The sequence below is a fragment of the Alosa pseudoharengus genome, unplaced genomic scaffold, assembly GCF_046254945.1.
Source record: "Alosa pseudoharengus isolate Yale_2024_CS ecotype anadromous, Long Island Sound unplaced genomic scaffold, YU_APseudo_1.1 YU_APseudo_1.1_scf_2, whole genome shotgun sequence".
NCBI classification, from domain to species: Eukaryota; Metazoa; Chordata; class Actinopteri; order Clupeiformes; family Clupeidae; genus Alosa; species Alosa pseudoharengus.
The window spans coordinates 28,400,570-28,466,310 of NW_027468663.1; the positions used below are offsets into that span (position 1 = coordinate 28,400,570).

The following is a 65,741-nucleotide window of genomic DNA, read 5'->3' on the forward strand; positions in this document are numbered from 1 at the left end:
CTATTTGTGCTCTTCTCTTGTCAGTGGGTTTTCTGTAACACTGGGCAGTGTTTGGGCTGTACTGGGCCTCTTTCCAACGTAGACAGACAACTGCAGCATGTCTTCCTCTCTTGGTTCCCAGGTCACGGTGCAGATGTGAAGTGTGTGGACTGGCATCCCACCAAGGGGCTGGTGGTATCCGGAAGCAAAGACAGCCAACAGCCCATCAAATTTTGGGACCCAAAGACGGGGCAGAGTTTGGCCACGCTGTAAGTTTAGTCATGGTCTACTGCAATTCCTAAGCTTGTCACAGCATTTCAAGCATATGAGATGCCAGAGTAGAAGAAAGTAAAAACAAAGTCATTAAAACGAAAGAGAGGATTGAAAATGTCTTGAAGCATGAGGATTCAAAATGGAGTATGTAGGAGCCTCTGTTAAGCCGTTTGTTAATTTAGACGTGTTTTTCCAGTCACGCCCACAAGAACACCGTGATGGAGGTGAAGTGGAACCAAAACGGCAACTGGCTTTTGACGGCGTCGCGTGACCACCTGTGCAAGCTTTTCGACATTCGGAACCTGAAAGAGGAGCTGCAGGTCTTCAGAGGCCATAAAAAAGAGGCCACAGGTATGTCTGGGGCTAGTGTGTGTTTTTTTGCAGTGTGCGACTCAGTGTTTCCCACAGAATTGGATTCAATTTGTGGCGCTAGCTGACTTGGACAACGGGGGGGGGGGGGATTAAGATCGTCTTGGTAGTGTATAGGTCTAATTGAGTGCCTGTCACTTTAAGACGTTTGAGGGAACCCTTACAATTGTAACACAGTTGAAAGGCTGCTGATGTGTGGATGCAATTCATAACGTTTTCTACATAGTTAAAATAAAGGTTCGTACTTCTCCTTGGGACAAGCACTTTTGAATTTTGGAAAACACTTTTCCATTTACATCGGGATTTTGCAAACATTCAGTGTCAGTCAATAAAATGAGCCCTTCAACGAAATTGACAAGCAGCTGTAAGTAGGCTAAGCATGCTAAATTCGACATCCGGCGGATTTTTATTTCGTGGCGCCCCGCCACAGATTAGTCAATGTATGGGAAACACTGGACTCTGCTCATGAAAAGGTATCCCAATGCGCTGTATTCTGTTCTTGTAATGTGTTTTTCTTGCCGTAGCTGTGGCCTGGCACCCTGTTCATGAGGGAATGTTTGCTAGTGGGGGCTCAGATGGATCCCTGCTCTTCTGGAATGCAGGGTAAGAGTACTATAAACACGAGCCACACACAATTCACCTCATTATTCATCTTACTATTCATCAACATTTCTCAGTCCTTCTTGTGTTGTTTTTGAATAGCTTAAGGTGTTCTTTTTTATATTATTGTGTGTTGCCTTGAGATAGCTGTTGGAACTGAAACTTGTGTTTGTGTGTTGCCAGGGTTGAGAAGGAAGTTGGTGGCATGGAGATGGCACATGAAGGCATGATCTGGAGTCTCGCCTGGCACCCACTCGGTCACATCCTGTGCTCTGGTTCCAACGACCATACAAGGTTAGTCCCAGTAGGTCTGCATAAAGCACTCAGTCACTGAAGGCAGTGCAATTTACTGTACTGATAGGTAGTATGAGTATCTACTAGTAACTACTCTTGAGAAGTCTTGGTAAACCACCAAGTGATGTAAAATTGACCTAAAATTGTCTCTTTTGTCTTCAGCAAATTTTGGACCAGAAATCGCCCAGGAGACAAAATGCGCGACCGGTACAATCTGAACCTGTTACCAGGGATGTCAGAGGATGGCGTGGAGTACGGTGAGTGTGTTTGACAGAGGTATCGCTGAAGGTACATGGACTGTGGGTGTATGGTGCCTAACCTGGTTTTCATTGGGTTTGCAGATGACAATGAACCCAACAGCTTGGCTGCCATCCCTGGCATGGGAATCCCAGAGCAGCTGAAAGTGGCCATGGAACAGGAGCAGACTAGTAAGCACTAAAGCACATTGCCATTACTCTGTATCTGTTGGCTCACATCATTTCTTTAATCATTTAATCACCTCTGACTTTCATGGTGCTGCCAGTAGTCAGTCTAGAACTTGGACCATACCTAGACCAATCCAGAGAGGCTAACCTGCTGTTGTTTGCCATCTTCAGATAAAGAACCAGCGGCTGAGGCAGAGATGACAATCCCAGGGCTGGACTGGGGAATGGAGGACCTCATGCAGAAGGACCTGAAGAAAGTTCCACAGAAGAAAGTGCCCTACGCCAAACCTATCCCAGCCCAGTTTCAACAGGTAAGAGTGCCAGAACCCCAACCCTCCCCGGTGCCTGTTTCTGTTTGGTTCTTTGTGTCCGGCTGCACTTGCTGCCATTGCTCTGAGGTATTTCTCACACGCTCCCACACACTCTGCTCCCTGCCAGGCTTGGTCAGAGAACAAGGTGCCTGCCCTCCCCACTCCTGAGATGCCAAAAGAAAGGAAGGATGAGAAGAAGGTAGATGGAAAAAAGAAGACCCAGGCAGAAATAGAGCAGGAAATGGCTGCTCTACAGTACACTAACCCAATGCTGCTGGAGGTGAGTATTCCACAGACACGCACACACAGACACGCACACACAGACACAATATTTCAATATGCAATAAACATTAATTATATTTATTTTATGCTAAACATTGAATGCTTCACTGCCTGATTTATTTTATGTGTTTGTGATAATGATGGAAGCCCTTGGGTTCTAATGTGACTCCTCTTCCACCCTCTTCCCAGCAACTGAAGATTGAACGGATGTCTCAGCTACAGTCCGAGCAGGGCATGCCTCCCCCTGGTGGTCAACCTGGGGCAATGCCCCCTTTCCCCGGCCAGGGAGGACCGATGCCACCACCTCCCCAAGGCTTTCCCCAGAACATGCCCCCACAGCAGATGCCCCCACCCAACATGCCCCCCATGGGTCCAGGGGGAATGCAGGGTCCCTTCATGCCGCAGGGCCCCAACATGGGGCCTCCAGGGCCACAGGGCCCTCCGCAGGGCATGATGGGACCTCCAGACTTTCATGGCCCCCAGGGCATGCAGAGGCATCCGGGGCCCCCCAGGAACATGGGCCCTCAGGGGCCCCACGGCATGCCTCCCGGCCCGCGGGGGATGCAGGGGCCTCCCCCCGGTGGGATGCAGGGCCCGCCTGGTGGCATGATGCCTCCACGGGGCATGGGGCCCCGAGACAGTCAGGGGCCACCACAGGGAGGCATGATGCACCAGGACATGCGGGGCCCAGCGCCCCACGGTAACATGATGGGCGGCATGATGGGGCCTCCAATGGCCAGTCCACCCAGGACTCATGGCAACATGCCCGGCCCAGGAATGGGCAACATGCATGGCATGGGCAACATGCCAGGACCTCCCCCTGGGGGAATGCATGGACAGGGACCTCCAGGTCACATGCAGGGACCCCCTGGGAATATGCAGGGCCCTCCCGGGAACATGCAAGGACCTCCTGGAAACATGCAGGGCCCACCCCCATACATGCAGCAGGGTAAACCAGGACAGTTCAATCAGGTAATCAGTCATGGGAAAGTAAGCCAGAGCCTCAAAGTAATAGCCATGTGTATAAACGTCTTCTATAGCTATAGTAATTGCAGTCGTTGCTCATCTGTGTCTTGGTATCATATATGTAAATTGTGTTTTTCAGGGAGGACAGAATCCCGGTCCACAGTCAATGATGCATGGAATGGCACAGCAAGGACCCAATGGTAAAGACAATGAAGCTCCGTGGAACTCCTTCGTTTTTGTCCTGTGTTCCTTAGTCTGTCTAGACATGTGTACATGGTTGTAATGGACAAAAGTAACCAGTTTGTCACTTCTCCTATTTCCTATTGTTCGATCCCTTTCTCCCAAGGAGATGGTTCCCGGGGGCCTCCCAACCACCACTTGGGTCCGCCGCCTGATCGCCAGGGGCCCGGAGGCCCAGGGGGTCCTGGCCACGGCCCTGATGGAGGGGGCCCGTACTGGGGAGACTCCAGGGAGGGCCGGCGCGGCCCACCCGAGTTTGAGGGCTCCGACGGCGGCTTCCACGGGCGCGGTGCGGACGAGGGTTGGAGGAGAGGGGGCTCTGAGTACCAGGGCGACCCCAGGAGTCACCGCGGGGGAGCCTCGGGGAACTGGGAGGGCCAGGAGAGGTACCAGCGCGACGGCGAGTTCAGGGGTCACGACAGGTAGCTTGCATACTTCGCTCTCTTCTGTTTCCACTCGTAGGCCACGATGATTTGGAGTGTGTCACAGTCATGAGGGGGTCCTGTGATCCTGTTGTGCTACTCATCTGCTAATGTCACACAAGCACGCACATAGACACACGTAGGACGGCACATGTGCTGAATGTCACTGACCGCTTTGTGGTCTGCAGGTTTGATGTCTATGAGGGCCCTGGGGAAGAGTTTGAGCCGAGAAGGAGAGGCAGAGATGACGGGTCAGTTGTTTGAAAAAGACTGCTTTACCCCAGTCCTTCATTCACTGAACGCTAGCACTCCTCTTTTGAGACACACTAAACCACATCCTGCACTGCCCAGTCTTAATTTACACTCGTAGTTCTCCCAGTCCGCTGCACCACCCTGACATTTTGGGGAGGTGTGGAACAAGACCAGTCATCACTGATCATTTAAAACACCGAACAGCTTCCTAATTTCCAGTTCAAGGCACAATTAAATCCCCCTTCTTTCTTTTTGCTGTGTGAAGTTGTGAAGTTTTCTAAGCGGGGTGCGGCTGCTCTTGTGCACAGGTTCCGGCGGGGAGGACCAGGAGGCCCCCAGGGGCGCGGTGGCCGGGGCTTCCCTGAAGAGTACGGAGGCGAGGAGGGCTTCGAAGCCCAGGAGGACGTTGGCCAGGGCTGGGAGAGTCGAGGACGAGGTCGGCCACGCGGAGGAGGACCACCCCGCGGAGGTCAGTCCACAAACACCACAAACTGCACTCTAGATCCTCTGTGACCTCTCCTCCTCCTCCTCCTTCACCCCTTCACTAGGAAATCACGCAGGAAAGGGCTACCATTGGCCCTTTTCCACTATGGGGTAAAACCCCGGTGTCTGGGGTAAAGCCTCGGACTTCCTCTATTGAGGCCTCAGGTCGACCCTGGAGTAGGGCAGGGCCGAATTGGGGCTGAACCGAGGACTTTTGGAATTGAATACGATGCATCAATAAAATCGGAGACATTTTAACAGACCGCTAGCATTTGTTTAGGGTTGCCTAGCAATAGAAGTTTGCTTATTTGCTTATATTTGTGAAGAAAAACGATCTACAGATATATAAAAACTTTTTAAAAGAATGAAGGATACTGCTTCTTACCATTTCATGACTTGTTTAAATGTCCTTGTAATTCATTTTACGGATGCTCGTGGTGTAGTTGCAAAGCACTGTTTAGAAGTTTCTAGCATTATTAGCTAATGTCCCCGATGTTACAGCTCCGGAAACACAACACCAAGGCTACGCACCGGTGTTTAAGTCCGGGGATAAAGCCTTGGGCCACAGGTGTCCTTAACACCAGCACCTGTATCTAACTCGTGCCACAATAACTTTTTAACTCCACTCCGCGTTCTCTTTTTTTGTTTTTTGGTTCCCTTCTCCTCCCATCCCCTCATAGCTCCCTTCTGTACTTTTGCATGTTTGCTTGCCTTCAGTGGCCCGGAGTGTAGCGGCACATTCTTAACGGGTCATCTTTCTTCTCAGGAGGTGGAAGGAAGGGCTTGCTCCCCACCCCTGACGAGTATCCCCCTCACTATGAGGGAGGAAGAAACCAAGAGGGCTGGGAAGGGGGTAGAGACCCAGGTAAACCTAAATGCTAAGGGCTTTGTGCTGTGTGCCATAGTGTGAGTGCTAAAGACAGCTAACTTTTCCTTTTGGGGAGGGTGGGTAGTGTAGTAATGTAGGGGAGTGTTGATGCATAGATAAGGTAGTGTAGATAAGGCTAGATAAGAGAGGGTGTTGGTTAAGATAGGCCTGTATCATATAGTTTGTGCTTATGCTGGTGCTTTACTGAGACACAGGGTTCACCCTTGGAGTATGGAGTGCTCTGCTCTCTACCTGTGTATACTGATGTTGCTCCTTGTGTTGCATTGCTTTTTTGGCTACCAAGTCCTATGGAATTGAAAACCATCTTGTGTGTGTGTTCCGGCTGGATGTGTGTGCGTTTTTGTGTGGGCATGTTTGATTTGTGTGTGTATGTGCATTTGTGTGGTATGTATGTGTTTGGGTGTGCGTTTGTGTGCGTGTGGATGTTCATGTAGGTCATGAGGGCTACAGAGATGGGCCACGTCAGGATCACCACGACAGCCCATCGCCTGCTGGCCGAGAGCGCTCTGGCTCTCTGCAGGGCATGGATATGGCGTCCCTGCCACCACGAAAGCGTCCGTGGCATGACGGCCCGGGCTCCAACGAGCAGGACTCTCCCGGGGCCGGGCCAGAGGACCGAGGAGCAGGTGAGGGAGACGCGCCCCCACATAAATGTTCCTTTTCCTACTGGCTACCCCAAATGCAATTGCCACTTAGGTTTATCCTTAATATTGTCTTGCTCATATGTTTGGAGGTTTAAAATAATGGCAGGTTAATAAAGTATTGGCTTCCAAAATAAGGCATTTTTAAGAATGCAGGTGGGGAAAAAAACACAAAAATATTGTAATTGAACAAAAAAAAAAAACTGGAAAAAAAATTGGGTTCTGTCTGATTAGACATGGAATGACCCGGTAGTCTGTATTGGTGATAGGGATGTAACGGTTACCGGTGTAACGATAAACCATGATCAAGTTCTCGACGATAACAATTACCGTTTTGATTTTAATTATCTCAATTACCGGAAAACCTGTGTGGAATTCTTCCCAGCATCATCTGAGTCCCCCAAAGTAGGCGCACAGGCGCAGCATGCAACGTGGGCTTGTTATGTGTTTCAAATCATGTGCCACTGCTACGCATATCTCAGGATGACTGCAAACACAAATAAACCTAGCTATATGTGTGGATCTGTGGTGCATTTTCACAGGCCTACTCTCACAGAAATGGTTCTCTGTTGAATCTACCAAATGTATAGGACAAGTGGCATAACACTTTTGAACGTTTTAACTTTTTACCATTCGTCTATGAATGCACAGTTGCCTATTGCATCTTGAAAGTTTGTTGTGATAAACACTTGTGGCATCTACTAGGCCACTGCGACAACTTGTGACAGCCATTCATTCACGATATGTTGTAAAATATTGAAATTGTCGGAACTTTACATAGGCTAGTTTAAACTGTAGCCTAGGCTTTTCTTGTCACCCATGCCTGCTTCATTCATCCCAACCAGAAGGGACAAATGAAACATTACTCACATTACGCTTTTATTGAAATAATTCCTGAACGGTTTTGTTTAGAGCTGAAAATGCTGAATATATTTGACAGAGGACAGATGAAGGTCGCTAGTGACAAAATATTAACTTTCAGTGTGGCCCGATCTTTTTGTAAATTACGTTCAATTAAAAAGTGTTTAGATCATCCCGGCTCTCCCTTATGGTAGGCTAGTTGTGAGCAACAGGCATGCACAAGATATAGCTTCAGTCAAAGGAGTTGCAGCTTTATTTAGTTTCAACAATTCACTAACTTTACCTCAGTCGCCAGCCAATCTAACTTCCTATTAGTTTTGCATGCATGCGTTTTCTCACTCCCTCTGCACTAACACGCACCAAGTAAAAAAAAGGGAGCCTTTTTCTCTTAAAGGAGCCACACCACTTTTATGACAAGACACTATGCTATTCTGTTGACTAGTCATGTTAAATTTTCATACCGTTACATCTGTAATTGGTGACTAATTTGCTGATTCTCAGGTCGACCGCCCCCACGAGAAGAGGGTGGCTACGGGCCCCCGGGGCGAGGGGGCCGAGGAGGCTGGGGCCGGGGAGGCGGCTCAGACAGGGGCGGAGGCGGCCCCGGCTCGGGACCAACCACACGCCGCGGGTCCATGCGGGGCGGCCGCGGTCGATAGGACGGCGAGAGCCCGGGGCCCCTGAGGACGGAGGAGTGGACGGCGCTGAGAGGAGCCCGCAAGACTCCCGGACACCACAGACGCCCAGGGCTCTGACCACGGGTAGGAGAAAGGGTGTTTATTGGACATATGACGTTTCCCTTTCCCCGGCAACGTGATGGGCGTGGCCCTAACTTTTCACTCTGGCCGGTTCCTCACGTGAGGTGATGGGTGTGTCGGACTGCTGGGCTCCTTGGGCCTACTCGTGGTGACTGAATGAAGTGAAAAGCTGAAGTCCACTGCTCTCTCAGAGAGGAGTGGATGTCTGCCACAGACCTCTGGACAATGTGCACCCCTCACTCTAGCTGTTGGACTGATGGCTCCATGTCCTTTTGTTTGTCTTTCTTTCTTTTTTCTTTTCTGTGTGCGTGTATGGGTTTTTCAGCTGGTTGGTTATGGATGAGTGAGCCTAAATGGTGTGGTGCTCTGATGTCGGTCAGTCACACAATGGGTTCTTTCGTGTCAGAACTTTGTGTATGATGCAGAGCACGGCACAGCTCACGTGCCAGTCACTGTTCAGCGTGCCCCCACCAGCTGCCGGCTGCCTGGTGCTCTAATCCAGCCACCTTCTCCTTGGACTGATGTGGACCCTTCAGACCTCCATCTCTGGCCCGAGCCATGTCCATCCGGAGGAAAAATGACTTCCAGGCTGAACATGAAATGAAAATTCTGAAAACGGCCTCTAGCCACTCTGTCCCAGCTGGGGACTCTGTTCAAATTTTCCTTTTTGTGTAAAATAATGGAACAAAATTATTCTGTAACATTACCAGGCCACTCATGAGAATCGAGGCTGCTGGCTTTGTTTCTAAATGTACAGTTTGTCAAGAGATTGTCATCGTTTTTTTGTATGAGACAATAGAATTTGTGCAAAATTTGTATAAATTCATCAGTCTGGTTTTTTGTTGTGTGTATGTCACCAGATAAAAATGGTAATGTTTCATCATTGAAGACAATCCATCTGTTAGCTGCAAACACACATGGAATATACAAACATGTTCCTCTGAGATGGAGAAAGATGAGTTCACATTTTTGCACCCTTTTATGCATTGCATTCTTATGTTATAGTGGATGCTTAATTAAGATTTCACCAAGTTAAGTGAAGAAGAAAAGATTGAATGAGAACCGGTAGGCATTCTGCAAGCGCCTTACATAAAAGCAGTTCACTTCATCCTTGCAGGACATCACCTATTGTACGACTGCACATGTAGAAAATAGTCAACAATGTAATTGGATTGTCAGAGCAATATAACATTTTCAGTAGTGCTCAAGTCTTAACTCAATCTGTTAGGTTTTAAAATAATTTGCCGCAGATCAGATTGAGTCTTGTAGTACAAAAGTTGTGAAAAACATACTGAAGAATAATAAAACAAACTAAATATGTGTCTTTTGCAACAAAGTATGAACATAACTCCGATATAATATAGAGGGAATGCACAGCAGTCTGTAGAAAGAGACCTCCGAATTCCTGTAGCATAGCAGCTCTTTTCCATTTGATTCGGGGGGGCAGCAAACACAGAAAGTTGCTAGGTTGGTAATCTCCGCTCAGACAATGGCAGAAGTGTCGTTCCTCATGTTATGCGGTTATGTGCCATCAAAATGATTTTGGAAATGTTATGATAAGGTAAAAAAAAACTTAAGATTGTATTTAATGACTTCAACGACATTTCAAATTCCACTCAAAGACAAAAAAAAAGAGGACAAAGTCCAGCTCCAGCTGCCCTAATCAACAGAGTGTTGAGTACGTTTGTTGCAAGATAGCCCTTTTCTACATGTTCACAAAGAATGAGAACTTTGACCCAAAGATGAGGAGGTAAACAACAGTGGTGTATGATGAATTATAATCAAATGAACGCACATCATGAAAAGCATAGTTTAACAGTGAATAAGGTGCTTTCTACCCTCTGAGTGAAAATAGACTTGTCGATGTAGAGGAACACACCTCTGTTGATGTGTCACAGAGTTTGGTAAAGCAAACCAGAAATGCCATACAGGTCTGTTTGGGGAAGTCTTCATTTTTTACTGAAATGAGTCATGTCACTCAATTTTCTTTGGCTTCCTACTCCACCATGAAGTACAACATAATTATTTCAAGCATATATCTAGTGGTTTATTTTCCCCTTGAGTGGGCAACAGAATGTATGCACAAGTAAGACCAGCATTCTGAAACTAACTTTATTTTCTCACTCCAGTATTCAGCAACCCTAACTGCATATACTGAGATGGTGCTGAAAGATTATATTATTTAAACCAGGTCAGCTACAACAATTCAAAGAAAAACATCAGGAAGCTTAGGCACAGACAATTAAGTCTAATACAAACAGTAAATAACTCATGAATTTAGATTACAGCATTTCACTTCGAGTGATTGCGGAGGCATTTTTCAGAAACTGATCATTGCAGTCTTTATTATATCAACATGCTCTCAAAAGGTCACCACACTGAGATTCAACTCGTTTTCACATTGGCGGCCTTGTCAATGGTAAGGCTACATGTAGGTAGGCCTAATGGTTCAAACGAAAGTTCCCTTCCCTTCAGGAAATGCAGTTTTAATAGTTTATGGAATGTCACTTAAAAGGAGACATCACAGTTTCTACAGTTCTTGCACAGGATTCAAGTCCGTAGGTCTAACATGCTGGTCACACTTTTTTCAAAACATGGTCCCTTTAATAAGTGGAAATTGCCCCAGAGTCAGTACAGTAGCGCAAGGGTATTACAAGTTGCTATGAGAAAATAGGTTATTTAGGTCTAGACATCGGCGTTGTTTCCCTGCGATATAGGGCTTTGAAAAGAGTCCCAAAGTGCCATCCAAAATAGCTTAGATCAGAGCGCACGGTACGCATCCTCCAAATTAGTCCACAACCTCATATTAAAAATAGGTCAGATTGGCATGGTTTTGCCGGTTACAGTTCTTTTGATGGCTGACGCTGCCATTCCACCAACAAACCGCATGCCTGCAGTCCCACCAGGCAACAAGGCAACCACATAACCCACGATTGCGGCTATCTGAAAGGCTGCTCCCAGTGCTGTGAGTATTGTGCTATGGAGGCTGAGCGCCGCGTAGAGAGTACCTCCTAGAGAGCAGAGGTAAACAACTGCTCCTGGCGTCGGTGTTGCGATGAGCTTGCTTGGTCCTCGCAGTATTGCTGCTCCGAGGAGAGCAAAAAGGGAGCCCAGAGACCAAAGAAGCGCAAACTTCCGTGCTTTCAGCAAGAGTAAAGGCGCATACAAGGCTGAGAGTCCAAAGCACAAAGCCGAGAAGAAAATACAGGTCCCAAAAGCAATGAGCCTCTGCGAACGGCTCATACCCGGCAAACAAGGGTCTGGTTCGGAGGACCATGGCCAGGAAAATCCGCTGCTTGTCCCTTGGCCTGTAGATCCGCGGCTACTAGAATTGGAAAATGGACTTGACCACTTCCCAAACCAACTCCCGGGAACTGACGCCGATTCATCTATGTCTATTGTTGTGCTAGAACTGGACTGAGATATAGTTTTTGCACCTTTTGACTGCGCCAAGTACTCTTGTAGTTGTCGATTCAACTCTGCCATGTTTCCTCAAGTTGCTGTAGGAGGTGCATGGATGGAATGATAACAGGAAGTTGTCAGCTAATGCACAGTCAGAGCAGAGCCCGAATGTTCCTACTCTCTGGTCAGAGCGACCTCCAGTGGGGGTTAGATAGATCCTATGGATAGATCCGGTTAGATCTTTCAGCGCAGTTCCCCTAGCAAAATTAATTGTTAACCTAGCCAGAGAATGTCTAATAAGCGAAACCAGACAACCAGAATAGGACGGGCTCTGGCGAAACTAGAGAAGGGGTTAGTTAAGGGCGATACATGGCCTATTCCACACACAAAACAATAAAATAAAAAAGTAAAGGAGAGATTAGATTTCTCTACATCAGAAACATTTCAAAGATCTTGCACCTTTATTTTGACGACAACCTCAACTGCAGATTGCCCATTGACCGGAAGTAAGAGCCGGAAGTGGAGATCAACAACGAACGATAACGAATTCGAAATCGTGCGGTCTAAGCTCAGGAATGTGGTCACTGTAAACTTGCTAAACATAATAATGGGAAATTCTGAAGATTTTCAGCGTCAGTTTGCAGCTCTCATGAAGAATATTTTACATTCTGCGGTTACTGAAACGACAAAACTTTTCGAGAGCGCAATGCATGAAATGAAAACAGAGCTCACGTGGATAAGAAAACAGAACGATAAAGTTACAGATAATGCTACTATTTGCTCAAAACAGGGAGGATGCATACCAAACTGTCAAGGAAATCCATGCAAACGAGATATAGGCGTACAATGTGGTAAGTAAGCTTAGCTGATGAAAGTTAACTCCAGTTTCTGTAGCCACTTCTAGTTAAAAGGCTTTAGCTAGCCGCTCATTAGCTTATCATGTCACTAATGTAACATGGTTGGTTAGTTGTCACAGATTTTTAGTTAAACATTGTAACCACAATGGAGTCAGAAATGCATGATATTTAACATTGCGAAGGTCATATCCAGGGCCGTGGGAAGTGAGTTTTGGTTGGGGGTGCTGTAGTCCGGGGGGGGGGTGTTAAAAACAGTTATTGTATTTTATTTAAACGCCTTTCTCTGTTAATGGACAACAGCATACTGGCATTGCATGACACACAGCACAGGCATACATCACTGTCAAGAACATTATGGCTACACTACAGAAAAAATGCGACAAAATGTCGCAAACCACAGATTGATACTAACGCAAACAAAGTAACCGTCTGCTATCTGACGCTACACTAGTACGGTAACAAAGTTGCTGTAGCCTTGCACCGAAATCGACGGTAAACACGAGAAATATAAAACTGTTGAACACCAACATTAATAAAACGTAATAATTATTGACGCTTCTGACATGGGTGTCAAAACAGGCTAAAGACCCTATCGCACAGCATATTAGACAGAACACATTGACTCAAAACATATGCATAACATAGGCCTACACAACGCAATTTTCATAGGCTAGCCTACATTAAATTGATCCACATATCACAAATATAGCCTACAACAAATGCTGACATCATAAACGCACAGTGTAGCCTTTAACCTTTAACCTACACTTTCAAAAAGAAGAGAAAGAACGCTCTGATGAGGCCACTGAAACAGGCACGCAAAGACACAGATGAATAAGTTCATCTACCTCGCTGAAGAGAGCTCTTGTTTGTGGATGGAGCTTACTTAATATCCATGCATGCCACCTTTCACCGTGGTATACCGAGACTCCCCGATAACACTATGCATCATTTTAAGCTGAAGATTGAGGCGGCCCGTGTTCAGCTCCTTGGGAAACTCACGGTAATATTCAGCTAGCCTACTTAATATGGCATATTGTCGTACCATAAAGCTAGCGTCATAGGATATCTCCCTCAGATTTGTTTTGTTAATTTGTTTAGTTTTTGTTTAGATCTCCCAGGTCTAATGTAGGCCTAACATTTTTTAGTGCATAATAGAATAATAGACAGGGGGACGGAGAGCTTCTTTTTTTTCTGATCGTGAGTGGTATGACATATAAATACGCGTGCTTTCCTGCAGAGCACCCCTACTTCCCATGGCTATGGTCATATCCATGTCATGCTGGCCAACTTGCATACTGATAAATGCATCTCTTGATACTGGATTGATACTGGATTGCTAGTTGTGATGTGAAGACAGCACATGTTGGAGATTGTGGGGGTCTGTGGTTACAGTGTCAGGTCTCTGGCATGCCTAGCTAATATGTGACGGTTTGGATAAAAACTACTGCAAATATACCATGGACAAAAGTATTGACCTCGAGACACTTTATAATTTAATTCATTTGTTTCATTCAGACTTGCCACAGGCAAATAAATTAAAGTACCTCATGTCTGCATTCACAAACATGAGAAACAATGGGCCATTCTGAAGAGCTCAGTGAATTTCAAACATGGTAAACCATAAAGACACAGTTGGATGAGTTTGGTGTGGAAGACCTTGACTGGTCCGCACAGATCCCTGATCTCAACCTCATGAAACACCAAAATTGGGATGAGCTCATGGAGATTGTCAGGTCTTCTCATCTAAAATCAGTGCCTAACCTCACAAATGCTCTTATATCTCCCACAAACATTCTCTTAAATCTTGTGGAAAGCCTTCTGAGAAGAGTTGTTATAGCTTTCTATGCCTGCATTTACTATTCGTTGACACAAACATATGGGCATTTGTAGGCGTTATGCCATGCTGTTGGAGGTGCAAACAAAAGCTGAATCACCATTGATATCACATAGAAAGGGGTCAAGGGTATAAAGTATTTTGTTGTGTTTATTTGTATAATGAAAGCACAGTTTTATAGCCATCCATGTGTGTTCACGTCTGGCTCATTGGCTATCATTTTGGTAACTATAATGAGCTATTTGACTAAACATATCGTAAGGTGCCTAATGTTGAGTTACTCCAGGCTAGATTCAGATTTTAATCACTCCTATGAAATATTGATATTGTCTATCCAAAGTTAGGTGCCTGTTTCGAAGTTAAGTGATAGTCAAATTAATCAAAACTCTATTTTTTGCACCTCCAAAATTATAGTGTGTTTTTTTGAGTGGTCTGTGTCGTGAGCTTGTGTGAAAGAATAGGGTGTCATAAAAGTTCCTAAGTAAGTATTTAATTGTCTCTCTCACAAGAGAAGTTAGCTCTTGGTCACACAAGGAGCATCGGTGATACATACACAAAGATTTTTACATAGACATACATGAAACACATGGTACCCCCCGCCCCTTCCCTCCACAAAAACCCTATAGGTGTAAAGGACAGGTGTCCTAATGTTTTTGTAGTGTAGTAGTATAGTTTATAATAGACTTAGTACTGTACACTATACATTAAAGTATACATTATAGTATATACAGTAGTACACTTTACTTTAGCTGTGTTTGTAATGGTGGCCAGTTCTTAAGATAGCTGCACATTATGTGTTAAGCAAACCTCCCTCCCAACACCTCCAGTAAGGGATGCTGTTGTCCTCAGTGCGACTAAAATTAAGGCAGTTGTGTAATAGTTATTTTCTCCTTTGACAGCAACACCCACCCTGGTGGAGGAGTCCAACAGCTCTGCACAACATGAAGATATAGACAAAAACAGACTTTCAGATCTATTCCCAGGTTTCCTGCAGGATGAAAACCAACAATTTACATTGCTTTTTATTAAGCCAGAGGTTAGTTGTTCTGTTTAGTACACAACTTGTAAATACAGTGTATAAGACTTAATTTAATCTATATAACTTAATTTATAATTTATACAATGATATATTAGAATACTCAGCATAAAATGCATTTTACCCCATAGTAAAAGAACAATTATTCACTGTGTTGATCTCTGTGTGTCTGTCTGTCTTTTTCTGTGTATTTTGAAGGAGCCAGACATGTGTGATTACACCCCTGCGTGTCTCCTGCCGAAGCTTGCAGACAACCAGCCAAGGCCCATTCTGGTACAGCACATTGAGGCCCCAATTATGAATCAAGAAACTGGACTGTTTTTAGGCAGGCTGTCTCCATGCCAGGGCCTTACAGATAATCCCACAGCCACATCTACCCATAATCACACTGCGTCCCCACCTCAGTCTGTGCAAGAGCCATCTGCACCTGAAACTCTACAAAGCCAAAAATTAAATCCTTTACAGGATTTCCATGCCTCTGTAGACCCTTTGCCTGACAGAGTGGAGGAAAAGCCTGTCATGCTGCTGCAACCACCCACACCTACATCATACAGTTCCCAGAGAGATGCAACCGATGGAAGCATATCTGCTGCACCAAAGGATGTAGCTAAAGTGAGCTATGGAGATCAGCCCAGAAGGTTAAGTGCTAGGAAGTCAAAGTCAGTATACCGCCGTGCAGTGGATCTAGAAATCCCACAACCCAGTTCAGAAAATATCCCGCAAGCAAATGACGCCATTTCCCCCACACGCCTTGCTCCTGCTGAAGTTCACAAGGAAACGAGCAAGAAGAGTTCCAAGCAGCTTAACAGGAACCAGATTGATAAAAATCAAAATGACCAAGAACAACATCGCACAAACAAAAGACAAAAGAACCAGTGTGAAGTGTGTGATCTTGTTCTCAGCAGTTCCTCTGCTCTGAAGCATCACTGGAAAGTTCACGGAGCAGAGAGAGACAGTGTCTGTTACAGGTGTGGGAAGATTTTTCCCAATGATAGAAGCCTCAAATGTCATCTGCGTACTCACACATTGGGCAAGCCTCAGTCCTCGGAGGATGTTGCTACTCTAGAAATAGAGCCAGCTGATAGTGACATAGATCAGGAAAGCTTGGGATTACACCAAAATACACTTCAAGATCAGCCTAGACGGTTAAGTGCTAGGAAGTCAAAGTCAGTATACCGTCGGTTGGTGGATCAGGAGACGCCTCAACTTCGTGCAGAAAATACCCAGCAAAGGAATGACACCAGTGAACCCACATGTCATGTTCCCACAAAGATTCCCCAGAAAACAGAGAAGAATTCCGAGCAACCTAGCAGAAACCAGCTTGACAAACATGAAAATGACAGAGAACAACCTGACATGATCAAAAGACAAAAGAACCAGTGTGAAGTGTGTGAGCTTGTTCTTAGCAGTGCCTCTGCTCTGAAGCATCACTGGAAAGTTCACAGAGCGGAGAGAGACAGTGTCTGTTACAGGTGTGGGAAGATTTTTCCTGATGATAGAAGCCTCAGATGTCATCTACTTATTCACACATTGGGCAAGAGTAATCAGCAGCCAGAGGATGCAGCTACACCAAAAACAGAGCCAGCTGACTGTGAACTAGATCAGCAAAGCTTGATATCACTTCAGAGGGTCAATCAAGATCAGTCTAGAAAGTTGAATGCTAGGAAGTCAGTATATCGTCGGCTGGTGGATCTGGAAACTACTCGACCCAGTCCAGAGAATATCCCGCAATCAAATGAACCAAGTGCTTCCACTTGCTATGTTGCCACAAAGGTCTACAAGAAAACAGACAAGAGTTTCAGACAGCATAGCAGGAACAAATCTTACAAGAACCAACCTGGCAGGAACCACAGACACAAGAACCAGTGTAAGGTGTGCGGCCGAGTCCTCTGTAGTGCCTCTTCTCTGCTGCACCACCAAAGAGTCCACAAAGGGGAGAGACCCTTCGTCTGTGAAGAGTGTGGGAAGGCTTTTTTCGACAAGAAAGGCCTCAGACGTCACCTTCTTATCCACACATTGGACAAGCGTAATCGTTGCTCGGAGGATGTAGCTATAACAAAAACAGAGTATGTTGACTGTGAAATAGATCAGCAGAGCATGAGATCACTTCAAAAGACTAATCAAGATCAGCCTAGAAGGATAAGTGCTAGGAAGTCAAAATCAGTATACCGTCGCCAGGTGGATCTGGAAGCACCTCAACCCAGTTCAGAAAACATCCAGCAAAGCTCTGCTCTGCTGCACCACCAGAGAGTCCACATGGACAGACCTTTTGTCTGTGACAGGTGTGGGAAGACGTTTCCTGATGAGCAAGGCCTCAGACGTCACAGTGTTATTCACACAAAGAGGCGTCACCAGTGCTTACAGTGTGGTAGAACATTCCTCTATCGTTACCTACTCACCCATCATCACCAGATTAAACACACAGATGAAAAGCCGTCTCCCTGCAGAGTCTGTGGCAAACGCTTTGCGTCCAAAGCATCGGCGGCCGCTCACATACGCCTGCACTCAGGAGAAAGGCTTCACAGCTGCATTGTGTGCAGTAAAGAATTTGTAGAAGAGAAGTCGCTGAAGATTCACATGCTGAGACATGGAGAGAAGTCGTACAGTTGCCTGACTTGTGGCAAACGGTTTGTGAACCGCTCCGATCTGAAAACGCACGAGCGCATACACACTGGGGAGAAGCCTTATGAGTGCAAGATATGTGGCATGTCATTCAGACAATCATCGCACCTTCGCTCTCATGTCAGTAATCGACACAACCATTTATGACGAGTATCATAGCACAGAAAAATCATTAGAGCAAAAATGTGTAATTAAGACATTCCATGTAATAATATACACACAAACACAATGGTAAAAAATTGATACCCATTAGCTCATGCCCAACTTACTTTATATATATATATACAGCTAAAATGTATTTTATTTTTTATTAAACTCTAAATGAAATACACCCATTCTTGTTTTGTTCTTTGCATTTTTAACTTTTGTTTTATTAGTTGTTTTATTGTTGAAATGGACCACATGTGTCTGGATTAAATATGGTTTGATGATAAATATGTATCACTCCTTTCATTCTTTCACGTAGGACATGTGCATTGTAGTAACAGGCTAGCTATTCCTTCTAACAAACAGTCTACCTAACTATATTATGGATGTAGGAAGTTGGTTGTAAATTCATCATTGGTCAGTAATAGGACATATGCTGTAAGAGCACTAGTTTCCCTTGTAGCTGATTGGGGTTCTTGTCCCATTTTGTTGTTTGGGACATTTAAATTGGATTTGTCAATTAATTTAATATATATGCATGTTTATTTGTATTTCACATGACAACACATGATTGCAATTTATTGATGTTAAACAATCTAGCTATATAAATATATCTAACATTGCACTGTTACTTTAAACTTTAAAAGCCCCTGTAGACATAAAATATAGCATATTTCTGATTTGGTTTCTGTAGCTGTTCAACTAAGGTTAGGCCTATATTTTCAGGGAAATCGCTCTGGATACTTCTATGCTTAGTGTGTGTGTGCTTTAACCAAAATTACATTTTTTAAATTATATTTATAAACACGTAGGCCTAGTGGATATAACCAGCAAATTGTTGTTGCTGTGACAGTGCATAACACTTGCCTATAGCTTAAAAACAAGGTATTCTCTTTTAATATAGTTTTGTAGCACATTCTGATAATTTATCAGTTTCTCAAATATCACACACAAACACCTCTGCATGAGGTAAGCCTCACTGATTCCCGGGATGACTATTGAGAGACCTTCAAAGGTGCCATTCACAAAGGGACACAGCCTGAACGTCTGATCAAAACATATACAAATTTAGCTTATGCTCCTTGACAACATTTTTATTGAGACAGCTTGTCCACTTAGCCCGATTGATGTAGCCTTGCTAAAACCATTGTGCCAGCTGTATCTCTTCAGCTGTTAATGAAATTAAAGAGTAGGCTAGGCCCAGAGCCCTATAGTAGGCCTAGACTACTAAGGGTGCATTCAGAGCACCTCGGAATGACAAGGACCGCCCCCATGGCTACTTTGTTTTTCCGACAGCAAGAGACCTCTGAAGTTCGCCTACAAAAAAGCTGCCATCTTTGACATCCGGTATCTGGCGATTTTTCCTATGGGAAAATAACATGGGGATTTTGAATAATCGCACCTGTTAAAGTCTCGTGGGGATGAAAAAGTCTGAAATGCAGACGTTTTCCTGAACACGCTTTTGTCCTCTGCCTTGGAGTAGATACTGTGATCTCCGGTAAGTGAAGGCGGCACACTTAGATTTTTGCTACCCCAGAGCTAACTTGCAATGCAATTTGCCATAGGTAGTTAGCTTCAATTAACAACCGGATCTCCTTATATGGGCAAATATGGCCGTTTTGGATCTTTTTTGTAGGCGAACTTCAGAGGTCTAGTGTTCAAGTGCTTTGCCATCGAATGTGTGACAAACACGGATGCCACAACAAACACATACACTCACTAATCCTAAACAAACAACTGTATTTGCTTAAAATATAGTGTAAGATGCTCGTGAAAGAAAGATATGCAGCTTTTCAAGTGATAAAAAGGGCAAATTCCCAAGTTCACATTAAAACTGTTGGACATGAAAGGCCACATGGACTACAAACGAACTACAACGTGACGACAAAAGTGATGACGAGCCCCTAACTGGGCAACTCTGTTAGCAAAATCTAGCCCCAGTTTCCGACCTCTGACTCACACATTAAGTGACGTGAATGACGCGGAATGATGATGTTTTCACTCGGAGAAAGGTTTCGAGTGAACGCTAGGTAAGTCAAAGATAATGAATGCGTAGCGAGATGGGTCGTCCTAGTCAGTGTTGGGAGTAATGCGTTACAAAAGTAATGTAATTACTGTAATATATTGCTGTTTGCGGTAACGTGGTAATGTAAGGCATTACAAAAAAAAAATTGGGTAATATTTACTCGGTACAAACTTCAGTAACGCGCGTTACAATGCAGTTTAACCCAAAATTAAGCGCTTGTTTTGTTTTGATACATATTCGCAAATACCACGCGAGAACAGAGGAGAAGAAATCCGCGCAAAATAGTAACGTTATCTCCTGATACTGGTTGAATATGACTGTGGCTGCAGCAGACTCGCAGGCGGACTCTATTTGCGGGAATACACCGAAGCCTACGCTCATTATTTTCAGTTTGTCAGAGACAAGGCTATGAAGGACATAATAGTTAATAGCGAAACCGAAAGATCTCTCAACTCGCGAAATAGCACAAGTAAATTAATGAAACATCTAAAGTAGTGCCACGCTAATCTTTTTGATTCCTGATAAAACACAAACTATGCTTTTGTGCTGTGAACTTGAATTGAAGAGAATAAAGGGATAGAAATGCAGAAAAAGATTGTGTAGCCTGGCAGTGCCACCGCTCCCACCACGCGCATCACGCACTTTGCGTTGGGCACCAAAGGACCCAAATGTAACCAATGAATAGTAGCTTTACTGTAAACTGCGTTTCACTCTTCATCAATAACGTTTACAATGTCAAAATGCACTAACACGATGTTACATGCAAGTTTGATACCTTTTGGGTTCTCTCAATCACCACCAGTGTTGGGCAAGTTACTTCAAAATCGTAATGTACTATGCATTACTTATTACTGTCATTTCAAAGTAATTTGTTACATTATAATATTACTGTCTCTGAATTGTAAGGCATTACACTACTATTGCATTACTTTTAAGTTACTTTCACCAAAATATCTAGAAATATGGATTTGCCATTCTAAATGCAGTTTATTACGCTCAATGCAGCTTGCTCTTCCAAGGGAGGGAGATGTGGTATAGCATAATGACTGAGCTAGGCTTAAGGCAACAGTAGAATGCAATAGGCGCAGTGCTCATAATGCAATACAAGGAACAATCATAGTCAGAATTTTGTTAAAAACCGACAAAAGGTCAAAGTCTGGTAAATTGTGATAGAAATACTGTAACTTTAAGGCCTAGGCCTACTCATTAAAATCAATAGAGAGCCTACTATATTGTAAAGCTTTTGTGGCCAAAACGGGTACTACACTACTTTCTTAATGTCTAATGACATATCAGGGCAATTTTATGATTAATTGAAATACATTTTTTACATACGGTTCCTTTAATAAAGACATGTCAAGATGGTGGCCTGCTGGCCATTTCGGTGCCCTAAGTGAGTGGCTTTGAGTGAGTGACATTTAAATGATAACTCAAACACCTAAAGTAAAATAAAAGGCCTATTATTTACAGACCATTACTGTGTATTTTTAAACATTAATTTCTGAAGAAATGCTGTTTTACTTATAAATGGTGCACTGTCACTTTAAGAGCATTGATCTTTACGTTGTCATAATGCCCTTTTGCCTGCTCTTGTTTACAAGCCTTATTTGTTTGAGTTACATTGATAGCACAATATTAACAATAATATGCACATTTCTTTGGAAATGGAAGTATGCAATGACATGTTGCTTCACATTTCGTTTTGCGAATACAAGTGAATTATGAGCCTGGTATCCACCTAGCTACAGTATCTGAATGGAATGCGTTTCAGTCGACTCAGCATATCATGTGCTTCATGTAGCCTAAATGCTTGGAAAACGAATGATTGAAGACCCACCAATTCTAGTACTACGTGGTGATTGAGAGAACCCAAAAGGTATCAAACTTGCATGTAACATCGTGTTAGTGCATTTTGACATTGTAAACGTTATTGATGAAGAGTGAAACGCAGTTTACAGTAAAGCTACTATTCATTGGTTACATTTGGGTCCTTTGGTGCCCAACGCAAAGTGCGTGATGCGCGTGGTGGGAGCGGTGGCACTGCCAGGCTACACAATCTTTTTCTGCATTTCTATCCCTTTATTCTCTTCAATTCAAGTTCACAGCACAAAAGCATAGTTTGTGTTTTATCAGGAATCAAAAAGATTAGCGTGGCACTACTTTAGATGTTTCATTAATTTACTTGTGCTATTTCGCGAGTTGAGAGATCTTTCGGTTTCGCTATTAACTATTATGTCCTTCATAGCCTTGTCTCTGACAAACTGAAAATAATGAGCGTAGGCTTCGGTGTATTCCCGCAAATAGAGTCCGCCTGCGAGTCTGCTGCAGCCACAGTCATATTCAACCAGTATCAGGAGATAACGTTACTATTTTGCGCGGATTTCTTCTCCTCTGTTCTCGCGTGGTATTTGCGAATATGTATCAAAACAAAACAAGCGCTTAATTTTGGGTTAAACTGCATTGTAACGCGCGTTACTGAAGTTTGTACCGAGTAAATATTACCCAATTTTTTTTTTGTAATGCCTTACATTACCACGTTACCGCAAACAGCAATATATTACAGTAATTACATTACTTTTGTAACGCATTACTCCCAACACTGATCACCACGTAGTACTAGAATTGGTGGGTCTTCAATCATTCGTTTTCCAAGCATTTAGGCTACATGAAGCACATGATATGCTGAGTCGACTGAAACGCATTCCATTCAGATACTGTAGCTAGGTGGATACCAGGCTCATAATTCACTTGTATTCGCAAAACGAAATGTGAAGCAACATGTCATTGCATACTTCCATTTCCAAAGAAATGTGCATATTATTGTTAATATTGTGCTATCAATGTAACTCAAACAAATAAGGCTTGTAAACAAGAGCAGGCAAAAGGGCATTATGACAACGTAAAGATCAATGCTCTTAAAGTGACAGTGCACCATTTATAAGTAAAACAGCATTTCTTCAGAAATTAATGTTTAAAAATACACAGTAATGGTCTGTAAATAATAGGCCTTTTATTTTACTTTAGGTGTTTGAGTTATCATTTAAATGTCACTCACTCAAAGCCACTCACTTAGGGCACCGAAATGGCCAGCAGGCCACCATCTTGACATGTCTTTATTAAAGGAACCGTATGTAAAAAATGTATTTCAATTAATCATAAAATTGCCCTGATATGTCATTAGACATTAAGAAAGTAGTGTAGTACCCGTTTTGGCCACAAAAGCTTTACAATATAGTAGGCTCTCTATTGATTTTAATGAGTAGGCCTAGGCCTTAAAGTTACAGTATTTCTATCACAATTTACCAGACTTTGACCTTTTGTCGGTTTTTAACAAAATTCTGACTATGATTGTTCCTTGTATTGCATTATGAGCACTGCGCCTATTGCATTCTACTGTTGCCTTAAGCCTAGCTCAGTCATTATGCTATACCACATCTCCCTCCCTTGGAAGAGCAAGCTGCATTGAGCGTAATAAACTGCATTTAGAATGGCAAATCCATATTTCTAGATATTTTGGTGAAAGTAACTTAAAAGTAATGCAATAGTAGTGTAATGCCTTACAATTCAGAGACAGTAATATTATAATGTAACAAATTACTTTGAAATGACAGTAATAAGTAATGCATAGTACATTACGATTTTGAAGTAACTTGCCCAACACTGGTCCTAGTTCATGTCTATGAGGGCAAAGTGGAGTTCAGTCAGAGACGGGCTCTGGTTCAGTTCCCGCCTGCACAGGGGCGTGTCACTGACGTATGACTTACGTTTGAACGCCTCAGTTCCACGCCAGACAAACCGGAATACAAAATAAACTTGGTGTAGCCTACCTTCATTAATGTTGATTTTCTCCCGACTGGAGGGTCATACTATCACGACATTCTACTGAAATAGGGAGGAAGGTTTGGAGATCATGATACCGTGTCCGAAATGTGCATCCATTGCTCAGAAAAATAAGGCTTTGACAAATTCTGGGAAATTCTTGGATTCTGCCATAGACCTCAAAGTTAAAAAGAGAGCCCGATCACTGCATAAATGTGCGGGGGCGTGTACTGCTACCCTATTTGCATAAATTTCCAGGGACAGGAAATGGCCTCTCATGAAGTATCTTCGTAATCAACCATCTTTGACTAAGTGTTCAGCTGCTTTTTTGTTATTAATTACAGATGATAAAGACGCTCTTGCCATTTCGACAGATAAGCACTTCTACATTCGCTGGAAATACACTTTTTTATTCATTTGATGATTTCAATTATTAAACTTTGCAACAGGTTTGAGTATGAATGGATCCACAGATGAGTTTTCATTGTTATTAATATTGCGGGATAGGCCATTTTGTCTTCGCGGAGATCTGCGCTCTCGAATGTCCTAGTTAGCATATTAAAATGAGCGTGATTGAGGGAGGAGAGAGGGTGGAGTGCACATGCATGTGTGCTTAATTTCACGTTAATTGGGGTGTTCAAAGAGAAGCTGCGTGTATAAGCACAGTTTCATACATCAGGATTTTTCAGGTTTGCGCAGTATGAAATCCACGCAAGTGTTTGTACATGAGGCCCCAGGCCTGGTGGGTGGACAAAGCAGCATTGATGACTTTAGGGCCTGGCATCATATGCAACCAAGTTTATTATGTACTAATGACCTCATGAAGTTTTCTGCACTAGGCCCTGGGTGCTCTTCCCTTTTGTCATTGATCACAACAAATAAAGGGTAGCTTTACCCTACACCTTAAATGTAAGATTAAGGGGTTTACACTTGCACCTTAAAATTAGCCTGGCTACCTTAAAATGGCATTTTCAAGTCAAATTAAGGGCCACTTAATGAAGTGGTTTTGGTATGTTTTCAGGGTTGATTTGAGGTCAATTTGAGTATCACGTTTTGTAATGAATCAACAAAACCAAGAGAATGCAAAGAGTAAATAAAAGCCTTTTTTTCTGTCTTGCAGCCACTTGTAGATGACTTAATTTGTAAAACTAGACCTGTTAAAATCCTTGGTTTGCTTTATAATTATTTTAACATAAGGGAATGTTTGATAAGGTTTCCTTTGCTATACCAGGACGTTTTAGCATTGTCTGCATGGAGCAAGCTCATTTAACAGTAGTCTAAATCCTGTTTTAGTATTCTCTTGCCTTCTATTCAGGCTTTTTTGTTGCCATACATTTCATGAATTGATTTCAGTAGCTTGCATTTACAGTAACTTTCCTGGCTGAAGTCCAGTCGACTCACCACAGGGGTGGAGGCACAATATTTCATCGTCTTGGTGTAAACTGTGTGTGGTGTTGTATGTATCCCCATGTTGGGTCTAATGGTGAACATGGTAACAATTACCTACCAGTTGGTCCCTTGCAGATGGATCGATATGTGTGTGAGGGCATAGGAGGGCCATAGGCTACTGGTTGTATATGTAATGCTCTTAAACCAGAAAAGTTGAAGAGAAGCAGAAGAGAAGTTGGGCAAAAGGACCCTAAGCAATTTAGTATTTCAATTAATGTGGGACAAGTGTCAGTTTTGTTGAGCTTGGTGTATGACTACATCATTTTATATCTTCCTCCAGGGCAATAGCCACTTGCTACAGATGTTGTGGCACGGCAATCCAGTAACCCTCTCTTGTCCTGTATCAAGCACAGACCAAGTCTCTCTAGTTTTATCCACTACTCCAGCTCCAACTACCGAAGCACCTTCTACAGCTGCTGAGCTTCCTCCACAGAATCAACAGTGGATGCATCCCCTCTTTGGAGGCTACTACCACCCTTTAATCCCTGTGAAGTCTCCTCCTCAAACTACTGTTGCGCCAACTACAGAAGTGCCAACTACTAAAGCGCCAACTACAGAAGCACCTGCCACAGCTGCCGAGTTTCCTCCACAGAATCAACAGTGGATGCATCCCCTCTTTGGAGGCTACTATCACCCCTTAATCCCTGTGAAGACTCCCCCTCAAACTACAGAAGCGCCAACTACTGTTGCACCAACTACTGAAGCGCCAACTACAGAAGCCCATGCCACAGCCGCCAAGCATCCTCCGCATAATCAGCAGTGGCATCCCTTCTTTGGAGGCTACTATCACCCCTTAATCCCTGTGACTACTCCCCCTCAAACTACTGTTGCACCAACTACAGAAGCACCAACTACAACTACAGAAGGTGGTAGTGTAGTGGTTAAGGAGCTGGGCTAGCGTGCAGTAGCCTGAAAGTTGTCGGTTCAATTCCCGGCTTCCACCGTTGTGCCCTTGAGCAAGGCACTTAACCCCAAGTTGCTCCGGGGACAATGTGATCCCTTGTAATATAGCTGACATATGTAAGTTACTTTGGTCAAGAAGTGTCTGCTAAATGTAATGTAATAATAATAATAATAATATTAATAATAATAGAAGCGCCAACTACAGAAGCACCTGCCACAGCTGCCGTGTTTCCTCCACAGAATCAACAGTGGATGCATCCCCTCTTTGGAGGCTACTATCACCCCTTAATCCCTGTGAAGACTCCCCCTCAAACTACAGAAGCACCAACTACAGAAGCTACTGTTGTACCAACCACAGCACCTTGCACTACAGACGCACCTTCTACAGCTGCTGAGCTTCCTCCACAGAATCAACTGCAGCAACAGTGGATGCATCCCCTATTTGGAGGCTACTACCACCCTTTAATCCCTGTGAAGACTCCCCCTCAAACTACAGAAGCGCCAACTACAGAAGCGCCAACTACAACTACTGAAACGCTAACTACAGAAGTGCTAACTACAGAAGCACCTGCCACAGCTGCCGAGATTCCTCCACAGAATCAACAGTGGATGCATCCCCTCTTTGGAGGCTACTACCACCACCCTTTAGTGCCTGTGAACACAGAAGTACCTTCTACAGCTGCCAAGCTTCCACAGAATCAATGAACCACTTAATACAAGTACCATCAGTACCTTTTTCAACAGCACCCCAAAACAGATTCTCTACTCCAAAGCTTTTATTTTCTAACTCTGCAGTGTCTCGATATTCCTATGTGTTATTATGACCGCCGCACAGCGAAGCGGCGGTCATATAGGTTTAGTCAGATTTTATTTTTATTTATTTTTTTTCTTTTTCGCATGTCCAAATTTCCGTCAAGGATTCCCGGGACACTGTAAGACCTGGGTACACGAAACTGGGTGGGCATGTAACCCCACATGGATAGCATGGAACCATCGCTTTTCGTTTTGATCTGTAGTCCCCCCACTGGACTAGACCCCCCGAAAGGAGGGTAGGCCAGACACAGTTTTCTGTGAATATCTGGAGAACCGTAGGGTTTAAGAGGACCATTTTTTTTTGTATGTTGATCTCAAAGGGCCATGTCAACCCATTCCATAACCACTCATTTCATGTATAGCGCCACCTAGTTAAACACAAAAAAGTAAAAATTAGGTGTTGTAATCGCAGGTATCTGTGACCTAACATAGTCAAAACTGCACGAAATTGGAAGTGTAGGATCTTTATGACACCCTCTGAATGCACGCCAAGTTTTGTGGAATTCCGTTCATGGGGGGCCACACAATAAATTAATTTATGTTACTATACACCAACTGGCCTGTAGGTGGCCGGAGACAGTTTTCTGTGAATATCTCGAGAACCGTAGGGCCTAGGAGGTCCACCTTTTTTTTGTATGTTGGTCTTAAGGGGGCATGTCAACCTATCCCATTACCACTTATATCATGTATAGCGCCACCTAGTTAAAAATTAAAAAGCAAAACATTAGGTGTTTTCATCACAATATCTCTGGCTGACATGGTCAAAACTGCACAAAATTGAAAGTGTAGGATCATTATGACACCCTCCGAATGCATGCCAAGTTTCGTGGACTTTCGTTCATGGGGGGCCTTACAATAAAATAATTTATGTGTACATTTAGTGACCGTACACCAACAAGGATTCCCGGGACACTGAAAGACCGGGGTACACGAAACTTGGTGGGCATGTAACCCCACATGGATAGCATGGAACCATCGCTTTTCGTTTTGATCTGTAGTCCCCCCACTGGACTGGACCCCCCGAAAGGAGGGTAGGGCAGACACAGTTTTCTGTGAATATCTCGAGAACCGTAGGGCCTAGGATGACCAATTTTTGCCTCCAGGGGTCATGTAAACCCATTCCATATGCACTCATGTGCATAAACAGATACACACGCACACACATACATTCACAGTAATCCTACGTATGACACATACTCACACAGTAGACATATATACGCATGCATGCACATGCACACACACAGGCACATAAACAGGCAAACACACACACACACGCACACACACACACCCACCCACACACACATAAACATAAACATGTACACGCACACATGCACACAATTCAAGAATTTCTCAGAATTATGAACAGGCAAGATGGGGGTGGGGTTGTATAAAATGTATATTACATGTGAAATCTATGAACTAATCATGTTTTGGTACTTGTTGTCTAGCAGATACCAGTGAGAATTGAGTGTGCATAATGCAATTCAGTGAGACAGTTAGAATCATATATGCCTTTCAGCGTGACTTATTTTTGTGGAAAACATGTGCTGGACTGGGCGGCGGTCATATTTTGTACCGCTCTGCGATACATCTAGTTTAATACATATATTAAAGTGTATTTGGAATTTACGTTGTCAGAGTTCATTTTTCAAGCTACTTGCCATGAGTGGTTTTACTGAAGTTATTGAAGTCTCATGATTAAGCCAAAACTGGAAGTTTAAAATTCTGTTTCTACTCAATGTGCCACAGGTGGGGTAAGGGTTTTGGGAGTGTGCTCTCATCCTTCAAATTCTGTTTAGTTCTCAATTTCTCTTGAGGGTAAAACAAACAGAAGATGGGTCCTGTACTGATGCCAAATCTGTGCAACGCATAAGTAAGTAATGTAAAGATTTTTTTAGCTTTGGTGTGGAAATGCATGGATTCCAGTGCTGCTACTGGAAGAAACTGGTATCCATGCATTTCCACTGAATTATTTTTGGAATCTGATCCCTTATCATACCTGTTCATTCTTACTCGTCGCTCGACTTATCGTGACTAAATTCAAGATGGCTGCAAACGCTAAACTTCGTGAAGATACTGTCTGTATAAATCGTCGTAAGTAAACTACCAGTGCTTTTTCAAAGTTCTCAATGTCTCGTTTTAAATTTCAGGGCCTTCGGTAGTCTACCAATGAAGTGTGGAGATACATTGAGCCTCGTAAATGGTGTAAAACAGTGATTTATTTGCATAGCATTGTTGATAGCAGCAAGTGTCCTCTTCACGCTGTCAGCAGAGAGCCACAGGGGCTGCTTGTGTGGAGGGGGAGGGGTCTTCTGTGGGCAAGTGCTGTTTTGTGCTTCAAAGCGAGCAAAGAAGCGGTTCAGATTGTTGAGCAGAGGGATGTTGCTCTCACAGCTCTGTGGCGCGGGCTTGTAGTCTGTGATGGCCTGAATGCCCTGCCATAGGCTTTGTGCGTTCCTGCTGTCTTTGAAGTGGGTGGTTATCTTGTGAGTGTATTCCTTTTTTGTTTCCTTGATGCCACAGGACAGGTTGGCTCTCGCCTGTTCTCATGCCAGCTTCATCCCCAGCTCTGTAGGCTTTGTCTCTGGCCCTCAGCAGCCTGAGGACATCCCCTGTCAGCCATGGCTTCCAGTTAGCCTGAGTGATGATGTCTTTTGTGTGGGTCACATCATCGATGCACTTGGTGATGTAAGAGGTTACAGTGTCTGTATACTCCTCTATGTCTGTCTGGTTGTTGTAAGTGGCTGCCTGCTTAAACATTTCCCAGTCTGTTGTGTCAAAGCAGTCTTGAAGAGCATCGGAGGCTCCCTGATAAGGCCAAAAATGTCCTCTGACATACCAGTTGTTCATATGAGCCTGACTGGCAGGGACAAAGTAAAGACGAATAGGCTACAAAATTTAGGTAAATCATGGCCATCAGTGAGAAATTGATTAGGAGTGAGTATCGGATCACTATTAGTATGTATCATAGCTTCAAAATGGCAGTTGTGTCATTTGCCATCACATAGGCTTTCATACAACAAGTAGAATCAGTAAGCAAATTAATAGTCTGTCTATAGCTAACATTAGTTGATAAGCAGATGTATATATAAAGAGCAAATGTGTGATAGCCCATATAAACTGATGGTTTTATAGTCAGGTCTCTAAAGCAGGAAGCATATATGCCCGTTGTTGGCTGAACACAGACTAATTAGTTGCTTACTGATTCTAGTTTAGGCTATATAATGGCCTATATGTGATGGCAAGTGACACAACTGGCATTTTCAAGCATTGCTACTTACCCATATCCTCTTCATCACATTTTAAGATCAATAATGGTTGCCAGTAAAAAAAAAAAATGTATCAGGATATTTTTATGTCAGGCAGGTAGTAGACTCTAGCATGACACACTGGAATGAAGTCATGTTTTTGGCCTCATCAGTGTAAAAAAAAACCTACTGTATGATCCCTCATCACTGTGTCTGTAATGTTTCCTGGAATGTTCATAAATTCCGTTATAAAAATAACTGTTTTGTTCAAATCACTACTCACTACTATCTTGCTTCATGTCCCTTCATTTGTCAAAAATGTTTTTTAACCTGCCATATACACTTTAATGTACTTAATATAGTTGCATGGGGAGAGGTCTGACATTTGTTTTCTACAGGATAAATTAGATACAACCAGATGTGTCAGGTTCAGACCTGTTTTTGTGTGTTATTCTATGGCAAAAAGTAAAATTGTTCTTTTCCTAATATATTTAGCCTACTTTTTTAGATAGATAGATAGATAGATAGATAGATAGATAGATAGATACTTTATTGATCCCCAGGGGAAATTCAAAAATTTTAGAAATTCTGTTCTCAGGTGTAAATGGATGTAAGGAGCCCTTTGCTGGTAGTTTCACGTGTTTCATGTTAGAGCCTGTAAAATTTGAAGACCAGTATAGCCTCCTACTCAATCTCTTTCAAATGAGTACTTTAAGCATTCACAGCTTTTCCAAAGAGCCCATTGTGTAGAGTGTGCTCATTTTATGTCTTAACAATATCCAGATAGGCCTGTTAGGTAGCCTAATGAGTCATTCTGATGGCTCAGTTAGCCCAGCACAGTGGGTTTTGTAAGAGATTTTCTTTTGTCTTTTTTGTCTGGCCTTTTTCAGCAGTGTTTGGTAAATAATTTGTAGGACCTCAGAACACCGAATTTTGTGGGTATGAAGCCCCATTAGGCTGAATTCATGACATTTTTCCTCTCAAGACATGCATGTGCTTAGGCCACTGCATGTGGATGTGCATATGTGAATCTGTAGGCCTACGCCTAATTAAAGCAGTAGGGGAGCAGTTTCTAGCATGCAGACTTAGCCTACTACACTCACATGCACAGCCTGCACACGCAGACACACACAAATCCACACTCAGGCACAGACGCCTAAACACACACAGAGATATTCAGAGGCACACGCATCCCCCCTCTTCCCAAATCCCAGATAGCAAGAGGCTGCGCACTGTCAGCCCTGGGGGCAGTTCTATTTAGTTTCTTCAGTTAAACTTTATCCACCATTTAACTAAGATGACATGTCTTCTCTTAATATTTATGACAAGTTAGGCTAAATGTAAAGTGGTCCAACGGCGGACCACAAGCGGCACTCGACCGGCGGCCCGCTAGGCATATTTGCCAATCTGATTTTGCTATCTGGGATGTAGGCTAGTAGCCTACATGACTACTAAGGTGTAGTAGTTATTTTTAACGTTGCCTGTTGCTTTTATTACAATAGCCTGTAATAGCCTACAATGGTGAAGTATGAGTGGTGTAGGCCTAGGGCCCGTTTAGTGAGTGTAGGGGAGGGAGTGGGCTGACCCATTTCAGTTCCCGTGGGCTAACATCTCGCGAGTAGGTTACTAGGACTACGTGACCAGAGAGCAGTAACGTCAGCAGGAAGTGGTAGACATCAACACAACTTTTCAAATCCCCGAGACCATAGGATAGGACTGGACCGAGGACTCGATTTAAAACATCGGAAACGTACTAAAAGCTGTAAAAATGATAAATCATGAAGACTTTCAACGACAATTCAAATCTGTTATGGAAAACCTTTTACATGCAGCTGTTTCTGAAACGACGAAACTCTTCGAGAACACTGTGCAAGAAATGAAAGCAGAGTTGGTTCGGTTGAAGAAACAGGACAGTAACTTCGAACAGCAAATTTCTTCAGAAGACAATCATATTCCTATATCTAACAAGAATCCATGTACACGGGATGTGGGTATACAGTGTGGTAAGTACTCGATGGAAATTAATTTAAGTAACAGGGAAACTATAGCTTCGTTTCTGGCTAACGTTACACATGAGACGTAGGCTAAGCTAGGCTAATCTTAGGCTAGCCTAACCTACTACTAGCGAAGATAGTAAGCCATTCTCAGTTAACCCAAACATTGTAGATAGATTATTTGCGACATGGTAACGAAGGACCATGCAACACACGATGTGTCTGTAGAGTTTTGTTTGTTTGCCTGCCTGTGCACAGGTTTTCGAATCCACCACTTGTTTCGATAGAGGTTTAAGTTTATGTATTTTTTTGTTTATCAGGATTCAGGATTATGTGTTACGGAGCCCTAAAGGGGACCAGTTCCACCAGTTCGTACATTCGTGTTTTTATTAAATGATGATCTGTCTCACCTTCAGTAACACCCACCCTTTTGGAGCGGTCCCGCAGTCCTTCCCTACATGGAGAAAACGACAAGGATAGATTTTTAGGTTTGCCTCCAGGTCTTCTACAGTATGGGAACCAACAGCTTGCAGTGCTTCTTATCAAGCAAGAGGTGAGTTATATTCAGTCATGTCCACAGAATATTACAAGCAAGTATTAGAGAGCATGTTAAGACACACTCTTCCTTAAATTCATTTTGTTGATCTGTGTTCATGTTTGTCTGTCTGCGTGTCCTGTATCTGTTCCACAGGATGCAGACATGTATGACTACAGCTCTGCGTGCGTCTTTCCGAGGCTGACAGGTGACCAGTTAAAGTCCTGCCTGGTGCAGAGGACTCAGCCACCAGTTACATCTCAAGAAGCTGACCAGAGTCCATCAAATGAATCCACAGCTCTGCACACCCATAATCCCACTCCTCCATCTCAACCTGTGCAAGAGCCTGCTCCCTCAGCACCTGTTGAAACGGCTCAAAGTCGGGAATTTAATCCTTTAGACAGTCTCCAGGCCTCTTTAGACCTGATGCCTGATATACCGGAGGGAAATCCTGCCACGCCATTGCCATCACCACCTGCACCACCCACATCAACCAGCCCCCAGACAGATGCAGCTGATAAAAGCACACCTGCTACACCCATGGCTGCACACAAGGTAATTACCTTGAAATTAGAACCAATTGATTGTGAAATAGATCAGTCACATCCACTGACTCACCAGAACAAGCCTAGACGGCCAAGTACCAGGCAATCAAAGTCAAAGCTTTGTCATGTGGTGACTCTAGAGACAACCCAATCCCAGGCAAAAAATCCCCCTCAGGAAAAAGCTACAGACAATTTGATATTCCAGAAGCGGCAAGCAGTGGTCACTCTGACCCACTGCGATACTTCTCCGAGGCCTAGCAAGGCTGTAGCCCAGAAGAAACCACGCCACCCAGGTGGGGGCCCTGTCGGTAAGAACCAGTGTGAGGTGTGCATGCGCACATTAAGCAGTGCGTCGTCCTTGCAAAGCCACCGCTTGTTGCACACGGGCGAGAGGCCATTTGCCTGTGACCGCTGCGACAAGTCCTTCACCAGCGTGCGTGGCCTCAACCGCCACGTGCGGGTGCACTCAGGTGGTAGGCCGCACCAGTGCGCACAGTGTGGCAAGTCATTCGTCTATCAGTTCAACCTCACAGCGCACCAGCTCACCCACGGCAGCAAAAAGCCGTACGGCTGCGGCGTCTGCGGCAAACGCTTCCTGTCCAAACCAGAGCTGACCACGCATTCGCGCGTGCACACCAATGAGAAGCCATACAAGTGCACGCTGTGCGGGAAGAAGTTCAAGTACCGCATGTCGTACAACACACACATGCGAGGACATCACGGAGATTTGCGCTACAAATGCACAATCTGTGGCAAAGCCTTTGTAGACCCCAGCAACTTGAATACACACAAGCGCATACACACCGGGGAGAAGCCATACAAGTGTAAAGAGTGTGGGAAGACGTTCACACAGTCAGGCCATCTCAAGAAGCATGTCACGACGCAACATGCATAGCTATCAAATTGTCAAGCTCTGGGACTAATTTTTTTTATCATTTTTATCAAGTTAACAATGTAGGTTGGTGTAGTAGACCTACACCATGCAACAACAAATCAATTGGGATTAATATGAGTCCATATGATGTGCCAGTGTGTTGATTTATATCAGGGATTCTCAAATCTTCTACTGGACTTTTTGCAGGCTCACATATGGTGTTTTCATGAGTAGTCAACTCATTACGGTTATGCTCAATAGTGTGTCTCACACTTTTCAAATATTTGGTATGAAAATCATGTATAGCATTGCTACATATTTAGCAATTCCAGTGGCACAGATGATCAATGTACACTTCTTGTAATGTATTATATGGGGGTGGTTACTGTGACAGTAATTAGTCTAGACCATGGATGTGAAATGAAAATATTTAGGAGAGAAAGTTTCACACAGCTTATAAGGTTGTAAATGTATCTACTTTACTCATCTGTGAAATATTTTAGATATGAACGCTGAAAATGTGTATGTGCTTTTTTGTATACATTCATGTTTATATCGGATGCTTCACTTATGTTGCTATTTCTTTTTTATTCATCATGTCATTGTATGACATAGATTTTTAATAAAAGCTTAAGAGGAAGAGTTTGACAGATGTCCATATGAAACTCTATGAGCAACTTACACTGGAAAAATGCACCAATGTATAGACTGAATATCAGCCTATATTATAAAACACTGAAAAAGGTCTATCTGAAGTTATGAAAAACGATTTTCCTCAGCTTTCTGTTAACTAGCACTGGGTGGAGGTGAGCGTAAAGGGAATTGTTTACACCAAAAACTGCATTTGATTAAGCATCGTAACAATGATGAGTTATATTGATTTGCCTATTTCTATATATTTTTTTATCTCGGGCAACAAATGTGTAGGTTTGTTAGGTTAATAGCTGCTCAAATCATTCCATGTTAAGAGTCACGACCACAGCCATCCATGTCAACACATTGGCTGACCCAAATGGAAATCCAAAGAAAAGCCAGGTAGGGCAGATTCAGGTGCTGACAGTCATCACTATCAATTAACATGAATGAACTGTACCATTGGTAGTTTTGCCTCTCATTCCCCTCACCCCCCAAAGGTGAGAAATACGTTCATCACCACAATGTACCTTTTGTGGTCTAGCAATGGGAACCATTCACACGCTATTCAAGAGATTTTCTAACTCAGATAGACCCTTATTAATGTCCGACTGCCTACTTCACAGTGCGGCATAATGGATTGTACAAAAGACAAGGGTGGCTATTGACAGGTCTATTGTTCTGAAGATGGTCGGCCATTCTCTATATCTCACTAGGTGATACCCATTCAGACGTCTACACAGTTGCATTACAATACATCTGGTCTTATGCAAATGTTACGTTCACATGAGACATGTACAGAAAAGTGTGTTGTGTGCTTTCTGAAAACTTATATGTGAAAGCAACTCAAAGGCTCTCAAAAGATCTGTTGATCTTCAGCTTCCTATCTGCTTCCTTCCAGATTAATGCAGCTGAAAGTAAAAAAAGTAAAGTAGCCTAAAGAAGTAAAAAATACTTCTCATTGTTGTCATTTTGCTTCTTGGAAGCAATTGGCACTTTTCATTCCCTGGCAGTCAATGGTTATGTGGTTACATATATCTTGATTCTATGACAATCCACCTTCAAAAGGATACCTCTGTTCACTCTATTCCCTTTGTATTGAAATCACAGCAACTCATCAACACCACACACAATATCCCAGTCAGCTGAAGTCATGGAACTGTCCTGCACAGAGATTGTCTAAAAACATCTACAGTCATTCAAAAGTTTTATAGGCAAAAGAGGTCCATTTAGTGGTCTGAGAGCATCACTGTATTTAGGCCTATCACTTTGACAAAACAACATTTTCAATGAGATCTGGGCCATTATTCACAAAGCATTTTATTGTAGCCTCTAGCCTACTCTATTCTATCATACTAAATTGCACTAAAGGTTTTAACAAAGATTTCTCTTAAAACCCATGATGCTGAAATATGCGAACGGACCCTAACTCATTCCTTAATTACACAAACTCATGAACCACTGGCCCATGCTGAGTGTTGTCTGCTAATTTCAGGATGTGCCTGTGTTAGCCTCATTGGTGCAAAGGATGTAGCGTATACAGGACACAACCCTGAGGAGAGCCAGTGGAGAAGCACTGTTTAGATAGACAGCCATTAACCCTCACCCTTTGGGATCCATTTGTTAAAAAATCTTTGATCAAGTCTAAAAGGCTTTTCTCAAGCTTGAAATCTTAATTTTCTACCTTGAATATGGCTGAACGCAAATGAAAAATCCATAAGAGCCTGGCATATGTGGCAAAATCCTCTAAGTGATCATACAGAGGGTTAAGTAGCATGTTGCCTCCAGGCAACATAGCCTAATTTGGCTTGTTTGAACAAAATGAAACAACCATTGGATAATTCTTCAGCAGGGGTGGGAACCTCTATCCAATGCAACTGCAAAAAAGATGTCACATGACTCATAGTCAGTCAATTTGGTTCCTTATTCAGGGACTCTGCAGGCATTTCTCAGTACTTTCCTTCCAGTAAATCCTCAAGAAAATATATGAGTAAGCTTTATTGATAAGTAAAGATGTATTATTGACAACTTTGCATAACATATCAATGTAGGTGCAGGAAATTACAAAAAACTGCATGTTGCCCTGAGGCAACATTGTATCATAATGGACTTGGCATATGACCTTACAAAATATAATGCATTAATTTCCCCACTTATTATATTTTAGTAAGTAAATTGGCAAATGTTTTGCCTGCATTTGTTAATATGCTCAAATAACTGCATTTGAATGAGGTACACTAATCTGAATGAACTAAACTAAATGGACATGTATTTTACATTGATTTAGATTGTAGTTAATATATGCTTATCATCTTACTGTTCTATACATACTGATATATACAGCAGAATGTACATATTTCCTTGCATTCAGGAGATCCCAACAGATGAGTTATTGGTGGTGTTGTCCATCATATTCAGTGAGAGATCAACTTCATTCCTTCCTCTTGAACACTTGTATGCAGACCTTGTCCTCACATGTCAGCTCCTGAGAAAAGAGGTTACACAAGGGTAAGAAGAAAAGTAAACATTTCAGGATAGGGACGGCAGGAACATTTTCTCAGAATTGAGGCGATTCAGCTGCATTTCCACTTCTGCTGTGTGGCAACAATAGTCCTTTCTGATTACAGTGGGATCAAAAACCAGTACCATTACCTGTGCATCACACTGCACACACTGTCTCTTCTTAAGTTCCCTGTACTGGCAGAGAAACGTATGGTCACAGCGTCACAATATAGACACTATTTATTCAAAAATCCCATTGACAGCACAAATAACTGCATTTTGAATGAAGTACACTATTCTGAATGGACTTGACTAAATGTATATCTTAACGTGTTTTACAGAGCCAAATAGTAAACAGCACGGTGATGGTGGTAAGCAGAGCAAATGTCCTTTTAAAGGCTCATCTGCTTGAGATCACCATAGCAGTGGGTTAGACTACACTGAGATGCTTGGAATGCATAGAATTAGTGTGAAAAACATTCTTTTCAGCTCACATCCATGCCCTTAAAGTAATGGTGGCTACAGAACCAAATGCATTTGTTTACAAATGTACCCGTGTTACAGCAAGAGTAAAACCAGACAAGCATCAAACATTTTTTTAAATCATATTTTTCATTGTTTGTATCAGAGAAACTAATAAGGTGTTAACAATTATAACATTAAATGTTTTAATTTATGTGCATAATAGAAGAATGATAAACTACTTCACTACAAAACAACATATTAACATTGCATTACTTTGCTCAGTTGATGAACATGAATGTCCCTTACCAGATACAGTTTACCATCATCTATCCAGTGCTTCCAGCCCCGGTTGGCCTTCTCCCCCTTCTGGGTGCACACCAGTCGGTCTCCCTCCCAGTTCACCAGGGCCTGTGGGGAGTGACAGGTGCGCTGCTAGAAAATGTGGGCCCTATCACAGACATTATTATCGGGGGGTCTCTCTGGGGGCCCCTTGTCAATGCAGGGCCCTTAGAATCGTCCTACCCCCCCTACCCCCCCCCCCCCATCCCCCACCCAGCAGCGGCGCCCCTGGGGGGTGGTACAGTGTGGAGTGATGAGACAGGGTGGGCGCACACGTGATCTGATCACTGACTCGTTGACTCATAGTAACTTGAGTGAAAGAGTTCAGGAGGAGTGTGTGACCTTGGCACAGTTAACATTTCAAAAGAGAGAGAGAGGGTACAGAATCCCTTTGCTTGCAGTTTTACTCAATCTTATCTATTTTTATTGTTGATTGTGGATCTATATATTCTTTTCAGTGACCCAGGGCATATATTGGTAATATTACATGCTGTTTAGCAAGAAAATGATTAATCACAGATCAATATCTACACATACATTTAAACAGACAGGCATCTAAACAGATTTAGGGCAGTTTCATCCAGACTAAATAGAAATTTAGACAAAGAGCAAACTGAACACGAAAAATGTATGTAGAACACACATAGCAGGAGGCCTAAAGGAGAATATATACTCGGAGAGAAAGGGTCAAGATTTTCTACCTTGACCACCCTGTTGTCCAATCCTTTGGTGTGTTCGTCCATCTCTACTCCGATGGTGAAGGTGAGCTCGTAGTTTCTGAAAGTGCTGAGGGTCTTGATTGTCATTTTGTCGCCTTCCTGAATTAAGACTTTGGTCTGGGCAAGGGCGCATGCAATCTTGCGGGTGGCAAAATCAATGTCTGTGAGGATGATAGTGAATTGTTTTCAATTGCACATTGAACACACGCAAACACACAGAAATGGAGAGGGGGGGGGGGGTAAACTAATCTAGCAAAAAAAAAAAAATCAGGTTAGTTAATCAATAAAAGTTACACAGACACAAGCCTAAGCCCAAATCAGTCCATTATGCACGTTTCACAGTAAAGACATTACCACTCATCAGCTATAACCTGTTGGTCTAAGTGCTTAGCCAGAATTAGCTGATGTAGGTCTGGTCCAGACTAGGCCTCTGTGTAAGTAAGTAAGTAAAGCCAGAAAGGGACAAATTGAGCTGCTGCAATAGAGACCTGCTGCCTGCTCTTACTCAGTGCCTTCAGGTAGTCTTCAAAGTTGTCACTCTTCTCCATCTCCCAGGTCCCATTGAAGTCCACCGGCATGGCTCTGCTGTGCTGTGCTCTGCTGTGCTGTTCTGCACCGGGCTGTGTGCTGGGCAGTGTTGTGTTGTACTGTGTGAAATCTGGACTAAACTGGACTTTGGGATGGAGCGGGTACAGAGCGCTCTGGTCTTTTATATAGGGCAGACCTTGCTGGCTGGGTGTAGGGCAGAGTACTATTGATAAGAGGGGTTACTGGGCTAAGGGGGTGGGGGGTGGGGGGTGGGGGTTGCTACCAGCAGAACCCCTGGTTATGCATGGACAGGGTCACGACATCAGGCTGCAATAATAAAACACCCAGCAATAAAATTCCATCTGCAGAAATGGGGGTTGGGGGTGTCACACAGTCCGTTCACAACATTTACTGTTGTACTACTATGCTACATGATGGATAGATGTTTGAGAGGGGAGCGGCTGTACCATATGCAGGTGTGCACTCAAAGTCCATTTGCCTATATGAATGCAGACAAGAGACGGCCTGTGACACGTGGACACATCTGCCTCACAGTGTAAATATGCTTTACGCACTCTGTCAGAGTGGAATCACCCTGTGTTTGCTCATGATCAGGCAAGCAGGAGTGAAGTTAGAGACGGGCTCCGGGCCAGATCTGGCCAAGATCTGGTGAGGAGTCAGGAGAGAGAGGTCTCTGATCAAATCAGCACTGGATCTAGCCTAGAAATCTAGACGCACCCTAGCGGCGGCAAATTAATTTGCTCAGCCTGTACGTCTAGTATCGAACCATAGGAATTTCTATTGGCTTAACACCGTGGATGTTCTCCAATCACAGCGATCTATTTCGTTAGAGAGTCTTAAGGTGGGCTTAACAGGATAACGACATCCTGCGACGGTGAACAACAAGGAAGGTGGCTATGGCGAACGAAGAGCGGTTGTTTGAATCGGTGTTGGCGTCAACTTTGGAGGAGTTGGACTTGTGCTTTTCTTTGAAAGTAGAGCAACACAAAGCACTTAAGTCATTCCTTTCGAAGAAGGATGTATTTGCCGTTTTGCCGACCGGATACGGATATGGTCGTAGCGCTGGCCTATTGCATGCCTAGGCAGTTTGAAAGACAATTCTCTGCCCGCCCCTTGGATTAAGCAGGTGAATGATTCGATTCCAGACTATACATTTCAATGATAAAGGATGGCCCGCCAGGCTACACTGGATCCATAAAGCAGCCATAAAGACTATGGACCAGGGTGAAAATAGAGATGAATATAGCTGTGTTAATAAAATCCTCTGATTTGCTATAAACAGTACAGTACAGTGTTTGTTGATGATTTATTCAAATTAAATTATTAGATAAGTATGCATGTATTATTACACCATCAAAGGTTTGAAATAATGGCACAATAAAAGTTCCAAGAACGAGGACACAAAATCTAAACCATTTTCTGAAATCAGATATGATCATTTAAAACAGTCCTTTCTTATCACTTGCAGTTCAAGCTGAAATAGAAACAAGACAAACAACTCAGGAGACCATATAATAATAACATTTATTCTCATAACATCAGGTACTCACAGTCTCTATATGATTTGCATCCCAAGTATTGTTTGCTTTTATTTGTTTTTACTAATCAAATGTATGTTTGTATTGCAATGACATAATCATGATACTTCTCCATGTTCTGTGTGATTAAAAGGTGAGTGTACAAGGGTGACAGGTAGTCTGCCTGGCTTCCTCCTCCACCTCCCTTGCGTTTCACATGACAACCCACTTAATTCACACGCTTTGATCATCTTTCATCAGACAGAGAAGAGAAGAGGGACTCCATAAATCCTGTTAGACACCTGCTTTTTGTTCTGTGTGGTTGTTAGTGGCGATAACTCATTCCTCACTTAATGGTTCTGAGGTAGATATAGTTTGATGATTTAACATCCTAGCTGCAGGTTCAGAGTCGAGATGCTATCATCTGAATATTTTGTCTTTCTTCAATAGAGAGAGAGAAAGAGAATTACAATCAAGGTACATGTTGAAAAAAGTAAAGGATCACTGCCAGACATGGTTCAAAACACACTGAAATGTCATCACCACTTTAACTTTTTTCACAGGATTTATAACCACTAACATACATAGGAGGTTATCTTTTCACAGGATTTATAACCTATAACATATTGAACAAACTTGGTTTGTTTTATTTGTTTGTCTGAAAGCAGGATTACACAAAACTAAATTTTCATCAACCTGTGTTGAGAGGTGCCGCAAGAGTCAAGGAAGAACCAATTCAATGGTTTGGCGGACTTGGATCAAGAGTTTTTTTCCCTCTATCTTTTATCTTTGTGATAAGGCATATTGGCCTTGGCAGAGGTCTAGTCTGCTGTTTGGGTGCCCTTTTATTCTCTCTCTCTCTCTTCATGACTGTGGCTACAGATGTGAAGTTCTCAGGGTGTGACAAGAGATTATAGTATTTTATGTAATAATTCATTTGTCATCAGATGTGGTTATTTTTCCAGTGGAGATTAAGCCTAGCAATCAGAGAAAAATCTATATTTTCTGTATGTTGCTCTGCTTTAAGTGAGACAGTGTTCTAAGCCAATTAAAAAAGACAAAACCATGTAACTGCACATGTGTATTAAACACAGTGCCCAATGCCCAGTGAATCAGAATCAGATCAGTGCTTCAATCAGAAAGAAGAATGAAGAAAAGAAATCCATTCCCATGTACAACCCGTCCCTGTGTATTAACACTAAATAATTCAGTTTGTATGTTAATTTGTTTTATTTATATGACTATATTGGAGAGAGAGAGAGAGAATTGTTGTGAAAGGGAAACTGCGGAGATGAGGAGATGCTTTATCACTTCAGATGCATTCGGCACATACGCCTTCAGTATTATTTGTGATGTATGCATGGGACAGCGTTAAATCCCATCACTCATGAATGCTTATTCAGTATAATCCCATATGGCTAATAGGATTACGGGAGCATGCTTAAAGATGGCTCAGTCATCCCAGGTTAAAGATGGTTTAATCATTCAAGATTTCACATTAAAAAATGTCTGTCTAAAGCATCAGCTCTCAGAGTCCCCTCGCAATGCACTATTTTTGATAGAGTGGGGAAACCAAGTTGCAATTTTGGATCAATTTGTATTGAATGGCTACAGCCCTGAGACATGAGAAGGGATATACAATGTTGTTTAATATGTTTCATAAGCACTAGGAAGGTGTATGTTACGCTACAGATGGTCTAGAATGTGTAAGGTTTTCAATCAAACAAAAAGGGCAGGTTACAGGTTACAAGACGATTGATACAGACAGTATCTTCACGAAGTTTAGCGTTTGCAGCCATCTTGAATTTAGTCACGATAAGTCGAGCGACGAGTAAGAATGAACAGGTATGATAAGGGATCAGATTCCAAAAATAATTCCGTGGAAATGCATGGATTCCAGTTGCTGCTACTGGAAGAAACTGTAATCCATGCATTTCAACAGAATTATTTTTGGAATCTGATCCCTTATCATACCTGTTCATTCTTACTCGTCGCTCGACTTATCGTGACTAAATTCAAGATGGCTGCAAACGCTAAACTTCGTGAAGATACTGTCTGTATAAATTGTCTTGTAAGTAAACTACCAGTGCTTTTTCAAAGTTCTCAATGTCTCGTTTTAAATGTCAGGGCCCTCGGAAGTCTACCAATGAAGTGTGGAGATACATTGAGCCTCGTAAATGGTGTAAAACAGTGATTTATTTGCATGGCTATGCCGATGCCGAGGCACCACCATTGACCGCCTTGTTGGTAGCATCGGCTAACTAGCGCCAGATTTCGGAGTGCAGGGGACAAGCCGAGATGGGCTATGAGACATACGTTCACACTCGGTATCATGTTTCAAAACACTTTAGGTCAAAATCACACCGGAATTCTCCTTTAAGCTTTTTTTAAGTTGGCAAAAGTTTGAACTAGCCAACTAGCTCCGCTAGTGGGAAAACGCATGGGACTCATGAGTTGTAGCGCTATCCTATTGCATGCAGAGGGAATTTGAAATACAACCGATTATCCCACCCCTCGGACTGAGCACTGCAAATGGTGAGTCCCCAGACCCTACATTTTAATGTGGGTCTGACTCGTCAGGCTAGGAAGTCTATTCTGTGGGGACTATTTTCAGGTGCTGCATGATATCATTGTGCTGCTGCGTCCATGGTGTTCCTTGATTATTACGCTGGAATTAGAGTATAGCTCCATGTCAAATCAGCAGAAAATCACCACGTTTCATTTTCCTTTGGCCTTATTACACTTTCTAACTTGAGAGGAGACAAGTTTTATTTACCGGAAATCTTAGTCACTTTTAAACATGATGCTAGCAGACGAGATGCTAATGGTCTAATCCGATTCAATTATCTATGCTAGGCTGGAGCTAAAAATGGTATTGCCAGACTCAGAGAACTTCTGGATGAACTGGAGAAAGGTAAACATCAATTGTTTAACTCAAGGGGAGGTGAAAAATGAGTGTAATTCCCCAAATGGTGGAATATCCCTTAAAACTTCAGTCATGTAAACTATGTTTGCAAGGTAGGCTAATATTTATGTATAAGGTTTCCTTTCTTACACATCTTAATTTTCTTGTCCTATGCTGACCTAGAGCGGCGAATGTGATGCAACTGACATGAGATGGACAATTGTGTTGTCTCCTCTGTGAGAATGGTGTCATTATGATTCAGACAGAAATGCTTTGAAGAATGACATATTCAGAAATATTTCCCTGAAAGATTAGTTCATTTTCTGGCTTTGACATGTGTATCATTTTTAATACTCTACAACCTTCAACAGTTAGGCTTAACCTGATAAGTTCCTGACTTGATACTCTGTGGATGCCAATTTAGGTCTTGTGCACTGTACAAAATATACACACATAACATATCACATAAAAGGTTATGTCTGTCAATTTCACTGAATGCCTTAGAGGATGGGTCTAGGCCCAGATAGCAAGAGGCTGGCGACCACTGTCGGTCCACTGGGGGCATAGCTGGCGGTCCGCTGGCATTTTGCTCATCGGTTCTCTGGCAGGTTGCAGACAAATTGCCCAATATTTTGCCAATATTGGTCTAAAATCTTTTTCATTTGTTATACTCCACATATCATTTAATTAACTTTTCTTAATATTCGTGACAAGTTAAATTTAAAGAGATGGTGGTCCAACGGCGGACCACAAGTGGCACGCCACCGGCGGCATACCACCAGCGGTCCGCTATCTGCCAATCTGAATTTGCTATCTGGGGGTGTGAGCTTGAAAAACAGAAACACTGCACTCGGAACAGCATTTACTGGTCAACCCCTTAATGAGTGCAATTCATCTAATTGAATGAATCAGGCAAAACTAAAATAGGCGTCTAAAGCACGTCCTCGGGACATGGCAGAGACTTTGAGGGAACACATGTTTGGTTTCAGGTTTATTTATTTAATGGTATTTCTGTCATTCATGGTACATTGTCATAACATCAGGGAAAACATAACACGAGTGGCTACCCGCCTCCTCAACTAGACTATAACTGGACTCTGGGTTTGACCTCCAGGGTTTCCACAGTCTTGCCTTACTGATTACTGATCACCTCTCTCTGTGATCTCTCTCTTTCTATATCCATCTGCCAGCACCATGAGAATGCAGCATCACTGCACCTCTGTCTCTCTCTTCCACTCTGCATAGTTGGCCTATGGCTGTTTCTCTCGCCTGTGCTATTAACTCTTGCTGTCCTGCTATCTCACACTTTCTGCAAGAGGCGCTAAACATACAGGAACTCTGCTCTACTTTACTGAGAAAGGGGATGGACTTTGCTCCTAGACTCACTAATTAAAGACGCAAACACACACAGCTGTGCGGAGGCAACTGGTAGATTCCTGACGGCAGAGTAAACAAAACAAACAAACAAACAAACAAGTCAAGCAGTTGTAATGTAACCGCCTGTTTTTTTTTTTTTTTTTAAATCAGGACTTCTGAAGTGAGGGCGGACAGACCCTTAAACCACTGCCAAGGCAGGCCCCAAAGGTGGACCCAAACCACTCGAAGGGAGTGAGGGGTATATGGTAGGGGTAAAGTACATCAAGTAGAGGCACGAAGCAGCAGCTTTGCCCAGAGCAGTGTGTATATGTGTGTGTGTGTGTGTGTGTGTGTGTATGTGTATGTGTGTGTGTGTGTGTGTGTGTGTGTGTGTGTGTGTGTGTGTGTGTGTGTGTGTGTGTGTGAGAGTGTGTGTGCAATCTGTGTCTGTCTGTGTCAGTCTCCAGTTGGCACTGTGCTGTGAGGCCTTTGCAGCAGATTTAGGTCTTCTTGAAGACCTGCTTGGCAACAATACCCTCCACTCTCAGCTCCTGTTCAATGAGAAAGAAGGAAAAGGAGATGGAGAAATGAGATGGTCATTAGTTAAAACAATCTCAAATAAACATATTATTATACAGATCATACTACAGTGCTACCACAGCAAGACATCCAGGTGCACCTCTCTAAGCATAACTAAAACGTGAAGGGAATGTCACTAGCTATATATTTAGAAGTGTGAGCGTGTCTAGCTGAACCTTCAAGTCAAGAAAGGATTACAGTATCGAGCTGCAGTTCCTATAATAGCCTATGGAGGGAGCTCATGTGCAGTGTATCAGATGTAATGGTGGTGCTCTCTCCCTCTCTCATCCACAAGCAGATGACTAGCATCTGTTGTTTTCATTTATAGATCACGTGTAAATCCAATGATCTTTACCAGCAGGCCATAAACATGATTGTAATGGTACTACAGCATCGTTATAGTAATGTGAATGTGCTTGCAAAGAGCATGCACACACACACACACACACACACACACACTAATGTTTGTATTTCCTCATGGCTATGGTAATTAACTGGCACAGTAAAAAGTACATCTGCGGCCAGTTGTATCCTATACAAAACATATCTTATACATAAGACAAACGTATCCTATACATAAGACAAATATATCCTATAAGTAAGACAAACGTATCCTATACATAAGACAAACGTATCCTATACATAAGACAAACGTATCCTATACATAAGACAAACGTATCCTATACATAAGACCAGGGCCAGTGGCAGTGGACCTCTCAGTAAAGCACAGATGCAGCTCTGGGTGGAAATGACATACAACTCCAAACGACAGGGTCTGTTCTCTCTCTGGGTGTGACCCGGGTCAGCAGACCGGCGGACTCCTCAGTCCCAGTCTCTGCTGAATGCTTGAGAGACATTAGCCCCTCTAGGCACTATGAATAGGTTTGCTACACTTTGATTGGTAAATTTAGGACCAAAGATGGCAGAAAATGAATCTGCAAAATGAATTAATTTAGAGTTCTGCGATGTAGAATTTTGTTATATTGTTGTTTTTGTTATTTACCTTTACTGTTTTTTTCAAGTGTACATCACACGGCCTACCATGCAACAAAACTCATTATTTCCCCATCTAGACATTTTTCACATTCAGTGCCTACTGATGAACTCACACATCAATCCTCCAACAACACACACACACGCGCACACACTAGCACTCCCCCTCCCGGCTGTTGATAGACTCACCAGGTGTAGCTCGTCGCCCTCGATCCAGTGGGTCCAGCCTCTGCCCTCTTTCTCCCCTTTCTGCACACACACCAGCTTGTCTCCATCCCAGCTCACAGTAGTCTGGGGAGGCCAGCCAAAGACAAAGAAAGAGAGGAGAGACATTACGGACACAGGTCTGTGTATGTGCTTGTCTGTGACTCTCTCTCTCTCACACACACACACACACCAGCTTAACTTGATCCCAACTCAGAAGAAGAGTAGGCACACACACTCACACACACACACACACACACACTAGGTCAGGCATATCATCCCATTCACAATAGTCTGGAAAAGCAGGCAAAGAGGAGAAAAGATACTATGGATACAGGCCTTCAAGAGTTTTTCTCTCTGACTGAAACACACACACACACACACACACACTCTCCCTCACATGCAAACACACACAATTATATGTGGGCGTATGTGAGTGTGTGTGTGTGTCTCTCTCTATCTCTCTTTCTTTATAACACAGTCAGTTAAACAGACTGAAAGCGTCACTACAGGGACAGGTGCGCATGCGTGTGAGCACACACACACACACACACACACACACACACACACACACACACACACACACACACACACACACACACTCACACACACACACACACACACTCACACTCACACACACGAAAGAGAGAAGACCTGCAACACAGCATTAATGAGATTCACACTTCCATGCAACAATGCTGGGAACTGGGGTGGGAGTATGTGCCGCTTGGTGGTTGAATCTTGTGGTGGCGGTGATGGCAGTAGGGGTGGTGGAGCACCATGGTGTGGCGTGGTGTGTGTTGGATGCTGACGCTCCATCCTGTTTAATTAAAAAGCAAACCGCTCACTGGGCAGACTTATGAAGCTCACACTGGCGTGGTGCAAGTCATTAGCCTTGCGGGCGCCTACACATTTCACAGGCCATTTCACCACCGGGCGAACAAAGGGTGCCCTTCACCGGGCATGCTATGTGGCATCCGTCCACATCGCCGAGGACAATACCACCCTGACAAGGTGCCATCATGAGCATGAGACTAAAAGAGGACTGATAGGCCTGTGTGTGTGTGGGGAGCCGTTAATGTAGTGTTATTACTTTAAGATGGCTGTGACTTAAATTAGTTTGCTGCTGCTGTTACTGTTTGGGAGGAGAGGAGAAAAGATGGCCAACTATACAGGCATGGAGAGAGATGTACATAAAGAAGGAGAGTAAGAGCACCAGTGTTATCTGAGAGTGAGAGAGAGAGTGAGATAGAGAGGGAGTGAGAGGGAGAGAAAGAGAGAGAGAGAGAGAAAGTAATCATGAGAAAGAGAGACACAAAGGAGGAGCCAGAGCGAGTGGCAGAACAAGAGAAAGATGTCTGAATTGCACTGGTAAATTAGCTCCCTAAAAATGCTGGTTTACCTTTGAAATAATTTGTGATGACACACATGTCAACATTTCTTTCAGTTTAAATTTCTCCTATTTCTGCTCAGGCCAAATTAAATAAGATGATAACCTTGTGTGGGACACACACACACACACAGTTGAAGACCGGGGATCGAGCTGGTACAGGGGAGAGGATGCAAGAGCTGGTACAACCCGTGCGCATAACTACATAAACTCACCAGATACTCCAACCTGTGGCCATGAGTCACTCTTAAGACAGAGGCTTACACTAAGGTGAGAGTGTGCCAGTTGGTCTGTATGTAAGCAAACAGCGTTGACACTTGCAGTGTTCAAAGAATGGCCCCACTATTAATGACACGCACTAAAAATACTACTACCTGGAGTGGACGCAAAACTTGGTTGGTCCGACATCGCCTTGCGCGCACATTTCGTTTCGTTGAATAGTGAAGCGCACAGCTGTGGTGTTTGCACAAGTTAAACAAATCATTTAGTGAAGCGAATGTGAAGATTTTTACAACTACTTCCAGCAGAGTGCTGTGCTTTTGGAGGCGATGACATACCATGCATTTCCTGTCATCGATGCCACTCAAATCCTCCTCAAACTCCTTGCCGACCTCGAAGTCCATGTTGTAGTTCTTGAAGGTGCTGAGCGTCTTAATAATTATGTGATTGCCGTCCTGGGTGATCTCCTTGTCGGGTTTCAACAAGACGGCGATTTTCCTGATGGCAACATTAACATCTGCAGGATTTGGATAATAATACAGGAAGAAATTATTTAAATGTCAATATGACACAAACCGTTCCTGGGTTCTGGTAGCCTACTATTCTGAATATGGCAAACCTGAGATACGTATCTAGGATACTTCTGATGTGTACGCTATACCTTTACAATAAACAGGCCTATTACGAGAAAAATCCACTTGGCAAAAGTAGCCTACCTAAAGTACCCTGCGCTGTGTTTGTTGGGATATAGACCAATCAGAAACTCACCAAGACCCTTCAAGTACTCCTCGAAGTTGTCATTGACAATCATTTTCCAGTAGCCGGAGTAGTCAGCTGGCATTTTGAAAGTTAAGTGTGATTCCTTTAGTCCAGTGAAAATTGAGAGTAGCGGAGGTCCGATTGCCTACGATCGAATACCGGACTGCTGTCAGACACACCTGTTTTATTCAGAACGATTTAATGCGATTATGTCCAAGTGTCCCCCCTCTTGATGTAATATGAATGCGTAACCCACGGGTCCCGCCCACCCTGCAGCATAACCACTTGTAAGCTATACGTATGGTACATGTCCGCACTTGGAACCGTGCCCTTACATCATAATGTAGCGAGGAAGTACAACCTTTTTGCAAGCCTCAGCAGTTATTCAATTTATGAACATGGATGGACAGATTAAAAAGCATCTTTATCCATCTGCAGCAGAAATAACCCTTTTATTTGCTTTAGACAGATTGGCAAAATGTGATGTGTATAGGCCTACATAAATAGACATAGTAGACAATATGCAATAGCCTACTGGAGATGCATTTGCTTCCAAACAGTGGTGTGTGTGTGGGCACTATAAGAGATGGTGTGAAGTAAGCAGAAATTAAAATAAATGAAACGTGAATGTCAGTGTAACACTCTGAACATCAGCCTGAAAATAAAGCAAAGAGCTGGCAAATTAGTGTGCTTCCTTTCACCATGGAACACAAGGTTTTACTAATGAAGCTATCAGTCTCCTTATCTGACAGCGAATGTGCTCAGTTTTGTCCTGGTGCCGCAGTTACACATACACAATGCCAAGAACTGCACTAACGCAGGCTTTCCTTCCCCTGAAAAAAAGACATTTGGCTAATTCAGAGTGATTGTGGGACAACAAAATGGAGAATGCGTTAAAGACAGAGTGAGTCAGAGATCCGCTCCAGGAGGGCCCCAACAAGAGAAACTTCACAACAAAAGGCGTCCTGTGGTCCAGCAAAGAATGACAGTATAGTATCTGTGGGAATCAACACAAGACACAAGACTCTTCATTGTTTTCCTGCTGAAATTCAATCTGCTTTATTTGATTTATTCTCAAACATAGAATATCATTTTCATTGTGTGAAAAAAGAAGAATAACCTCCTTTGAAGTTTCCTATTGTCTTAGTTTTGTTCAATAAACATATGACGTATTAGAAGCGTTAGCTAACACTAGGTGTTGCCTGCTGGTGTTGTGGTTTTCACTTCTCCTTCCTTGCTCCCAGTTATTTTCTAAGACAAAGTCAACCAAAATCAATTCTAAGCTAAAACAGCCAAGAGTCGTTGACTTGACTGGTTCTGTAATTTCACACAGAATGGGAAAAACTGAATGCTTAGTAACTCTGTATGCAGCTGACTCTCTGGCCCATAGGCACAATGAGCATCGCTCCCACCTCTACGTGTCCATGCTGATGAGCTTATGGTCTGTTGACAATGGCCATGAACAGCAAGTGTGCTTTAACATATAAATGTAGCTTTCCAGTCTTCGCATACAAATTAATCCTTTCAGTCTGTTTTGTGATGTGATCGGAAGACAGATTGGGGTCCTGGAATCACATTCAGTCTCGGCTTTCCAGACTTCTCTCTAATCTGTTATTATACAGTCAGTGAGATCAGTCCAAGAGTCCCTGTTTGGTGAGCGGGCGCAGCTTGATGCCCTTGTTCTTCAGCTCGGTCTTGTGCGTGTAAAGGCCGTGTGCATGGATGTACTCGATGACGTCGTCGGGCAGCAGGTACTTGACGCTGAGGCCCCGGCGGAGCGCGCGGCGCACCTCGGTGGCGCTGGTCTCGTTGCGCACCCACTCGCGCACCATGAAGATGTTGGCGCGGTGCCGGGAGAGCAGGTCCGACTCGTGCACGGCCTGGTCCGGCTGCTGGCGCCCGCGGCTCACGCACACCAGGCCGAAGCGGCCCACCACCTCCTCCACGTGCTCGTCACGCCACAGGCCCGGCACGTGGAACGTGTCCAGGAAGTCGGCACCACAGAGGAGCTTGAGCTGAGGTTTACCTGGAGGAAGGAGGAGGGGAGCACATGAGGCAGGAGATGGGGAAGATGGGGGCAGTTACAATGGTGAACAGGGAATATGGGTATAAGTGGGACCATAAATAATAGGGGGACTATGGGGGTGTCTTGGTGGGTGGGGATTGATAGGCAGTAAATATTGGAGATGAATTGTTATAAGGTTGAACGTATTGGACATGAACCTAATGTATAGGGCTACTGAGTGACAAGTGTAAGCACAAATAACAGGAGTAGAGCTAGACCAAAGGTACATGGGTTGCTAAAAGTCTTTGTCACCATTTCTTATAATCATTAGAATCACATCTGAAAAAAGACAATTGAATAAAACAGAAATGCCATACTCCCACTATTTGTGTGTATGGTTGGCATTGTAAAAGTGAGATGTTGCCTTGAGTCAGATAAAGACAACACTCTAATATTCCAACATGTAACTCTGTGTCATGCATGGTCCATACATGGTCAATTATTTGATCATTTTGTTAGTGATTGATACAGTTCAATAATTTAACACGAGGGCTGCATACAAGGATTGATGTTACTCCAAACATAGTGATACCAGAAAAGAACAAAAAAGTTGAGTGACTTCCTGAGGAGTAAACACCAGATTATGCCATTTTTCTTGTTTTACTAAGTTCTAATTCTGGCACAGCAGTCTGAAAGTTTGACAGGACTATGAATAAAACCCAGTCTCATCTTACCTCTCTTTATGCACCAAGAGACAAGTATTATTATTTCTAGCGAGGACTGTTTTGGACACCAATATATTTTTTTCTCTGATCTGTCTGTTTACTCCTTCCACAATTTGACTGGTCACACCCAGTAGCGAGAAATTGTGAGTGGTGACAGGTTGCACTTCAGTGACTTCAACCTTATGATTGCTGCCTCTGGTCCAAGCCAAGAATGCATTATTGCAAAGGCATTCAGATGTATTAAATGTCAAAGCCTTTGTCTGCCTGGCAGTCCAGCTTATACAAGTCATAATGACGCAAGTCAGTAAGCCGCAATACATATTTGGCTGAGAGCTGTACATTTGTCAGCGGTTGTTATTTTGAGGGTGACTGTGAGGCTTGGTTGAACAGATTTGTGTGAGTACTTGTGGTGTGTGTGTGTGAGAAAGAGAAAGTGTATTAGCAAGTGTGAGCAAATGTCTGCCTATGCAGTTTTGTTATCATATGTGTGTCTACGTGTATTCAAATGAGCGTGTTTGTGGATATCCACGTGTGTGCAAATCTGTGTGTTTGTTTACAGTATGTGTGTCTAGTCTACTATACGCGTGTGAGTGCGTGTGCTTGTTTAGGTGTGCATGTGTGTGAGTGTGTGTGTGTACTTATGTAAACTCTGTGAGGCCATGGCTATGTATGAAGGCTCCTCTTTATCGGAGCGGATGCCACTGACACAGAGCTAACCCGTGAACTTTGACCTTCACAGTAATGCTCCTTCATATGGAAGCTTAGGGTAATTAAACATACACTTTAAGCACCAACACACTTCATGGGATTGTCAAAATCCCCTCTATCTATACCACAGAGAGCACTATGGAAAGAAAGGCGAATTCACTGTTTTCCACAGCCTGAATAATGACTCATTTGTAGATCCCGTGGTGCAATTAGTACACTATCATTCATCTTTAAAAACAAATCGTGTTTACACAAACAATGAACTGCGCAAAAACAGACACGGCCCAAATAAATGAAAAAACACAAGCTCATTCTTGTCAAGTCCCTGTAATTAATGCAAATAGACTGAATTAAACATGGGCCTTTTCTAAGTGCAAGTGATAGTCTCTAATTGCTTAATAATAGTGCGAAAAAAGAAATCTAAAAATGGAAATGTTCACTATTGCCATGAGAGACCATGAGGAATGGGCCTTTGCATAATGTACCATTTCACACACACACACACACACACACTGCATAATGTGCAATTTCACATACACACACACACCCCTCGCTATGCTCATTCCCATTGTCGCTCTTCATCATTCTGGCCAATGAATGGTAAGTGTGTCTATATAGGGAATGCATTTTTAGCACACAAACTGGAGGCCAAAAAACAACAACAAATCAACAGAAAACCTGCGGAGCTGTAACGTAGGTTGGGTGCACATACATGTGAGGCTGGGTGCATATGAACATGTGCATGTGGTTATGTGTGTGTGTGTGTGTGTGTGTGTGTGCTTGTCGGAGTGAGGGTGGGGGGTGTAAGGGGATGTTTTGGTCTTTTATAATTGCTGAAAATCCTGTCATTCCTGTAATGTATGACTGTGTGGTCATTACAGGCTTCCTTATCTAATTCCAGATCCTTTCACAGTTATCAGTTCTTGTTTTACCGAGGCTGTGAGGGAGAGAGATAAAGCAGACAGGCAAAAGTGCCAGAGAGATTTAAAGACAATTAAGATAAAACAGAGATATCAGAGACAGAGACATCTCCTTTGGTATGATGGAGGACACTATTTGTCCACTGATTATGAAGATGTATGTGACCAAAACATTATATGACAAAAAAAAAAAAAAAACCTAGATACATAAAAAATGTATGCATTCTTACACAAAGCTGATTCCTGAGGCGCGTTGTTAAGTGCTTCTATCCTGCGCTGGTACTGCTTGGCGATCTGCCCATAATGGTACCTGGGGGAGAGAAACGTAGAAGAGGTGGTGAAAGAGACAGAGAGTGCGAAAGAGAGAAAGAGATGGAGGGAGGGAGAGTGGGGTGGGAGAGATTGAGTGAAAGAAAGAGAGAGGGAGAAAAAAAGAGGGAGAGGTAAGGATCAGTAATGAGAGGAGATCAATGAGTCTACTGTTGGGAGTAATCCTCTTCTGGAAGCTTTGTGCACAAATTCAGTTTAGTTGATCCGGCTGGGGAGACAGCCTCCACTCGGCCTGGCAAACATATGCACACAACACACACACACACAAACTTTCTCTTGTCCTACCCCTACCTCTCTCTCACACACTCTCGCTTTCTGTTTCTCTCTGTGTTTTTCACTGATTCTCATTCTGCATGTCTCTTTCTCTCTCTCTTTTCTTCCATTTCTCTCTCCTCTTTTCACAGACAACAGGCTACCTTATGAGTTAATCTGTTGGGTTCTTACACAAACCCCAGCTTAAGACGAGAGCTTCCCTCAAGGAGATTACTGGGCAGTAGAGAGCAGAGCAGGGGAGAGCAGAGAAGAGGACAAGGAGAGGCTTGTGTGTGTGTGGGGGGGACCTTTAGCCAAGCTGTGTGTGTGTGTATGCGTGTGTTTGTACCATGTTTATTACAGGACCCGAAGCACAATACACTGCATGTTCCACATACATGTGATGTGTTTTTGCATGTGACTGCCAATGAAGAGTTTGTATTTACATTATGGCATCGATGATCTGCTTTGCAAAATGTACAGGGGTAAACTGTCTCATTTTTGATGAGATGCACTCATATTAATGGGACAAAAATGTTGATGTAGTCAAGTTATGACCATGTGTGAAAGAATGAGTTTGTATACCTATGTGTGTGTGTGTGTATAAGATGAGTGTGTGTTAGTGCCAATGTGTGTGTGGTAAGGCTGTGGCAATGAACTCCCCAGGGTCTGATTTCTGTTCAATATGTGACACAGGTGAACCCCTCAAACTGCAAATGTGTAGCTAATACAATCAGGCAGCCTCATCCACGCTGACCCGTGCCGAGACAAATCCCTGGCAGCCCTCCAGGGTGGCGCAACTCCTCCACAACTGCTGGCCCTTTTTCTCCTGACATATGCAGGTCTGCCAGCTGAATATCAATAGCCATTGTCTTGGCATTGAGAGCAGTTGGCATTGCAGGGAGTAAGGGTACGGGGGTGATGCCGATCACTCCTAGTGGGCCTCTTTCAGTCCCTCTGAATGCTGAGAGCTTGCACACACACACACACACACTCAAACACAATCTCATACACACAGGCACAGCGGTGCATCATTGGCACCAGTGTGTGAACTGAGGGAGACGGGCTTTGGGCTGCCTGGTGTGCATTGGACAGCACTGCTGTCTTGGTTCAGGACAGGAGGAACTTGGGTGTCCTGGGATACACTGCTACCACAGGATTCCAATGGAGCACCGTTTCTATGACGATGGACAACAAAGCTGTAGATTACTAAAGACAAAAAAAAAAACACACAAAAGGGGACCAAATGAGGCTCTCACAGTGGACCACCATCAGGAGCTGGACTGTAGGAATATCTGAACAAACCACTTGCAACACCACTCTGAGGAATGGGTCATTATCAACTTTGAGAGCTGGACACAAGGTAGCCAAAAGGAGCAGAGGCACTCATTGATTCTTCTTCTGGTACAATGACACATCTCAGAGTCATTTCGTACTAACTCTTCTCTGTCATTTTATACTGCTGTTACATTATCGACTTTTATGTGTCGTGGTCTGAAATGCAGCATGGGAAAATGAGGTGTCTGCTATTGTGGACGTCTGTCATGCTAGTTTGTACTTTCATGTGGTAGTCTAAGTATAATGACTGTGTTGTAATGGCAAAGTAGTGCCAACGGCGGCACTACTTTCAACTTTGCCATTTGAACTCGCATAAAACTGCTCAGCTGACTAAGGGTATCATAGCAACACAAGATCCCCGAGCAGGTCCTTTAACTCATTCTCTCTCTCTCTCTCTCTCTCTCTCTCTCTCTCTACCTCACTCTCACACACAACCTTCTCAAATGTTCTCCGCTGAGTGCCAAGCCAATGAATCAGTCAATTAATCCGTTTCTCAGTGGCTACACACTGCATTTACAGGTGTCTAACTTCCTAAAAGCACTCAGCTTTAAAGACTCCACTCAGAGAGGAGCACGGGCAGCAGGCTGAAAGCGAGAAATAGAAGAGATGTGTCTTTATTTAAAAAAGCCCCTCCACATCTTGGGAGTAAATCAGAGTCCCGTGGGACTACGCTTGGGAGATAGCGGCTGTCAAAGTTTGGCAGCAGTCTTAATGTCTCCACTAAAGAGCGTGCCCCAAGGGGAGCTAGCAGAGACAAGGGTAAACTAGACAAGGCAGAAGAGAAAGGGAAAAAAAACAGTATGTAGTCAGGCTGAGGATGAAAACACATTAGAATAGAGAGGGTACATCTCTGGCTATTATTCACTGCTCCTGTCACAGAGAGAAAGAGAGAGCAGAGTCGCATTCAAATGACCCAGAATGAGTAATAACTCTACCTTATCTGTGCGATAGGCACCAGACCAGCTTACTGGACCTGATTAAATCAGAATATGAGTCGAACGTCATAAGAACCTGACCCTAATGTGACCAGGTACTACAGACATGGCAGTGCTTGGCCGATCGATAACAGCCTAGCATTTATGGCTAGTCTTGCAGCTATAGTCTTTTTACACAGCTCACAAGCACTCCGGATTTATTATTTAGCTATTAGTGCTGGGAGTCTATCAGCACTGTTCAACACAGTCTGCTGATTCAGAGTCTTAGAAATTCTACAGCTGACACCTTTCTGAAATACCAAAGGCAACTGGCTTTACAGTCTGATAGCTTTTATAGAAATCAATATTTTTAATTGGAGTGATTCAGCAGCTAAAACCAAAGCCAATCAGATAACTTTCAAAAAGACTGGACACTCTTCTTCTAATGTTATATATTTTTCTATGTTGGGCTAAAGAGAATACAGTTTCTAGTAGGGACAGTAAGAGTGATGGGTGAATGGTTCTTTCAAGGTTGAGTCAGTGATTCTGCTGATATTATATTTTAACTGTCAAACAGTATGCACTTCTCATCTGTCCTCCTGAGTGGTTGTGAGTCATTATGGCTTGGTTTCCCATTTACAGAGCTACTGTGAGGAATGATCTCTCTGCATCTGACAAAAAAGTGTACTGGACTAAAATAGTGGACAGCACCTTGAGTCCTGTACTTGTGTGAAATGTTGTGAGTGCACACCTCATAGTAACGACTGTCTCCGTCCAGTCAGGCTGCTGACTCTCCCAGTCACCCACGGATACCCAGTCAGAAGTTTGCAGGGCCACCTTTGCCATGGCAACGCGGTGCTTTGCAGAAACAAGGCCCTGTTTGCCATATCCGTCACCCACTGGGGATACGATCCCACCCACCACCTGGTACTGCCCTACAAACAGGAGCAGCATTCAGAGAAAGAGAGATAAGAGAGAGGACAAGTCCATGTCGCTATGTGGGTCATGTCTATGTAACATGGTAAAAGTATTTTAATTTCTGTAAGCTAGTTTCTTTTGTCAATAGTAAATTATATATATTGTTGAATTGGTGCAATATTGTTAACATTTACTATGTAGCATCATGGGGAATTTTTTTTATTCATTTATTTTCTGGTTATTTCAGGGAATGTTTTGCCATTCACATTTTTCTGATCCTTAAATGTAATAAACTATATTGGACGCAAACAGTCAAGATGCAGAGGAATACTGAAAACAGTTTGACATTTTCAATCCAAGCTCCACCATTCTGCTTAAGTGAACCTTATACAACATCTCAGCAAAGGAAGCTGAGAAACTGCTGAGAACATACAGAAATAGAGACTCTACATTATATTATGTTACGTATCCCTAATACATACTGTACCATGTACTTAGCCTATACAATGGGCTTGTTATTTATGGGTGGGATTAATTGCAAGTGTTGGAGTTGGTTATGTATACTTGAGAGGTATATAGTGTTATTATATATTTAACTACCCACACTTAATTATTCCAGTTTGGTGCTATATAACACTGCTGTTACAAAGTTTGGTGCTATATAACACTGCTGTTACAAAGTTTGGTGCTATATAACACTGCTATATAACACTGCTGTTACAAAGTTTGGTGCTATATAACACTGCTGTTACAAAGTTTGGTGCTATATAACACTGCTATATAACACTGCTGTTACAAAGTTTGGTGCTATATAACACTGCTATATAACACTGATGTTACAAAGTTTGGTGCTATATAACACTGCTATATAACACTGCTGTTACAAAGTTTGGTGCTATATAACACTGCTATATAACACTGCTGTTACAAAGTTTGGTGCTATATAACACTGCTGTTACAAAGTTTGGTGCTATATAACACTGCTGTTACAAAGTTTGTTTCCTAACTGAAATATACTCGGGTCCCCTGTCTGCTTGGTGTGCCTTTACAGGATAATTGGGTTATTGTTTGTGGACCCACCAGTTAGGTGCATGTGATCCCGGGCCAGCTCAAACAGCCGCATGTGCTGGTTGGTGATGGGGTTGAAGGACCCGCAAGCCAGGAGTACGAGAGGGATGCGGGCAGCCATCTCAGTGCCTGATCACTATGTGCCTCTCCTCAGAGAGAATCTGTAAAAAGTTGAGAGAGCAAAGAACTAAGCAGAGAGTGCCTCAGGCCATGCACTGATTAAGCTCAACATTATGCACCCACATATACTGCACATCAGAATAATTTCAAACCGCCATCGCCAAGGTGAGGGAGTGTTAAAATCCATGAAGGTCACACTATTTTTGGTTAACGCGGAGATTCAATACGAGGTGGCTCGCTGTCCAAATGGTGGTAGAAATACATTTATGCATTGCTTTTTAGGGAAACAAGATGCACACTCTGGGAAACCAGGATCTAGCCGTAATGAGAGCACTACCTTGTTAGTGAAGTGACCCTGTGATAAGAAAAATGGTGACTATCCTCGCTTGGAGAAAGGATTACCTGACCTAATACTCATAAGGTTGTTGGTGACCTGATATTAGGGGTTATGAATGGGCCTGCATTGTGCTGAATGGAAATCCGCTGACAGGGTAGATTTTGCGTGTGATTTAAGAAGGACTATGGGAGACTCACTTAAGGTGCACACAAGATGTTTCTATATCTGGGATTTGATTTGGGTGGTGGGGGTTGGGCAGAGCACATGCAAAGGGATATATTTGATATATGAAAAGTATTTCAGATATGTATTTATCTATTAATTTTTCCCTGCTAGGGAATTATCTACTAATAAAAACATTTTATTATTAGGGGCCCCTGAAGACTTACTTTCAGCATAACCCAGGCTAGGCTTATATTATGCTGAAACAATGAATCAATGAATTTACAAACATCGACTCATTTTTTTATTGAATGGATACAAAAATCTGTGTGGAATGAGGTGAAATGTTAATGAAAAGAAAAACATTTCTTTAAATTATGGCAAGTCATTATAAAACATATTGATGACTGGCACAGACCAGCCGACAGCAAGTGCATCAGACAGTGCTTCAATCTTGTAGACAGAAATACGCAACGTTCGTCCCAATTTTCGTGAGTTGAAATAAAACATGATTGAAGACCTCTTTTACACAAAGCACTTCATTCAAGTTTTGTTCACAAATTTGGTATAGGCCTAAACAGAGCACATCAGGTTCACATTTACCATGGCCAACAGCTCTGAAATTCTGCCATCAGCATGCCACCTAATTGCATGCTCCCTTAAAGGTGCAGTCAGCGATCATACACAATTTCAAGCCCATAACATTTTTTGGCACATTCAGCAAACAGCCTGTCCCCCAAATTAAAATTGTGTGAAGCCTCTCTGGGAATACTGAAGGGATGGGTGAGCTACCTCTCAGGTGTGTTTTATTAGGTCATTTCGAACAAGTGTCTATAAAGGAATTTAAGTATAAACATAAACAAACGCGACGTCATGTACACTGACTGTACTTAACCTTGTGACATCAGTGGTGTGCTGTATAAAACACGTGTAGCCTTTTGTCGTGACCAGCTCAAAATTATGCTTTTAGGTCAACATCTTTTGATAGGCTACAACTGACAGGTGGACGTAGCCTATTGTTGGCAGAGGTCAAGTGCTTACTAACATTTTTGCAAATTAGCGAAACTGCACATTTGAGAGAAATAATGCTTTAATGTGCATAGCACAAATCTTACATATTTCATTTAATGAAAAAAAAATGGGGGCAAGTGCTGTGTGACCATAAACAAAAAATGCTTTCAAGTAATCTGCTATTGCTAGATATATATATCAAACTACGAGTTTCTAGTTAGTTCGGCCGTTAACGTTACAACCTACACTTGTTGTAGCCTACATGCAGCCTCCTACAAGCGACACTGCACATCAACGTGTTTCATAGACCATGCACAATGGAAGAATTTTAAAAACAGTCAGTCAACCTCATCACGACTGGCAACTTTGCTAACGTTAGCGAGGTAACTACCTTGAGTATTATGCAAGCAGCCAAGCCTACGTCAATGTTTAATTGCGGCATTTCCAGAATTTATATGTTGTACAGATGTATACGATTATTTTTCATCAGAAAAGCGTGGCTATCCTTAGAAGCTTGTTATTGAAATAACGCAAGTTTACCTTTTCGAGGCTTTGCATAAAGTGCATGTGTTACACTTTAAGTGTTCCCCGGCCGGAACGTCAGACTGCCCGATTGCACCTAGAACATGAGACAACAGTGCATACTAGTGGCGAGTTGTATTTAAAAAGTCTGCCAAACAAACTGTAACAAAGATTATTCGTTCAGCTTTGAATGCATTTTTAGAAAGTGAGCGAATATAACCTTGGGGTTAATTTGATATTTGAAAGTGAAGGAACAAGTTTCAAGTGTGTTCTTAATGAAGAGATAAGTACCGGTATGTGTCCCGAAACGTCCTCTCAGTGAATTAATGCAATCAGATCGTATTTACATTTTTATCTATCTTGCCTGTCTCACTTGATCCCGCTCTCATGCCTTTGGCCTAAAGACTCACTTACCGCAGTACTGAATGCTAGTTTCATAATAGGCTATAGCCTGTTCTATATAATAGGCCTGTTCTAGCCTAGTTAAAATGGTGTTAGGCTATGTTGTTTTGTTGTTGTTGCAGACTGACGGCATCTGTACACTAAACTAATAGGCTACATAAGTGGCTTGTACATTGTGAATGTAGACCTGCCTCTCCTACAGCAGTCTCCTTAATCTTCCCCTCTTATATTAGTCCTTCATGCATTATGCATTAGCTCTTTAACATAAATATGCAACCTGAGACAAGGGGAGAAAGCTTTTTCTGATCACCCTTCAAGGAGGACGACTTTCTGTTACCCTTCAAAGACACATTCTGAGAAGGGTGTCTTAAATGGAAATTTGATGATCTCCATCATGTTTTTTCTTTTTTGGGGAAGACTGTGATGGGGGGTTAGGTTCTGATTTTTCCGGGAGTCTCCAGTTCCTCACAACAACCTTGCCTGTGATTGTAGGTTGACGGTGGAGGCAAAGGCACAGGGTCACCTTCAGGCACAGGCCCCGGTGATCCCATCATGTCCCACCACACACACCTCATGTTCACAGGCAAGGACAGCAGTTCGATTTTGTGGGATCAGGTTATCAAATCTCCTTGAATATGGGAAGGATGAGGTTTTCACCCCTGCACTGTCCTGCTGCCTCGCTGCTCGCTGTAATAGAGCACAGAGGGCAAACATTTTTTCCAGATGGATATAATGTTCCCTGGAAAGCTTAGTTGGTGAGAGCTTACCTTTGGGATCTGTGGGATGGGGCTGTTGAGGCTATTATTTTGTGTGTGTGGTGGTGGTGGTGGTTTCTGGTAGCCTACTCTGGATACCCCTTTTGCTGATTGGCTGAAGAAGTTTTCATAACTTGAGACACATTCCTGAAAATATGAAATGACTCCATGGTTCCCTCCTCTGGAGAATCAAGAGTACTGCCAGAAGGTGTGGGTGCTCTCCGTGGTCCTGATTCCACCAAAGACAGGTACGCCGAGTAGCCGAATGATACATGCAGCGCTTGAAAAATGCCCACTTTATGAAAGAATTATAAGAAATGTCATGAGACAGAACTCACATTCTGGAAAATAAAAGGCTTAGTCTTGCTATAGAAGACTTCATTTGAACAGATTGCCTTCATGAGATTTTAAATAGAATTTGAATTAATAATTCATAAACCACCATTATGGCTAAAGGGACAGCTAAGATGAATTCTTGCCTCCGTCTCTTGAAAGTTACAGAATACGGTTAGACCACTGCAAGAGACGCTGGGGCTGTAAAAGGCCAACGTCTGATTGATTACAATACTCTTTTTAAAAGGTTTTTTTTTATCACTTGCCATGACCCGGACAGTGGCATTTATTTAGACCGGCTTGGGATCTGCAATATTTAGCATGACTATCTTGCGATAGCAATGCGATTAGACTTCAGATAATAGCCTACATATCATGCTTTAGCTTGCTTGGTAACGTTTTGGGGGAACCTGTCGCAGTTTGCAACGCTCTTATACCATCGCACTAGGCCCGACGAGTGAGAGGAGAGATTGTCGACCACAGAGCAAACTGAGCGCATCCTCGAAATGCAGCAAGCAGAGAGACCATAATGAACGACTTCTATAATAGCTTTTCCAATCTATCGGCAGTGCATGTAAATTAGGTTTCTGAAAGACCCGGGAAATAATATGGCATTTCAAACCACCTCATTTTATTTTTCAGGAAACTAAACCGATTATCTGAACTTCCCCGGGGCTTTCTGGAAAATGACATTTAAACAAGAAAAAGAGGAATAAAACCTTGGCAGAAAGGACTGATGGAGTTGAATTTCAAACGGATTGCGCAAAAGTCGGGTATTCCACTGTCATGGAATGTCAACTTCAAGGCAAAGTTAACAGCAACAAACCAGAACTAATCTCTTTTTTATGCAGAATGGAAGCATCCAACAAAAGTCCATTGGCAAAATCAGCATGACAAAACTGTGTAGGATATCAAATGTGTAAAGCATGCGTCCCATTTGTAACCATGTCTGTATTAAAACAGATTCAAAGGCCATTGTGGAGGCCTATGTGTTAGTGATGCAAGAGTTTGACAACACGAAAGTCACTCGTGGCGCACAACCACACAGAATCGACTCTGACTTTGCTCTGACACCTGAGCAATTTGAATTGCTTTTGCCAAAGGGTATGTGTTGTGATCCCAAAAAAGTACGACTGGCATCTTAAAACTCTATCTCTCGATGGAGATGCAACCCTGATCGGTCAAAATTTGAAACACAGCACACACCCGAATAAGGTTCCTGGCATAGGTTACGCTGTGATTCTTTCCAAAGACCAGTGGAGACACTGACGTAACCATGATAAATCCAAGGAGACCTGATGCTGTGGACCAGAATGATTGATGAAGCGTAGCCTCTGTGAGCAGGACTGGCCCTCAGAAGAGGAGATAGGCACCGAACACGTGGGGAAAGGGAAAATTACGATTCTCACCGAAATAGAAACACTCATGTATTTCTAAAAGGAGAAACACTCAAACAGCATAAGGAAAAGTGCCAGTACCTGTTCAAAAAGCTATACTTAACAACAGTGTTCGTTACTGGAAAGATGAAAAAGCATGGACTAGGCTGCAATGTTAGTGATAAAAAATGGAACAAAGACCCTCGAGGCGGAGTTTGGCTATTTAGCCATTCCTAGATGAACATGTCTATGACCCGAAATGACACGCTCTGTAGATTGCAGAAATTGTGAAGTAATTGATGATCTTAATGGTGATAGTAATTAGAAATTAGATAACGGAACAGAGTTCTTGGCTCCACTGTAGCCTAAGATGTTTAGGGACCAAAATAGATTCCGAATGTTGCTTTTCACTTTTAAATAAATGGCTAGTCGCCGCCCATCAGCGGGGCACTCCAGCGTGAACGATAGGCTATTTGTTTAATGAACTGAGACCTATCCAAACGCATGTTGATGGATTAATATTAAAGCATCCTTGCTATGTGACGTAGTGGTCTGTTCCCGAGGTGCTCTCATCCGCGGTCCCGTCTAGTAGCCGTGTCAAAGCGCCCGCCTCGCTCTGAGCGCGAACGGAGTTCAATTCACGAGACCATCAGTTCGACATTCACCTCCGCACTAGACGGTTGGCAAAACCGGCGTCGCGAATCTTCAACACTGAGAGTGAGGGTTATCAAGTGAGAGGAAGATAGGCAGAGAAAGACACACACAGGTTATCGTGTCCTGACCGATATCCTCACCATGAAGAGACTTATTTTACCACTGGCGCTGATTTTGCTGGTTTTCGGGCAGTGCGGCATTCTTGCTGGTAAAGGTAAGTAATGTCTGAGAACTTGAAATCAGTTCACCGCATATCGTGGTGCGTATATCGTTCTCACAATTCAGACGGCAATTTCGGATTAAGCGGCTCTGAGCCGAATGTTAAATGACTTCAAATGTACATATATGACAGACGGCATATGTTCGCTTATTTTTGTTTTGTCTTATTTGCGTGAAGCATCAGCAATTCTCTCCAAACAATGGCCTTGGCTCAATCATCCCTGTGAAGTTTTGATATTTGGATAAAAATGCATCGAAATGGGCGGAGACGAATTACACTAAACTCTCAAACGGTGGTATTGATATAGCTATGTATAGAAATGTGTAGAGATTCAATGTGTTGATTGGACTGGTAATCCACACGTTAGCCTCCGGATATTGTTGATGTGCATTTTAGCCGCCTTTGCAAAATTGCTGATCATTGCTGTGCCTTACGTGCTTTCATTTCCACAATTTGCATTCATAGTTCATACAGTAATTTAAATAATTAATTCGAACGCCCTGTTCAACTGCGACTGTAATAATGAGGTGTTGACACTGTGCGTATTTTCCATCATTAATAGGCTAATTTATTGACCCCTGTGGAGAGAATATACTTTTTCACACGTCCAGGTTATGTGTTCAGTTGTTAGGCCTAAATATGGTCTCAGCATTGCTGTTTTTTTGCTTGTCAACATAAGCATGGCCAAATTTATTCGGTTCAACAATCAATAGATATCCTATCTAGCATTCACCGCAGCTGCTCCAGAAGAATCGGTAGCTCCAGAGTCACAGGAAGACGGGCGACAGGCGTTTTCCTACTATTCTCGACTCAAAGTAAACAAATGGCCCAGAAGTGGGGGATAAAAGGTACGGTCTTATAAAGATCTAATTAAGTCTCACGGGACATTATGAAGCAGCTTGCTCTTGTAGTGTCAGGGCAGGGTTTTTGTTTACCTGTCTACACACGTCATGATGTACTTCCTACCTTCACGCTATTTACCGGCAAAATAGAAACCCTCACAAGATATCTCCCACAACTGTCAGAGTAGAATCTTAGGTGTGTGTTATTTGTCTACAAGTGCTGAAGGTTGGCATAATATGTTAGCAACCTGAGAGAGATAATGTTTTGACTTGAGAATTTCACCCCATTTAAGGTCTATCTCCAAGCATCTGTATAGCACACACACACCGACACACACATTGGAGGGCTTGCTTTGCATCTACAGCACTTGGTTGAGTAGGCAGTCGTGATTACTATTGTGATTTTCACGCCTGGAGTTTTTGTTCTCAGCAGGCTGGTATAATGGATGGGTTCAGCGATTCCCTCTTCAGACACTTGAATCAGTGCTGTGCTGTTCTGTGCCTTGATGATGCTTTGGACAGCATTTACTAATTAAGCATGCCTTTGT

General features: G+C 43.1%; 6 protein-coding genes and 1 long non-coding RNA gene across 10 annotated transcripts in view; 3 read left to right on the plus strand and 4 right to left on the minus strand.

The window, feature by feature from the left end:
- wdr33 (WD repeat domain 33) overlaps nucleotides 1-8,923 on the plus strand; it is an 18,865-nt gene extending 9,942 nt beyond the window's left edge. Inside the window, exons 8-23 of one of the 4 annotated variants that reach the window (XM_076294401.1) lie at nucleotides 122-248; nucleotides 449-603; nucleotides 1,146-1,224; nucleotides 1,405-1,515; nucleotides 1,678-1,772; nucleotides 1,857-1,943; nucleotides 2,112-2,251; nucleotides 2,379-2,531; nucleotides 2,723-3,505; nucleotides 3,639-3,699; nucleotides 3,846-4,161; nucleotides 4,350-4,412; nucleotides 4,722-4,882; nucleotides 5,663-5,761; nucleotides 6,220-6,411; nucleotides 7,789-8,923. In XM_076294401.1, the coding sequence (XP_076150516.1) occupies nucleotides 122-248; nucleotides 449-603; nucleotides 1,146-1,224; nucleotides 1,405-1,515; nucleotides 1,678-1,772; nucleotides 1,857-1,943; nucleotides 2,112-2,251; nucleotides 2,379-2,531; nucleotides 2,723-3,505; nucleotides 3,639-3,699; nucleotides 3,846-4,161; nucleotides 4,350-4,412; nucleotides 4,722-4,882; nucleotides 5,663-5,761; nucleotides 6,220-6,411; nucleotides 7,789-7,946 (2,780 nt within the window). In that variant the 3' untranslated portion in view covers nucleotides 7,947-8,923. The remainder of the gene's footprint in view (nucleotides 1-121; nucleotides 249-448; nucleotides 604-1,145; nucleotides 1,225-1,404; nucleotides 1,516-1,677; nucleotides 1,773-1,856; nucleotides 1,944-2,111; nucleotides 2,252-2,378; nucleotides 2,532-2,722; nucleotides 3,506-3,638; nucleotides 3,700-3,845; nucleotides 4,162-4,349; nucleotides 4,413-4,721; nucleotides 4,883-5,662; nucleotides 5,762-6,219; nucleotides 6,412-7,788) is intronic. The other 3 variants (XM_076294402.1, XM_076294404.1, XM_076294403.1) reach the window with 3 other exon arrangements.
- Nucleotides 8,924-9,981: 1,058 nt separating this feature from the next.
- sft2d3 (SFT2 domain containing 3) lies at nucleotides 9,982-11,681 on the minus strand. The gene has a single exon (XM_076294416.1). It carries the CDS (start codon nucleotides 11,529-11,531, stop codon nucleotides 10,863-10,865), a length of 669 nt encoding a protein of 222 aa, XP_076150531.1. The 5' UTR covers nucleotides 11,532-11,681; the 3' UTR covers nucleotides 9,982-10,862.
- Nucleotides 11,682-11,973: 292 nt separating this feature from the next.
- Nucleotides 11,974-18,301, plus strand: LOC143134226 (uncharacterized). The gene is made up of 3 exons (XR_012988609.1): nucleotides 11,974-12,298; nucleotides 15,041-15,177; nucleotides 15,376-18,301. It is a non-coding gene; the product is annotated as an uncharacterized LOC143134226 (long non-coding RNA).
- Nucleotides 18,302-31,879: 13,578 nt separating this feature from the next.
- Nucleotides 31,880-34,800, plus strand: LOC143134227 (uncharacterized). The gene is made up of 3 exons (XM_076294422.1): nucleotides 31,880-32,207; nucleotides 32,615-32,751; nucleotides 32,890-34,800. The coding sequence occupies exons 1-3, from the start codon at nucleotides 31,973-31,975 to the stop codon at nucleotides 34,171-34,173; spliced, it is 1,656 nt and encodes a 551-aa protein (XP_076150537.1). The 5' UTR covers nucleotides 31,880-31,972; the 3' UTR covers nucleotides 34,174-34,800.
- A 2,416-nt stretch (nucleotides 34,801-37,216) lies between these two features.
- rbp2b (retinol binding protein 2b, cellular) lies at nucleotides 37,217-39,388 on the minus strand. The gene is made up of 4 exons (XM_076294425.1): nucleotides 39,316-39,388; nucleotides 38,793-38,971; nucleotides 38,059-38,160; nucleotides 37,217-37,270 (listed from the first exon to the last, which is right to left on the minus strand). The coding sequence occupies exons 1-4, from the start codon at nucleotides 39,386-39,388 to the stop codon at nucleotides 37,217-37,219; spliced, it is 408 nt and encodes a 135-aa protein (XP_076150540.1).
- A 5,371-nt stretch (nucleotides 39,389-44,759) lies between these two features.
- Nucleotides 44,760-49,489, minus strand: rbp1.1 (retinol binding protein 1, cellular, tandem duplicate 1). Its single transcript, XM_076294424.1, has 4 exons — nucleotides 49,291-49,489; nucleotides 48,861-49,039; nucleotides 46,899-47,000; nucleotides 44,760-45,688 (listed from the first exon to the last, which is right to left on the minus strand). Exons 1-4 carry the CDS (start codon nucleotides 49,361-49,363, stop codon nucleotides 45,638-45,640), a joined length of 405 nt encoding a protein of 134 aa, XP_076150539.1. The 5' UTR covers nucleotides 49,364-49,489; the 3' UTR covers nucleotides 44,760-45,637.
- Nucleotides 49,490-50,329: 840 nt separating this feature from the next.
- On the minus strand, nucleotides 50,330-60,700 carry nmnat3 (nicotinamide nucleotide adenylyltransferase 3). Its single transcript, XM_076294423.1, has 5 exons — nucleotides 60,630-60,700; nucleotides 58,472-58,620; nucleotides 57,225-57,408; nucleotides 53,870-53,949; nucleotides 50,330-51,307 (listed from the first exon to the last, which is right to left on the minus strand). Exons 2-5 carry the CDS (start codon nucleotides 58,578-58,580, stop codon nucleotides 50,913-50,915), a joined length of 768 nt encoding a protein of 255 aa, XP_076150538.1. The 5' UTR covers nucleotides 58,581-58,620; nucleotides 60,630-60,700; the 3' UTR covers nucleotides 50,330-50,912.
- Between the last annotated feature and the right edge of the window lie 5,041 nt (nucleotides 60,701-65,741).

Bases quoted from the DNA above. Each gene is read 5' to 3' on its own strand.
- nmnat3 (XM_076294423.1), bottom strand. From the start codon at position 58,580: ATGGCTGCCCGCATCCCTCTCGTACTCCTGGCTTGCGGGTCCTTCAAC. The intron at 57,409-58,471 runs GTGGGTCCACAA...TCCTGTTTGTAG, and splicing joins GGATCACATGCACCTAACTG to GGCAGTACCAGGTGGTGGGT. The intron at 53,950-57,224 runs GTGTGCACTCAC...TCTCTCCCCCAG, and splicing joins GAGACAGTCGTTACTATGAG to GTACCATTATGGGCAGATCG.
- rbp1.1 (XM_076294424.1), bottom strand. From the start codon at position 49,363: ATGCCAGCTGACTACTCCGGCTACTGGAAAATGATTGTCAATGACAAC. The intron at 49,040-49,290 runs GTGAGTTTCTGA...CAAATCCTGCAG, and splicing joins GGAGTACTTGAAGGGTCTTG to ATGTTAATGTTGCCATCAGG. The intron at 47,001-48,860 runs GTATGTCATCGC...TGGCCTCCCCAG, and splicing joins TCGATGACAGGAAATGCATG to ACTACTGTGAGCTGGGATGG.
- rbp2b (XM_076294425.1), bottom strand. From the start codon at position 39,388: ATGCCGGTGGACTTCAATGGGACCTGGGAGATGGAGAAGAGTGACAAC. The intron at 38,972-39,315 runs GTAAGAGCAGGC...TCATCCTCACAG, and splicing joins AGACTACCTGAAGGCACTGA to ACATTGATTTTGCCACCCGC. The intron at 37,271-38,058 runs GTAAGGGACATT...CTCTTTTCTCAG, and splicing joins ATGATGGTAAACTGTATCTG to GAGCTGACATGTGAGGACAA.
- LOC143134227 (XM_076294422.1), top strand. From the start codon at position 31,973: ATGATAAATCATGAAGACTTTCAACGACAATTCAAATCTGTTATGGAA. The intron at 32,208-32,614 runs GTAAGTACTCGA...TCTCACCTTCAG, and splicing joins GGATGTGGGTATACAGTGTG to TAACACCCACCCTTTTGGAG. The intron at 32,752-32,889 runs GTGAGTTATATT...TCTGTTCCACAG, and splicing joins TGCTTCTTATCAAGCAAGAG to GATGCAGACATGTATGACTA.
- sft2d3 (XM_076294416.1), bottom strand. From the start codon at position 11,531: ATGGCAGAGTTGAATCGACAACTACAAGAGTACTTGGCGCAGTCAAAA.